General features: G+C 36.8%; 6 protein-coding genes across 7 annotated transcripts; 4 read left to right on the top strand and 2 right to left on the bottom strand.

Moving 5' to 3' along the window:
• The first annotated feature begins 13,592 nt into the window (after window positions 1-13,592).
• Window positions 13,593-17,974, top strand: LOC113288681 (inositol-pentakisphosphate 2-kinase-like). Its single transcript, XM_026537798.1, has 8 exons — window positions 13,593-13,847; window positions 14,044-14,170; window positions 15,112-15,315; window positions 15,757-15,904; window positions 16,205-16,245; window positions 16,329-16,439; window positions 16,749-17,348; window positions 17,559-17,974. The coding sequence occupies exons 2-8, from the start codon at window positions 14,060-14,062 to the stop codon at window positions 17,688-17,690; spliced, it is 1,347 nt and encodes a 448-aa protein (XP_026393583.1). The 5' UTR covers window positions 13,593-13,847; window positions 14,044-14,059; the 3' UTR covers window positions 17,691-17,974.
• A 1,189-nt stretch (window positions 17,975-19,163) lies between these two features.
• On the top strand, window positions 19,164-19,952 carry LOC113288682 (heavy metal-associated isoprenylated plant protein 2-like). The gene is made up of 2 exons (XM_026537800.1): window positions 19,164-19,195; window positions 19,447-19,952. Exons 1-2 carry the CDS (start codon window positions 19,187-19,189, stop codon window positions 19,783-19,785), a joined length of 348 nt encoding a protein of 115 aa, XP_026393585.1. The 5' UTR covers window positions 19,164-19,186; the 3' UTR covers window positions 19,786-19,952.
• Window positions 19,953-21,936: 1,984 nt separating this feature from the next.
• Window positions 21,937-22,660, top strand: LOC113285997 (heavy metal-associated isoprenylated plant protein 43-like). Its single transcript, XM_026534726.1, has 2 exons — window positions 21,937-22,039; window positions 22,128-22,660. Exons 1-2 carry the CDS (start codon window positions 21,955-21,957, stop codon window positions 22,550-22,552), a joined length of 510 nt encoding a protein of 169 aa, XP_026390511.1. The 5' UTR covers window positions 21,937-21,954; the 3' UTR covers window positions 22,553-22,660.
• Window positions 22,593-27,576, bottom strand: LOC113285996 (bifunctional dihydrofolate reductase-thymidylate synthase 1-like). The gene is made up of 10 exons (XM_026534725.1): window positions 27,437-27,576; window positions 26,761-27,195; window positions 26,284-26,671; window positions 26,099-26,143; window positions 25,949-26,014; window positions 23,649-23,710; window positions 23,328-23,568; window positions 23,114-23,237; window positions 22,906-23,012; window positions 22,593-22,809 (listed from the first exon to the last, which is right to left on the bottom strand). Exons 2-10 carry the CDS (start codon window positions 27,162-27,164, stop codon window positions 22,699-22,701), a joined length of 1,548 nt encoding a protein of 515 aa, XP_026390510.1. The 5' UTR covers window positions 27,165-27,195; window positions 27,437-27,576; the 3' UTR covers window positions 22,593-22,698.
• Window positions 27,577-36,368: 8,792 nt separating this feature from the next.
• LOC113288684 (phosphatidylinositol/phosphatidylcholine transfer protein SFH10-like) lies at window positions 36,369-40,056 on the top strand. 2 transcript variants are annotated; one of them, XM_026537803.1, is made up of 14 exons: window positions 36,369-36,523; window positions 36,639-36,774; window positions 36,866-37,118; window positions 37,224-37,323; window positions 37,412-37,678; window positions 37,778-37,855; window positions 37,952-38,053; window positions 38,141-38,190; window positions 38,285-38,387; window positions 38,501-38,593; window positions 38,675-38,785; window positions 39,190-39,384; window positions 39,476-39,550; window positions 39,648-40,056. In XM_026537803.1, exons 2-14 carry the CDS (start codon window positions 36,741-36,743, stop codon window positions 39,657-39,659), a joined length of 1,473 nt encoding a protein of 490 aa, XP_026393588.1. In that variant the 5' UTR covers window positions 36,369-36,523; window positions 36,639-36,740; the 3' UTR covers window positions 39,660-40,056. The 2 variants fall into 2 exon arrangements, with proteins under 2 accessions (XP_026393588.1, XP_026393587.1); XM_026537802.1 differs by having other exon boundaries at window positions 39,666-40,056.
• Window positions 40,057-40,128: 72 nt separating this feature from the next.
• On the bottom strand, window positions 40,129-45,418 carry LOC113288683 (phosphatidylinositol/phosphatidylcholine transfer protein SFH6-like). The gene is made up of 15 exons (XM_026537801.1): window positions 45,068-45,418; window positions 44,878-44,950; window positions 44,179-44,476; window positions 43,714-43,813; window positions 43,253-43,519; window positions 42,823-42,900; window positions 42,596-42,697; window positions 42,449-42,498; window positions 42,245-42,344; window positions 42,033-42,131; window positions 41,824-41,937; window positions 41,426-41,558; window positions 40,748-41,145; window positions 40,418-40,492; window positions 40,129-40,325 (listed from the first exon to the last, which is right to left on the bottom strand). The coding sequence occupies exons 2-15, from the start codon at window positions 44,909-44,911 to the stop codon at window positions 40,305-40,307; spliced, it is 1,869 nt and encodes a 622-aa protein (XP_026393586.1). The 5' UTR covers window positions 44,912-44,950; window positions 45,068-45,418; the 3' UTR covers window positions 40,129-40,304.
• Window positions 45,419-71,690: the final 26,272 nt, after the last annotated feature.

Here is a 71,690-nt window from a genome sequence, read left to right on the forward strand (position 1 = left end):
ATGAGTATCCTCAAATATAATTCACCTCAGATTATAGAGCTTAATCCAATTCCAAAATGAACTTCTCCAGATAGCTCCATTGAAAAAATAAATTTTGATGAATCCTATATTGATTCCGATGAATTCTATGAACGAGACTGATATGTAGAAATTATACAGGTAACGATAATAGAATGAGATGAAGAGAATTAAAACTTATTGGCCCGGAACAAGAGGAGGCAACATTACTACTAGAAGTTGTATTTTGGGGAACGAGAAAGGAATTAAGTAGAATTCACTTTGAGGGAGATTGCTTGAATATGATCAATGTTTTGAATGGAAAGAACATGACAACAAAATAAACAACTTTTAACTTAATTAGTGATGCTATGGATATTTTTAATTCTTTAAATTAGTGGACATTTTCATATGTTCATAGGAGTTCAAATCATTTAGCATATTATTTAGCTAGTTTACAAGGTCAAGTAGTGAGTTTTAGTTAGAATAATAGATGGCCTAGATAGACTCAAACTATGATCCATCAAGACCAAAACAATGTGTAACAAATATTTATCTATTGAGTTTATCCTTTCCTATAATTAGGATTGGTTCCATCTTGATTCCCTATATAGGTTAGGATCGGTCCATACTTAAGATATTCAATGAAAACCGAGACCATAATCTTTATGATTTCCTTTCGACTACATAGCAAGTTCGTATATATACTTCCTTAAACTTATGTAATTAAACATAGCTTTCTAGGTATGAAATCAAACTTATGTTCACTACACAATCTAGTAACAACTTACAATTATGTCGATGTTGCAATTGCGAAGTCCAAAAGATAAGCATTATACTTTGAAATTCAATATACCAATATAAAGCACTTATCACTATTGATATATCGTTCCTTGACACTTTGATCATAATATGATGTCAAGTCTATTATACTATAGTTTCACATATATAACTTCGCATGTTATGTTTTCAATCAGAAACGACTTGAAAGTTAACAATATAGAAATGGAAACAAGTCAAGTCATGTATTACTAATTTCAAGTGGAACTATGATGTTATCGTCGTTGTCGATGCATCTTCGGAATCTTCAGGTCTTCAGAGTAATACTTGTATTTCTCAATATTTCTAGAGTTCCTAGTCTAACCTAACGAAGTTGACTCTAGTAATCTAACCAAGCGACTTATGAGTTTTGATACTAAAATATGACAACCGACTTTGACATACTAACGCTTGGTGGGTTCAACCGAGAAGTGCTCTAACACTTCGAGAGTCGTAAGTTCCGGATTTGTGAGGTGTGCTAGCTTTGTCTATTGCAAACAGATTTTCTCTCCTTGATCTTTGATCTAAACGGATATCAAATAGGCTTATCTCTTAGAGGCAGATTGATGTGTTTCGTAACCATAACAAATTAGTGAATATTTTTCCATTTAATTAACAAGTAATATGGTGGTAGTTAAGTCATTCCCACGAGGAGCAAGAGGTTTTGGTTGTCTAAGAATTTCACAAAAATGGGGGCTTTCTTGTTTTAAGTTTGCAAAAGAAAGTAAATAAAGTAGTCAAAAGTGTAAGTTGAAATCAACATGAGAAATAAGATCAAGGATTCTTTCTTCGTTGCGAAACAATGATTCACGTTATGTTTTTCATCCATTGTTATTAATCATAGATTATCACCAACCGTAGGTGAAAATGCGGGGGTACAAAAAGCTCACCAATATTTCGACTAGCAATCTGTATGGACTACCTACAATATACTTTCCAGAGAATCAACTAGACAATCATACTGAATCTAGAGAAAAGTATATCGAGGAGTTAATATCTCAATCTCTTGATTTGATCTTTACTCAAGCAAATAGAAATCTACGAGTCTTTATCAAATACAAGGATAAAAACTTGGATGGTACCAAAGACCAATATCCAAGGATCAATCAATTTCCAATCAACAACCAAAGTTTGGATTTCACAATTGATCGATACAATGCACAACCTGTGATATTTCAATTATATAACAAAATATAATGCGGAATAGAAATAACACAGACACCAGAAGTTTTGTTAACGAGGAAACCGTAAATGCAGAAAAACCCCGGGACCTAGTCCAGATTGAACACCACACTATATTAAGCCACTACAGACACTATCCTACTACAAACTAACTTCAGTCTGGACTGTAGTTGAACCCTAATTAATCTCACACTGATTCAAGGTACAGTTGCACTCCTTACGTATCTGATCCCAACATGATATTACACACTTGATTCCCTTAGCTGATCTCACCCACAACTAAGAGTTACTACGACCAAAACTCGAAAACTTGATAAACAAATCTGTCTCACACAGAAAAGTCTACAGAATTGAATAAATCTGTCTCCCACAGAAATACCCAAGAGTTTTTGTTCCATCTTTTGATAAATCAAGGTGTACATGAACTAATTGATAAACCGGACTTATATTCCTGAAGAACAGCCTAGTATTATCAATCACCTCACAATAATCTAAATCGTATGGTAGCGAAACTAAATATTGTGGAATCACAAACGATGAGATGAATATGTTTGTGCTTTCTTTTTATATTGCCCTATCAGAGATATAATCTCAAGCCAATTATTCAATTGAACTCGTACGATAGAAAATAACAAGATCAGATCGCTCAACTACAAGAAAAGTACTTTCTTCTGGCTTCACAATCCCAATGAAGTCTTTCAGTCGTTAACCTACAGGGTCTCGAGAAGAAACCTAAGGTTAAAGGAGAATCGACTCTAGCACACCAACTAGTATCACACAGGAGGTGTGGGGATTAGTTTTTCCAGATGCTATATGTCTCCTTTATATAGTTTTCAAATCAGGTTTTGCAATCTAAGTTAATTGGTAACAAAGCATTCAATATTCACCGTTAGATGAAAAACCAGATTCCACCAAGCAAATATCTTTCAACCGTTAGATCGCAACTTAGCTTGTAACACACACAAATGAAATGTATTCATTTATGTTTGAGTAATCGTACCTAAATGTGTACACTTAGTTGGTTCACAAATAGTTAACCAATGGTTAGCCATATGAGCGCTTTCATATTAACCGTATTCATCTTTCTCATAACTAGTTCAAATGACTCATAAGAACTAGTTGAAGAGTTGTTCAATTGATTAGGTTTGTATTCATAGACACAATTGAAACAAAATCGGTTTGATCCACTTGAATCAATTCATGAACAATATAGCCATGGTTTGCAAAGATTGCATTCCTTATAATTATTGTTTTAAGTTCATGAAATACCGATTTGAGATATCACCAGCTTGAGTACGCGTACGCGTATGCGTACCTTAGCTACCGGATTTGATTTTACAAACTCAGCAGAAATTTTCGGTTCAAAAACTTCTGTGAGTACACATACGGGTACGCGTACCTAAGGTGACTGGTTTACTAGTTTGCAAACTTACAAACTCCAGTAGAAATTTTCGGTATGAAAACTTTTGTGGGTACGTGTACTCAACTTGTCTCCTTCACCAATACCCCATGCACACATATGCACGCACTTGGATTCCGGCACATGGATTTATACACTAATGTGCGAACACACTATATATGCTTATATCCATAGATGGTAATCTCAACTCTACATTTCAATCATTGAAACATTCTTCTATAATGTTATAATAATCGTGATTCACGATTATCGTCATCAAAGCTATTTTCAAGATTGAAACATCATCATGACTTTCGTCACGGGTAAAGATGAAAATGGTTAAAGTGAAAGCTTACCAACACATATTTCGAGAAAAAGATAAGCGAGTAAACTCGGCTCAAAATAGCAAATGTGTATGTATGAAAACTATCATACTTATACGACTTTGTCTCAAGAGTAGGAGATAGAATAGACTTTTGAGTGATAGATAAGTTCAAGTCTCCACATACCTTTTAGTCGGATGAAGTTCCACTGGTTCCTCGAGTAGTTCTTCGTCTTCGTAAGATGATCGTCGTGGAGTCTTGGAGACTTCTCTTCTGAGATAAGTTCAAGTCTCCACATAAACAAGATCAAGTCAGATCCCAACTGATCAAGATTTTGCATGAAGCAAATCACAAAGATACGAAACAAATAAGAAAAATATTTTTGTCTTCAGATCTTCAATAGTCTTCTGTACCTGCACAATAACAAACTTGATTCCGACTTATGATCGATCATGTATATAATGAAGTCTGTTAAAAATTGGATGATCACAAGTCAACGTCATATCTAAAATCAGATCTAAACTACCGCTAATCTCTTGATCTAGTTTGAGTGACCTTATCTCAAAAGAGAAGGCTCTCAAGAATAATAAACTAGGTGCAATCAAAAGTTAACAAACCGTTAGTCAATCAAATCGATAATTGAAAACTAAAATAACAGCGCAATTCTAGTTTCCCACCAACAACACTGGTAGTTCTTAATCCCAAAGAAGTCTTTAAACTAGCGGACGTAAGAGATTTCGCCTAATTAGGTTACTCTCCTCTCCAAGATAGTATTACAAGTAATACTGTTAATAGTACACATCAGTGACTGTGAAACGAAGTCCATGCCTCAGGATAAGTTTGTAAGAAGAACAAACTTTACTATTTATAGGCCAAGGTAGTTTGGACACCAAGGAATTTTCATAACCGAAAATATTCTTAAGATATGCAATAAAACACCTAAATTTGGCTTTGTCTAATTCCAACCAATATCGAACTGTATAACAAAAATATTCATGGAAAACTCAATATTAGCTCGTAAATAATATATCTTTCTAGAGATATGTTTTCTTGCTGGTAAAACAAAACATATTAATTCGTAAATATCAAAAAGATTCTCTACTATTTCGGTTTGAGATCTCAGCTTTAGTATCAAGGAATATCTTTGAACAATTAAAAAGTAAGATTTCAACACATGTTTAAATTACTCATTATGTCGACATCTTGAACTTTCCTATTTTGAAAACCTAATTTCTAAATCACACAAACCCTAAAGTGTGCGTGACTTGGAGAAATATGTTTTTACTATCGGGTCCGATTCTACCATGATTCCTAAAACAAGTTAAGATCAGTTTACCTTGACTCCCAATATAGGTATGGATAGTTCTACCTTGACTCCTAAAATAAGTTAAGATCGTTTTCACCTTGATTCACTATATAGGTTAGGATCGGTCCAACCTTAAGATCTTCAATGAAAACGAGACCTTTAATCCTCTTAATTTCCTTTCAATTACGAAACACGTTCGTACGTCCACTTCCTTAAACTCATCTAATTACAAAAATTAAACCTATGTTCAAAAGAAATCAAACATGTGTTCATTAATCAATCTAGTAACGAGTTACAAAAATTATGTTGATGTCGCAATTACGAAGTTCAAAAGATAAGCATTATACTTCGTAATTCAATATACCAATATAAAGCACTCATCACTATTGATATATTGTTTCTTAACACTTTGGTCACAATATGATGATCAAGTCTCTTATACTAGAGTTTCATGCATATAAATTCGCATGTTATTTTTCAATCAGATACGACTTGAAAGCTTGCGATATAAAAATAGAAACAAGTCATGTATTACTAACCTCGAGTGGAAGATGATGTCAACGTTTGTGTCGATACATCTTCAGAATCTTCAGGTATTCAGAGTAATACTTGTATGTATCAACATTTCTAGACTTCCAAGCTAAATTGACTCTAGTAATCTAATCAAGCGACTTATGAGTTTTGATACTAAAATATGACATCCAACCTTGACATACCAACGCTTGGTGGGTTCAACCGAGCAATGCTCTAACAAGTTCTGATAATTTCAACTTTGATTATTTTCATATATTTTTGCGATACAAATCATAGTATCCCAATTATAAAGTAGAGGCCAATCTTCGGATTGAACGGACTAGTAGCCTCACACCTTCCTAGACCGTATGTTGATTCCCGAAACTATTCTATGAAAATTAGACCAATACTTATATCGGGTCCCAACTGCGCAAGTTGGGTGGCGGCTTTGTATTAATAATTTCCATTTTAGACACTTAGAAATCTTACCGGGTTCCATTTGGTGGATTTTCGACGATCTACACTTATGCAACAACAATCATAGGTAAAATTCTTTTCACTTATTTCTTATATGTCCCTTTACTAATGCTTTTTGGTTTGCTCTAGGCCTGGATCATTTGATTGCATATTAGTATACTATTTTTATTCAGAACATGATTGATCAGCTTATTAGTACTTATGGTGCTAATTTGACTGAACAAGCAGCTTTTATTGCTTGGTTAATATGAAAACTTAGATTTAATGTCATATTTCAAAATCAAATGTGTTAGAGCATTTCTCGATTGAACCCACAAAGCATTGTTATGTCAAGTTTGGTTGTCATATTTTAGTTCCAAAACTCGAAGCTTCTTGATTAGATTACTAGAGTCAACTTCATTAGGTTAGACTAGGAATTTAAAAATGTTGAGACTTGCTCGTGTTACTCTGAAGAAATTAAAGATGTATCGGCATCAACGAACACATCATCCTTATGTTCGAGACTAGTAATACATGCTTGACTTGTTCCTATTTTTATCTATGTTTCTTTTAAGTAGTTTATATTGAAACATAACACACAAAGTATATTTATGTATCTCTAGTATTGGTGAATTGATCATTATATTATGACCAAATTGTCAAGAAAGTATATACTAGTTATTTTGTACAACTTTGGTATATCGGATTAAGAAGTATCACATTTATCTTTTGAACTTTGGGTTAATTCTGTGCCTAAAAAATTATGTTTAACTACATGATTTTAAGGAAGTAAACTTGCGAAACTCGTTTCCTAGTTGAAGGGAATCAAATGATTCATTTCTAGGACCAATCCCTTATCAGGTATCTATAGCAGAACTGATGCCTTACCTGGGAATATATAGCAAGATCGATCTCTAATGTTAACCAATTAAACGTTTTTTCCGATTTCGGCTATAAACTTGGGGTTCAGATAGCCATTGAAAAGAAGGTTTGATTAATATGGAAAGTTCATAATGTCGACATAATATTTTGAACATGTGTTAAACTCTTATTACTTAATGTTCAAGTATTTTCCTTGATACTCAAGTTGAGATCCCAAACCAAAAAATTTCATAATATCTTCTTTGATATTCAGAATTTGTATGTCTTTAATTTCCCAGTAATTAAAGCATATCTCTTGTAACTATACTAATAAAGTATACATATATGCTAGCTAATATTTGGTTGTCATCCAAGAGAGATTTCAGTATATTAATTGGATTACAGTTAGAATTATACAAAACCGAAAATAAGAATTTATTGCATATCTTTAGTATTTTCGAATTTGGAAATTCATTAGTGTCCAAACTACCTTGGGCATTATAAATATCGAAGTTTTTCTTTCTTGCAAATTTAACCCGTGACACACGTACTTCACTTGTAGTCGGTGTGATGAAGCTCACTAAAAGTATTCTCGTAATACTCGATGGAGCGGTAAGTATCCTAATTAGGTGAAATCTCTTGCTTATGCTTTGTTTAAAGACTTCCTTGGGATCAAGAAGCTTCTAGTAGTACCGTTGACAGGAAACTAGAGTTGTATTGTTGTTTTAGTTTCCTATTACTGATTTGATTGATCAAAGGTATAGTCAAACCATGATATTACCTATATATATTTTTTTTATATTGTGCTCATTCTTTTCTGATATAGGGTCACACGAACTAAATCAAGGATCAACGATTCAAGATCTACTTTATTGATTCAAGATCTAAAGATATGACTCGTGGTCATCCATTGTTAACAGACTCCATTCTGTTCATGTACTTTGGAGACCGATGATTTGAAGAGTAGAAGATTTACTTTTGATATTTTGATCTTTGTGATACTTAGTGCACACTTGATTGACTAGGACCCGACAATCTCGTTTGTCTTGATAGATCTTTATAACCTGTTGTATAGATCGACAATCTACCACTTGGTTTTCCTCTTTAGGAACCGAATTTTATAGACTCTAAACTAAGATCTGATGATCTCGATAATCCTAATGTTGGTTGATCTAAACAGATACGAAAGAAGTTTATTTTATTTAAATTTAAATTTAAGACCTTTGTAACTTAACTTATTTCTTATTAACTTGTTCACTTGGGAGATTCATATAGCGGTTACCGAAACATATTAGTCTTTCACTGTTTCGTGATCCGATCCAAAAGAGTCGAGTGCTAGAAGTTTCCACAACGAGTAAAGCGACTTAAGATAGTTGACTCTATCTTAGGATTCGCGTGCGCATACCATATTGGTAGTAGGCACATGGATACTGAAGGAACTGATCAACTTGGAGTTAGTTTACTTGGTACCAACCAATGTGGTTAATATCGGATATCGGTTCATCTCGGCCGGGACCGATACACTGGTACGATTTTATATCGGGGATATTATCGTTGAAATATCAGTCATAGATTTAGAGACTATAATTTTATATTAAACATTTCTCCGCACATTTTCGGATAAGATATAATAGATAACATCAATTTTATCAAAAAAACAAAAGAGTAACTTTAGTAGACTTGGTTCGAGAGCTACATGCACCTCTACTACCACCCGGAAGACTTTCTTCGCCAAAATTACCCTTAAACTTTATAGAAAACGACCAATACCGTCTCATATCAGGAAATGTAGAAAAATTTCGTATCGACCGATACGGCCGATATTTGACAGAAACGGCCGATATTCGACCGATACGGGCGATATTATCGGTCGAATATCGTATCCCCGATATCCTTCTTATCATATCGTTTTGGGCCGATATCCGAAATATCCCCGATATATCGGCCGATACGGCCGATATTGACTACATTGGTACCAACTATATGAAGTTGGTTGTAATCTTTGTATATATAGCAGCTTAAATCTTAGAGTGTCCAAAACTGGACTAGGTCCCGAGGTTTTTCTGCATTTGCAGTTTCCTCGTTAGCGAAATCTTGTGTGTACTTTTACTTTACTTTCCGCATTATAATTATTGTTTTATTAATTATAATAAAGTAAATGCAATAGTACTTTAATCCAACACTTGGGCTTGATCCTAATGGGTTTGGTCCTCGATACTTATTATTATTATTATTATTATTATTATAAAAGGGAGCCACTAAGGCATTTATTAATCAAAAACAATATTACAAGATATGGTGGGTAGCCTAGCAACAAGTTGGGCACCAACACCTTTTTGAATAACGATTCCTATCCTATGAAAAAGAGAATTGCCTATCTTAAAGTTGGCATCATGTCCTGCCATGTAATTCCTTAATCTCTTCAGGAAAGTTAATAAATCCGTACTAAGCTCGCCAAAAGTGGAGAAAGACAAAACACCGAACCCATACCCGAGAGAAGTGCAAACATCTAAGTATTTAGTGTTCTTGCGAGTAATTGCTGCAGAAATGGCATGACCTGGTATGAAGTGGCGTTTCTTAGCACTGGTAAACGGAGAGACCCCAGTGACGTCGAGACAAACATCCTTCCCATCTACCCAATTATAAACCATGATGTCCGCCGGCCGAAAATCCTTATTATTGATGACGCCCAAAGAAACCTCTTTTCTAGCCGCAACCCCAGCTCTGTAACACATGTCTGCCAGAATATCTTTTACTAAATCATGTCTGAATTTAAGCCCGACCTCGCTAGAACAATGGATAGCGTGGTCTCCCAAGATATCCATGAGTTTGCCACAACAGGTACATTTATTACCTTCCTCAAAAAGGGGTATAGCTAAACGATATTGTAAGACCGAGCTAAATTGCCTGGAACCAACTGCCTGGTTGAGCCCAGGAATAGGTATTTCCTTAAGGAAATCCATAGCATGATCAGATCTATTACATTGCCAAACAGTAGCTTCACGTGTAGAAAAAAAAAGCGAGTAAGTATCTTTTCCCTGATAGCTCCAAAGTAGATAGCTGCCAATGACTTCATGAAATGGGGGGCGGCATCATTAATGTTGAAATCAGGGAGGGGGATCTCACAAGCTTGTGTGAAACTCTGTAAAGTAGTATGGAAACCAAGGCATAAGTCGGTTGTTGCAGGCAGCCTCAAAATAGAATTCTGCAAATGCTGGGTCTGTGCCTGAGATGCAAGGTAACAGTACTGCATAGTATCTGTCATAGTAAGAATACCCAGACCACCATCTTTGATGGGGAGAGTGGCTAGTCGCTGTTGGACTAAGCCAAAACCAGCCCCATCTCCGACTATAAGACGACGAAGATACTGCATAAGATAATCATCAAAGCGCGTGGAAAAATTCTGAATCGCCTGGGGGCAAGTAGTGCGTAGGGCAAAATATAACCTCGAAACTCCAGTAAAGTTGTGCAAAAGTTCACACTGAGGATCCTGCAGCTCTTGAATCTTGTCAATGAGCTGAGAGGTTTTGTCAACCCTGTTCAACACCACATTACTACAGAAGTTCATATCTAGGCTGACTGGTCCACCAAGCAATTTAACACCATCTTTTGGCTTACCAATATTCGCAGGAAAGGCAGTATCGGAATCCCTTCTCGGGTCATAAGAGGGCCAAAATAATTCAGTCTTCGAAATGTTCAGATGTAACCCGTAGACTGGTCCGTCCTCTTGGATAATCTTCAATGCCTTAGACACTTCCATAGTGTCACCTGCGATGGTGCCATCGTCTAAATACCAGGCATGGAAATCCAACATACAAGTGGATGCAATCTTCTCGATAAGAGGGTGCAAACTATTAATAACATAGATTTGGTGTTATCAGATCCATGCATTTCAAGCAATCTATTCGCCGCGTGTATAAAACTCTCTCCTCCGCAAGGGATGCCAACTCCATATTGGTGATTGCCAAGATAGTTGTTCAAGTTTTTGCAAACTGAAGTAGCTGCTAACTTAGAACACAGCCTATGCCAAATGGTGCCTACCGAAATTGGTCTCAAACCACCACCAGGTTTAAGTAGTGGGGTTAAGGGAGCACTGGCCACAAATATACCAAGGGAAGGAGGACATTTACCTGCAAGCCACAGGTTCACGACGCCAGTAATCGACAGCAGCAACTCATCAGAAATCGCAGCACCAGCTCCACTCATGGCGTCCAACAAGTGCTGAGCACGGAGACCGTCTCTGCCACAAGATGTCCCCTTGGGGAAGCTCTTTAGGGCTGCAAGTACATCCTTGGAATCAACAGTCAGGGACGGTGTTGAAACAGTTTCAGTGGATATAGTAGGGGGTGGAGCATATGGATGTTTCTGCTGGAGTTCGAACAAGGTGTCTGCGGTAGGTTGAGCAGCGCCACTGGAAGAAAGAATGCGAATTGATGCTGTGTAGTGGCCATAACTCAGCTTTTTTCGATAGGCTTCTAGATGTCGCTTCGTCTTCTTTTTGCTAGGAGCACGCTGTGTAAAAGCTCTTTTGGTCAGGCCAAGCAATTGTTGTACCAAACTGATGCAGCCGACAGGTTCCCTCCAAACCAACAAAGCTTTGTTTATAGCAGCAGTCTGCAACTTCTTTCTCGTACTGGAGCGTTCCTCACTGGAACTCTGAGGTTCATACAGGTTTAGTGTACAAATTGGCAGCAGTAACAATCGTATCCAGGCCGCAATGTTCATGGGATTATCTAGAACAAAATCTAAAGCAGACTTGAGAGCACGCGAAAAATGTAACCTGCAGTGTGAAGGAATACTAACAGTCGTAGGTATTTGTCGTTGCAGCATCAGATTTAGTATCTCCGCATTAAGGCCTGCAAACTCTTCATCACCTGCAAGCTCTTCACTCACTGAAACACCTGCACCAGCGTTATCCACTGCACCAGGCGAAGCATTTCGTGGTTTCGTAACACCATGAATCAGGAAATCTGCACCAATTCCATTGAACGGCCCTGGAACGACATCTGCAGAATGCAACTTGTTTTTGCAGGCCATTTTCCATGTATGAGTAGTCATGCATTTGGTGCATAACCAGGATTCCAACTCCAACAGATTGCTTTCCCATGCTGTGAAGCAGCTCTCGTTAGTCCGAATCCTTTATTATTATTATTATTATTATAAAAGGGGCCACGAAGGCTTTTATTATGAATCAAAATCAGTATTACAGGGGAAGGCGGGTAACCTAGCAACAAGATGGGCACCAACACCTTTTTGAATAACTATTCCTAGTCTGTGAAAAAGAGAATTGCCTATCTTAAAATTAGCATCATGTCTAGCCATACAATTTCTCAATCTCTTTAAAAAGGATGTTAAATCAGGACTAAGCTCCCCGAAAGTGGTAAAATGCCTATCTTAAAATTATTATTATTATTATTATTATTATTATTATATATACTTATTATATATATATATCCAATGTTACCTTGTTGAAAAGAAATCTCCTTGACAGTGCTTATCTGAATTAGATTACACACGATGTGTCTTAAATGGGTGGATGTCGAAAGATTATGGTGTACTTGGTACCCTCGTCATTTTAAAAAACCAGACCCTATAAATCTGGTTAGAGAAATTTCATTCTGACATGCGTATATTGGTAGGGGAACTAGAATGACAAATCAAAGAATAACTAATGTCGTACATGATGATCTTCCATAGTATGGTTGGAAAAAATAAAAATAAAAATCATTTTAATAAATTCTTTTTTTAATTATTTTTCAAGGAGATTAGGAGCAACTGCAATCCTCCTAGACATCAATGGAAACCAACTACAAGTAAAATCCTCATATGGCTTAACCACTAGCAGAAGAAGATGAATGTCTTGCCTTTAGAGATGCAATTAAATAGGCACTAGAGATTTAGGAAACATCAGACATTTTCCTTATAAGTGTCTAAAATATTACGAGAGAGTGTCAAACCATATCTCATTATTTCTCGAATTACTTTTCTTTTTCTTTTGAGTAAAAACTGTGTTAAAATAATTGTTTTACTAGCTAAAGAGGTTAGGAAATCTATTAAAATTTAAACCATATTTAAATCTTTCGAAGCATTTGTAAACAGCAATGCTTGGTTTAAATTTAATCGATAGATGTGCTTTTCACCAAAAAAAGAAAGAAAACTCTAGAGACCCGTATTTCATTGGAGATGCTCAATAATTCATGCACATGTGTATGTGGCATACACCAAATTTTCCTGATTCGAGAAAAATAGCTGGATGTGCTGCGGGTTGGGGGTTGCGGAATCCATGAGTATCATTGTGCAAGGGAGCTACATAACCAAAAGAAGAAAAGAAAAAAAAAGGAACAGAGCCTTTTTTCCATTTTTTCTCAAGCGGTCCAAAGGCTTGATTTCTTTGTTGCGACTAAGATCTTGTTTACCAAAAGATTTTTTTGACTTTTCGAATATCTTCCTCTGTATAGTCATCGTGTACATCATATGTACCACTGAAAATCAGCTTTTGTCATACACACATTATTAATGGGGAGTAGTGAGTGCTCAAGTTATAATGCTGTGACATGATAGGGCAGGGGACCTTATTTGAGGTGGAAACTGGAGGAGAGGGTGGTGGACTTTTTACGCACAATCCAAATGACAGAAAAGGTAGGGGGTGGAATTAGTGGGAGGGTGGGCGGTATTTTTATTAGACAAAGGTCATTTGTTTTCTTTATGCCAGTCCTACAAAAAAAAAACAACCCCTGATCCCATCGCAGAACTTTCCATATCCAGATGTCGCCTCGCCTAAAAGACACACAAAGGCAACTGAAAGCCTAGAGAAAAGGCAGAGAAAGATACAAAATTACAAATTAGATTCTTGAAGAAAAGTTAAGTCTTTAAGAGTTATTGAATGGTTACGGTTACACTGAGCAGCATCCTTTCATCTTCTGAATCTCTTCTTTTCTGCACTTCAAAACAAAAAGTAGTTCCATTCCCAGAGAATACGAAGCAAAATCAGGTTTTTTCTCCCCCTGTAATGAAATTGCAATTTGGGTTTTTATTTGTTTCTGCAATTTGAAGTTTTATTCACTCTCAATCTGAGTTTTACTTAGGGTTTCTGTCTTCAAAATTAAAGCAAATTTTCCTCTTTGATTTGGGAATTCTTTTTGATTGATAATGGGTTTAATGGGTTGATTTGTGAATTTTATTTTCAGGGTTTGAGGATAAAAAATGGGAATGGAAGGAATTTTGTTAGAAGAGGAAGATGCAAAAGATTGGGTTTATAGAGGAGAAGGTGCTGTTAATATTGTTCTTGGTTACATTGGATCATCTCCTACTTTTGTAAGTCAAATCTTGTTTTCTCATATTTTTTTTTTCTTTCAATTTGGGTGTGTTCTTACTCACTTTTTCTTTTCATATTCTACTTTATTGTACTAAATTCTCTTTACTTTTAAATCAGTAACTAAGTATGCAATTCTAAAAAGAGCAATTTCAAAGTTGGTTTTTATATATTAGTTGATGCAGTAAATAATAACATTGGAGAACATGAGGGTTGTCTTTCTTTAATTATTTTTTTTATAATTCAACTGGGGGTTGTCTCCTTAGAGTACCAAGGTGGTCGGTGTCATAGTTGTTACTAGTCGGCATTATTTGGCTGTTGAATGATATTGTTGTATTTGGAATTTGTGCATTATTTGGCTGTTGAATGATATTGTTGTATTTGGAATTTGTGTATTATTAAAGTGATCCGTGGTGCTCGTTGGAGTATAATAGTACTTAGAGACAGAACCCATGTGTATGGCGAATTACGGAGATGAATATTGTATAGGTGCGAAAGGGACCGAGTCATTTTTTTGGTCAACACATGGTAGGACTTGTATTACGCCATTTTTCGTGAGAACTCAATTAGGCAAGCACTTTTTTGATCATTTGAGTAAGCAACTAAAACACGTAACGTGTCTCACAAAAAATGAAGTCTTTTAATGATGAAGCAGTTGACATAAAGTTGCTTAGAATTTGCTTCAAACCATTGTTTGCAGGTGGTTAAGTTAGTGCATGATTTTGGACTTGGAGTCGCATTTCCTAGTTGGGACCTACCAAATGGCATTGACACTATTTGTTGCTTTTGGTGAACCAGCTCAAATTGTTCATCAATACTGTTTTGGATTTTAAAATCATGCTTCACATCACTGACTTTATCTGTTTTATTTTATTTTTGTTAAAAAAACTAGTTGGTTTGGCAACAGAGTAACACAGATGGTAACTGGTTTGGTTTGCTTCAGGTTGGGAAAGTGTTACGAATACAAAAGGTTCCAAAGTTCAAAGAGAAGTATACAGTTGGTACCTCAGACTTCTCTGTGCATGAGAAGATTCTATGGAAAGATTCATTTGACCTTGACACATGCAGATCGAGGGATGATGCAGAGCGCTTATATGTGCAGAATGTGATGATCCCCTTGTTAGGATCCGAGCATGTGGATGCTGGGGTATGTATTTTCTGGTGGTACTTGTCCCAGCTTTGATATATAACTGAAGTGTTGCACTGATAAAACTACAGATTTACGGTTATATAGTTTTCTATTCTATATGGTGTTAATTTGGAACTAGTTTTCAACTTCATTATACATGGAACTTTATGTTATAGTCGGGTTTATATTGATTCATGTTTGTAGGTAAACTTTCATCTACTCAAAAGGTCCATAGTTGTGTTATTCATGAGCCATAATGGCATGTTAACCTATTACCAAACTTCTGTATCCTGCTTGATATTGTATTCTAAAATGTATAAACTCAGTTTTGGTATGATGTCTCCTTGTGCATCTTTTTTAGGGTGATGCATCTCTCACGAAGATATAAAATTGAGATTTCATGTTATTCCTTAGAATTACCAGAAGCATGTTTGAATTTATTCTTGCCACATCACACAGGTACGTGTCTCTGTGTCTCGTGGATTCTTGGAAGCCATAGAAAAGGACCATCTCTGTGAACGTCCTTGTTGGAGAGTTGACGCTGCCAAGGTTAATATCCTTTGTGATTCTGCACTTCTTATCTCGGATCATATCGTTTTTCCAGATGGTATATACTAGCCTTACTTTGCGATTAATAGATATTTAATGTGTATTTTTATGATCGTTACTTGTTGACTGCTTTGGAGATGTTAAAAATATTTTGAGACCCAGTAGTGACATGTTTCCCTTGACAAATCTATTTAGATACTTAGTTGCCAGCTTCTATATTTGTTGAACGTAGGCTGCAATGTTATCTACCCTTTAACTTATCCAAGGATCAGCATATCTACCTGAATAAAGTTAACTGAAATGGTGTGCAGTTGTCTTAGTCATTCTTACAAGATACGGGATTCTTTGTTTTTATCAGGTATACGTAAAGAGGTCCCTTCCATATCGGTAGAAATAAAGGTTCTTCACTTACCTTCTTAGGTTCTTCTGCAAATGCATTCCACTCTTTGTTTTTGATTCCATATTTGTATTTTAGGGAGCAGCCAAAATGGGGTTGTCTTCCATGTTCAAGATTCTTAGCTGAAGGAAATGCTCTCAAAAGGACCATATCTCGTTTTCAAATGCACCAAGCTTTGAAGCTTCATAGAGGAGAGGTAACAAGTTCAAACCCTACTCTTTCTTTTGAGTTCAAATTACCGGAAGGCCTCCGATGAAAACAGAACGACAGAAACAAAAACAATAACAAAAAGAAATCTGTAGGACTGGTTCCACTCTCTCAAACATTCAACAATACAGTAACTAACATTGAATAAATCCTTGTCATTGTCAAATCATAAATTATGATAATTAATTAAACGGGAGTATCACAAAAATGATTATGCCAAGTTGTTAAGAATATTATTGATTGTTATTTTTGAAATTTGATTATGTACTAAAATACATGTTCCAAACTGGTTTGTCAGACGTCAGGAGTAAGTGAATATGATCCTCTTGATCTGTTTTCTGGGTCTATTGAAAGAATAAGCACGGCGTTGAAGTCACTCTTTACCACCCCGCAAAACAATTTTCGTGTATTCTTAAATGGCAATCTCATTTTCGGGGGCTTGGGTGGTGGGACAGATGATACTACTGTTAAAAGCAATGAGGCATTTGAAGATAAGATTGGAGATGTAATCCAAGCAGAGCGTGGCCAGAGGAAAACAGAATTTTTAGATCTCGTGTCTGAGGCAATTTTCCAGTCAGGGGTGCTAAATCATCTTTTGGAAGCTCAGAAACGTGATTTCCTCGACATAGAAGGAGCAATCCATGCATATTACAATGTTATTTCACAGCCTTGCAGGGTGTGTCAAGATCTAGGTGATAATGAACTCTCACAACGTTATTCGTCGTTGCATTCTCTTTCATCAGAAGAAAGCATAGAGATTGTGAAGGGCTTTCTGATAGCTGCAACTGCAAAAGATTTAAGTATGATGATCAGCTTCAGACCGAGGGAAGAAGTAGACCAAGTGTCCTCATATAACACCATACTCTTACATTCAACAAACCAATTATTCGAATATAAGGTAATATTACTTCCTGAAGTCTCTATTAAGACTTTAAATTGGCAGTTGATGGTTTACTGCAATATTGATGTAAACTTTCTTTCCTGCTTAGCAAAGCGATTGTGCCTCATTATTTTCTTTAGCAAGTCTTGTCTATTTTACGTTTTAAAATAGTTAATATTTTTATTTTATTTTTTTGAAGCAAAAACTAGCTTGTTTCTTTTGTTGCAGGCTTATTTCATTGACCTAGACATGAAACCTTTGAAGAAGATGGAATATTACTATGAGTTGGATCAGAAGATAGTGAGATGCTACAGCAGATTGGAGACGGCGGTACATGGGTTTCCTGATTCCCAGGAATGAAGTATTTTGGAGCTACCCAGTTACATTAAATCTAATGAAGATGCGTGAAGCTTTTATTTCATAGCTTTTGGTAGGTTGCTAGCACTGTAACAATAGTGTACTTGACAGCTATTTTGAAGGATTATGCAAATGGTTATGTTAGCTGGTTCGGTTCATAAAAACCTCTTTACTAGGACGTTTTTCTTTTTGAGTGAAATCCCATGAGGATTTAAAACTGAATAAAGCAAGTGCTAAGGTAGCTAGATCATTGCCTTTACTTATAAAATCTAGATATCATTCTTACATCTGAAGCTTCTCAATTTAAGAGCGATAAGACTAGAAGTAATAGATCAGTATTGTCAATTGGGGACTTAGGGACTGACGGTCGAGGACCATGACGTCAAGGTTTTTCATTTGCTGTCCCAAGCTTTTAATTTCTAGTACGTATGTACCATGTGCACTGCGGCATCACCAAAATATGAATTTGTTACACTGTCATTTTCATGTGGCCATTGAATTTACCATCAGGGAGGAATTACGGAGTAGAATGCACAGTTTCCTGAGAGGAAAGGAGGAAGATAAGAATTCCTTCACTGCTGAAAATGATATTTGAACCACCTAACTTCTCTTCTCTCTCTTTTTCAAGATCTAGACTAGAGAGATGGATTGCAACTTCAATGATTTTGAATTGTCATGCTCTCTCATTTATAATGTTAGCTGGATGCTTTAATAATCAACTCTAACATACAAAGTTGAAAAAAATGGAGATGAAAACAAGTAATAAAAATTTGGTGAATTCTAGATGACCAAAATTTTCTACTGATCTCTTTTTTGTGATGTTCAATCTTGGTTTTCTCTTGATTCTTACATGCCATTACTTCTCTTGTTTCTTCATATTGTGTGGTGGTGTTGGATCCATATTTTAGATGGGAGATGGAGAGAGTAAATGTTATAAGAGCTCATTGGTGGCCCAATTTAAGAACACCTTCTGACATACCAGCATTTACTTGTATAGTCCAAGCATCAATGCACCTTCATTACAAGTCTCCAACCAAATTTTCATTTTCTCACCAATTCTACATATGCAAGTGGAACTTTTTTTCCCTTCATGTAAGTAACAATATTATTGTGCCTCTTAGGCATTGACAAAACTTTTTTTTTGCTCACGCATTGTTGGAGGCATTTTTGATCTATTAGCATCAGACTATCAGAGTCATCCATTTTACATGTGGTTGGTTGTGATGATACTTCCAGAAAAACACTTGATAAGTAAAAACTTATCCAATTGAACTGAATTGATTAAATGCCGTTCATATTATCTAATGATTGATTGTGATGCTGGTAGATAAAAAACGCTCGAGCATGGCAATTTGTTTTTGGAAATAATTGACATGTCTAACACAGAAGGCCAAACTCAAAACCTTGGTCCCCACATTGAGTCTTTTTATATAGCAACAAGCATTGCTGATCCAACATTTTCCTTTTTATAGTTTTTCCCTTGTAGAACTAAGACAACCATGTCAAAGGTTCTCTTCTTTATACTCTTTTATTTTATTCCATCTTCCTTTAGCTCTTGATTTTCATCTTCTTTATGTTTGTCTGTCCATTCCCTGCAAAACTGACACCTTCACCAGAACCTGTACCACTAGATTTCATTGCAGATCTCATCTTTCATGTATTCCTCTATTGGTTCATTATTTTTCAGCTAGGATGCATAGTACTAGTAGTAATAAATGGAACCTGACTGACTGACTAACTATTCACTTTGTCATTGCAGGTGCAGAAAAGTGTAGTGTCAGTAGATCTTTTATGCTCAAAGTGCAAGAAGAAAGTAATGAAGTTAGTTGCAGGAGTAGAAGGGATAAATTCTATAGCCCTGGACTCTACAAAAAGTACGGTGACAGTTGTCGGACCAGCTGATCCTGTTGATATCATTAAAAAGGTCAGAAAATTCAAAAAAACTGCTGAGTTTGTTAGTATAGGACCTTTTAAACCAGAAGAGAAGAAAGATGATTTGAAGAAGGATGTTTATCCGTATCTTCCAAAGACATGTCAGAGGTGCGATGTTTGGTATGTTGTTGGTGAAGAGTGGCACCATCCTTGCTCCATTTTGTAAACCATGTCAGATCGTTTCAATGCTTTCTTCAAAAGTCCCAGACCACATTTTCAATGGAGCTGATATCTCAAGCTCTTTGGGTAACTAGTTTCATTTTATGCATATCATATCTAGTACTTCATTTCATCTCAAGCTTTTCCGAATGTACGCAGTATGATTTCCCTAGATTTTTCAGTGTAATGAGTATCTTTATTCCCAAATTTTAATAAGTTCATTGGTTTCATTCTTCTTCAATCTAGATCTTATCGAGTATAATTGAAAACCCCATGGTGGTGGTTGGCTTTTTGGTTCATTTTCTGTGGGTAAAAATGAGAATGCAATAACTGAAATTTCCATTGGTGCAGTGTGGCAATAACTACAAGCAGAACTAACCCATGCCCACTGTAGGGCCTTCAACTAATGAGCCTGAAAGTGAAAACATTATGAGTTACTGAATCTGAAGTACAAGTGCTGTAATGATTCCCAAAAAATTCTACCTCTCATTAGTACTATCTGATCTGAACACATATCTGGTATGTCAGAGTATAACTGAAGGCTTGAAAATACTATCTGTCAGTATGTGTAACACCTGACATCAGAAGTACTCTTATCTATTTTTTATGTCAGAGTGAAATCCTGGGAGTTAAAACTTAAAAGTACAAAACCTAGTACCTGATTCTCATACAATGGAGCTTCTCTAATGCTGACATCCAAGCTAATGAAACAGTGATTACCAGCTAATCTTAGCAGTTGGTTTATTTACCAGCTAATCTTAGTGGTAAGAAATTTTAGAGACCTGCATTATATTTTAGAGACATGCATTATACTGCATCAAGTGTGCATATACATGAATTTTCTGTGGCAATGTGTCTCATTTTTCGCGGCATTAGCTAGTTTTGGGTCACTGATAGTGTGGTTTGACAATTACTAAGCATTTGGGGTTGCTTTATGGTGGTTTCCTTGAACTAATTACACTGAACAGCTTGTCAAATTTATTAGTTCTTCCTGTGGTTCCCATTGTAAAGTTAACAACAAACGACTACTCGATCGATACTGGACTAGGTTACCCTTCACATCTGGACAGCGATCGATTCATGACAACGCTCACACGAGGATTTATACGAATAAAATAAGATGGATTAATCATGAACACCAAGGAAGATAAAGACTTTGGACCAGTGGGGTATGATAATTTGCAATTGTCTCCACAGAAAGCATATGATATGAACATAAAGATCACAATGATCGCGCTAGGTAGACGTTATATGCAACGCGACAACTTGAGCCTTTATTCGACAGCTTAAATCAAAATAAAGAATTCGTTCGCAGGTGTCAATATCGTCTAGAGTTCAAGGTTGCATCAAATTTAATTCGCTAAAAGTGAGTTTTGTAGGGATTGTTTCAAGTTCATCCTTGGTTCCAACATGTTGGTTATTCATACACAACTGACCTACAAGGCAAACACTTCACTTTCTTGTCAACCTTTGTTCAACAGTTTGGTTTTCATTTGCAACTGACCTACATAAAGCATACCATTCGCTTTATTGCCAACAATGGTTCAACATGTTTGTTCATTTACAAGAACAACCACTTTGCAGAGACCTTTTAACATTGATTATGACAGCCAACCCAAATTCCAACTTCACCAAAAAAAAAGGAAAAAATTATTTGGTCTTAAAGCTTCAAGATTTGCATATTGGTCTTTTCAGCCGTTTTGGATGGCAAACAAGTAGTGCAGCATTATGCAGTTTGGGTTTGGGATATTTTTCTTCTTATTTTTTATCTAGTTCTGCAGTTGGGATTATTGGTTAACTACTTGGAATAACTGGTGCACCATACTTCGCATGAGTGTGACTCCAGCCTTCAGGGTTGTTGAGTTGCTAATTGGAACATTGTTTGTATATTTTGGGCCTACATTCTGTTTTCTAGTGACCGGTCCATAACAAAAATAGAAATCAAAACACAAAATTTGTTGCACCCAAAATAAAAATAAATGAGACAACTGAAAAGACAGAAAACGGTCTAGATTTCAGTAACTGAAAGTAATAATTCCCTAATCACAATTATTGACTGTTGAGGAAGGCGAACAACCAAATGATGAAACCTTTAATATATAAAGTCATTATAATTCCCAATCTGAATAGTTTCATCTGGAATTGAGCAACAGGAAGACCAACAACTTCAATCTCAATGGTGCAAAGGACTGTTTTGAAGATAGATTTCTCATGTCCAAAATGCAGGAAAAAGGTACTCAAGGCTGTCACTGGATTACAAGGTAAATTATATGATGTGATTTCAGTTTACCCGCGTATTGATTTAAACACGCATCCTTACAGTATTCTTAATTGTGTTTATGTTCTTAGGTGTTGATAAGATTGAAATAGATGCAGCAAAGAGTACATTAACAGTCACAGGCGATGCAGATCCTTACAAAATAGTAGTTCGTGCAAGGAAAAGTGTAAGAGCTGCAGAAATCGTGAGCATTGGAGCTCCACCACCCCCACCAAAACCAAATGATGGAAAAAAGCCTGCGGATGACAAAAAAACTGGTGCTGGTGGTGACAAAAAATCTGGTGGCGATGGTGTCAAAAAAGCTGATGCAGATAAGAAGGCTGACAACAAGAAGCCTAATAATGATGGGAAGAAGCTCCAACAAAAGAATACATCCATGATGGTATATGAAGGTTATTACCCTCCGCCGCCTATACCTCAGCCTCAGCCATACAATATGTATGTTCAAGTAGTTGATCCCGCTTATGAACCCGTCTCGCCATGCTCCATTATGTGACATATAATGTTCTTCTTAGATATTTTAAACAACACAACTATGAGGCTAAAGAGATTCAGCTTATTATTTCATCTTAATAAAGTATTGAGTCATAATTTCTTTCAATTTAGATTTGCCATATTGAATCATTCAAAGAATACAGAATACTAAATTGCCATTTTCATTTCTGTTCTCTCATGTGGATCATAACCCGAAAGCTTGAGATCAGACAACACAATGGAATCTATATCCTTCTTCTGTGGATTGATCTTTAATACCTGCATTGAAATTTTGAAGATTAACTTAACATTGACAATGACAAAAAGAAAAAAAATGACTGATAATAAAACTCCTTGTCTATTCAGTTTACTCACTGGGAAGGGTTTAGGAAGTTTCTGAAGCTGAAGTTGTAGAGGTTTGATGTGATTATTGTAAATATGAGCATCCCCAATCACATGAATGAAATCACCAGGAACAAGATCTGTGCACAAAAGCAAAATAACAAGTTTTGCGTTAAAAAAGAAAGATAGGCACAAGCTTTTAAATTCAATCTGGTTTAGAGGATCTGTATAAAAGGCTTACCGCAAACATGAGCAATTATGCATGTCAAGAGAGCATAAGAAGCAATATTGAATGGCACACCAAGACCCATGTCGGCAGAACGTTGATACATTTGGCAGGATAGCTCTCCATTAGCTACATAGAACTACCCAGAAAGCCGAAGACAATTTGAATTATCCTTGAAGGGTAATAGATATTAAAAATTAGAAAAATGAATAACTGGTAATGCGCTAACCTGTGCAAACATGTGGCATGGTGGAAGTGCCATTAATTTGAGATCCGATGGATTCCAAGCCGACAAAATAATCCTCCTATCATCAGGCTTAGTCTTTATCTTCTTAATCACATCTAACAACTGATCAAAACCTTGCCCAGTGTAGTCAGCATGCATGTTAGTGTACTTTGCACCAAAGTGTCTCCATTGGAACCCATATACGGGTCCTAAATCACCCTCTTCCCTCTCTTGTAATCCAAAACTGAGAATACAAAAACAAAGCAATTAGATTTGAATGACCAATTAAGCTAGTTCATATTGTCAGATAGTTCAAGTAGTTGCCTGTCGAGGTAATCTCTGGTTGCATTCCCATCCCAAATGCGAATCCCCTTTTCCTGTAATTTCTGTCAACACAGATGCATGAAACATTAGTTGAATCCTGTTCCACTCAAAACATCTGCATAAAACAAAATTTAACTCTTTACTGAAACAAATAAACTTGTCCAGGACAAGTCCCGAATCAACCACGCCCGTAAAGCTTGTTGCTGAGAGAAGAAGAGGTGAAATTCCTGAACAACCGGAGGTAGGAGAAAGAGAAAATCAAAGAAATGTAATTCCAATTGGAACTCAGCGTGCACAAGAGCAGAACAATGATATTGATTACGATAGAGTGAGTATTCATACTGCACGTACAAATTCTACCGAAGAAGAGGTACAAAGAACTGGAGATGCAGGAAGGATTGAAGGAAATGAAGAGAATATGACAATTGCATAACTTAGACAAAGATTGATTGCAGAACGGCGGAGAGAGGAGGAAGAGCGTGCGAACTTGATACGTCAGAATGATGATTTAAGAGAAGAGAATCTCAGATTGCAAGAATATAGATCAAGAAGTGCTACGCGATCAAGGTCAAGGACAAGCAGAAGTTCATCAAGACAAAGTCAATCTATTCGAAGAGATGCTAGGCGAGAGCAACCTTTGGGTAATATCGAGGAGAACTTACAAGTAGATGATAATCTACAAGATCAACGCGATGAAAGACGCATAGATTATGACCGATACGAGCAACCGCACGAACATCGCCGACAAGAAGGTCAAAGGAACAAAAGAACGTCAAAATACAGGCGAACATCATCGCACACACTATGAATCAGATAATGATGAAGAAAATGATCCAGAACAAGGGAGAATTCTATTGCATGGTTGAGAAAATACGGAACAATTCATTTCGCACCTCATAGGAATAAGAAGTCCCTAATCCTGCTGCGCGACGAGCATATTCCAAAGCTATTCTAATAGAATCACCGCTCAGTTGAAATATTCCCCGTGCGAATCGATCATCGGCCAGAATTTCGTAGAATAAGGGGATTTCTGGATAATACAATGGGATAGGAAGATTATTCAGAAGTTGTCCTAATGAAATGATGATTTTCTGATCAGTCCATTGTTCGAAATTAATTAATTCAAGGTTGAGTTTGGATGAATAATTAGATTCCGGAGGAAGAGAATGTGAATAGCCTATTGCGCTGAGTTCTCCTTTTAATCTGATGAATTCTGTTTCCATCTTTTTACCAGCTGGAGCCATTATAAGAATGGGAATGACAGGTATATAAGTAAAAAAAAATTGATCAAGATCAAATCAGTGAAATTAAGATTAAGCTACAAAGAAAAGAGGGTGAAACGCGGAGAATGATAAAGGAGATAGGGAAGAGGTAATAGGCTATAAGAAAGATAGTGATACGAAAAGAGAAAATTGGAGTAACATATGAAAAGAAAGAAGAAGTAAAAAGAAGAAAGAAGAAGACGAAGGAAGATATATAGGAAAAATTTACTCTCGTTTTCCGAGATTTATCTCATTTAACCCGAAGAATGAACGGATAGAAAGAAGCGGTTATAAGAACGTGTCAGATAACAAGTGGTCAAGAAGACACGCGTAAATTAGGAAAGCTTAAATTCCGGATGTGTGTCGGCAAGACAAAATATGAGAAGATGAGCATGTGCGATATTATAGGATGGAGATTTCTCATATCGCTCACTTTATAAAGAGAACGACATGAGAAGAGGCAAAATGTAGGAGTGAAATATCGCGCATTCATTATTTATGCGAAGTAAAGGTCATCTAATATAAGCGATGACCATTGTTCATGACTAAATCGAGATGACGTACTTAATGATGTCAGCCCAGTCACGGGAAAAATGTGAAGATCTGTATGAAGTGTTAAAGTATGCGAAGTTGAGCAAATGTACATGAATGATTGTGACGCACAGTGATTCCGAAAATAGGGGATCTGGTAGCTGTCATCCACTATGTAAACATCTATATAAAGAAGAGAGTAACCATGTAAAGGAGAGATCTTTAGAGTGTGTTAGACAAGAAATTAGAAGAGAGAAAGTTTATTTGGATAGCAAGTTAGGTCTTTGTATTATCTAGTATCCAACTTGAGATCTTAATGAATAAATGAAGGATTTTCACCATAATTTCTTAGAGTATTGTTTAGATTCTTGTATGGATGTGGTTGTAGGATTTCCTGCAACTACAAATATGGTCACCGCAGTGCATATTACAACATTTCACATGCTTCATGATCCATACAGTCATTTACAAACAACTGAATAATTTCACAGGGATATATGGTAATACCTTTGCATTTGTTGAACCGCTGATGAACCACAAAAGTTCTTCAACAACGCCTCGCCAAAATATTCTCTGTCCAAACAAAAGGTGTCATATATTCCCAGAAATTCCGACTAGCACCAATTGAAGTCAGGTGCACAAAGGGGAAAGTAATACCTTAGTCGTCAGAAGTGGGAAAGTTTTCCGCAGATTAAATCGCATCTAGTGTAAAAGGACAGGAGAACAACAAAAGCTAAATTAGAATGCATACATATTGTATCTGCACATAATATCATATGAAATGTTGAAATGTTATACAGCTTTATCTCTGTTGTACTAGACGACTGATTCTGGTAATATACCTGGCAACCAAACTTCGACAGTGTTCCAGTCCCAGTCCTGTCTTCTTTTGGGGTACCATGATGTGAAATGATATCTTTAACCAAACGGAGGTACAAGAGCTCCTCGTGTCTTTCAAAAATCATTTTGGGTAGAAATGACAAGTTTTCAGAATCAAGTTTACTTTCAACATCCACCTTATTGTTTACAGCATTAGACTCCACTGCAGATGTCTTGACACGGACGTATGTCACAAAAGTATACCTCATGTTATTTTCTACAATTGGAGAAGATGAATACCAAGGTTGAAATTGTGACAAATCAACCGGAGGAATGAAGACGTCGCAGTCAATGTCAGCATCAATTTCAGTTATGTGGACAGCATCACAACTGGGTGCATTCAGTTCATCCCTGCACTCGAAAACATCACCATTATTGGTATACAGAATCAAAAGAGAATCTTGCATTGAGACGATAAGCAAAACAGAAGAAGTACTCACTTTAAAATCTCGCCACCTCCTATAACAAACACCTTTTCAATTGACAAGCAATAAGGAGATGTCGCTAACAATTCCAAAGCCGAAACCAAGCTACCGCAGATTATAACATTCTCAGTACTACTGATTCCAGTGTCAAAACTCTCAGAACGAGTTAACACAACATTCAAACGACCAAATTGTGGTCGATCTTTAACAGGAACTGTTTCCCATGACTTCCTACCCATTATAACTGCATTCATTTTTGAAGAATCCGCAGTTGCGGTGGTCACATCATCGTAGAATTTTGCATCAGTAGGTAAATTCCATGGTAAATTCCCATCTTTACTAATGCCCAATGTTCGAGTTGCAGCAACAACAACTTCATATGTCCTTTTTGGACTAGCGTTCCCATTGGAAAGGTCCATGAAATTGAATCCAAATATCGCTTCACAAAACCTGAAGAAGGTCAAAAAATTAACTATGAATTTAAGAGTACCTGATAAATATGCTTAAGAAATTATGCTGCATTTGTAAGAGAATTTAACAACTAGAGATGATTTCAGAAACTAAGAAATGTCTGTTTGAAGTATTCATTTGCAAATTCCAGGAATAGAGTAAAATTCATCAGAGAATGAGATTTATGAGCTTAATGAGACTGACTACATGATCAACAAAAAGAGGATGATGATCTACGGACCTATTGAGCGGACGAAATGCTGCGCCAAATCGAAGTAAGTGTCCACAAGTTTTTTGCTTGATTCAGCTTCACTCTTGGCCTGTTTGAAGTTTCTAGTGCGTTCATCAAAAGCTTCACCATCTATAATGCTTAATAGTGATTGGGTATCCACTCTGTTCACTTAACTGATTCAGCACACACTACAGAAAAAAATATGACCAACTTGGGAATAACAACAAAAAAAACCGCGAATATTTAATCTGAGTTGTCTTGGATCAGCCTAGCACTCCAGCAAGCATTTAACCTGCCCCATAAAAGTCTCGACTCTTGAGTCTTGCCACTTGCACCATACAATTACTAAACAATTGACTGAGCCTTTTTATATTATTGAAGCTTTGGAAGTAGATAAATCAAATACCATGCAAATACCAACTAGAATGGCATTCGATATCTCTACTCATTTGATGCAAGGGTTGCTAACCCCCTAGGTTAGCTCTTTCGAATGAATCTTTTACTTGCAAAAAAAAAAAAACTGAGCCATTCAAGTATTATGTCAAGGTTGCTTCAAAATTAGTTAATAAAATAGTGACTCTGTTATTTTATTTTATTTTTGGTAACATTCGATTATTAAATGATGCAAATATCACTGCAAATACCAAATTATGCCAATAAGGATTGTGAAATTGGGTAAGGAAAGGACGATTAGGATAGGTCACGATGCTTGGGTTATTAACCAGATTTTCTTGTAAAAGGAGAAGATAGAGAACAAGAGACAAAGTAGAGGGGAAGAGAGAAAGAAATTCTTGTTCATATGTATGTTTACAATGGTTTGGGACTCTATTTATAGAGTTTACATACTTGGTGCCTAAGTAATGGGTCCAATTAAAGTGAGAATCTACCTAATAAACTTCCGTTTATAACAGATTTGAGTTATTAGAAAATTGGTTGTGTGTTGTAACTTGGGTCATGAGAAATATGATTTTGCGTTCCAGTGGAAAATGTTAATTTATAACCGCAGATTTTGGATCATGGAGAAAATTTTATGCCATTTAGCAAAGCTAAGATCACGTGGTAAAAAAGAAATTTTGCAAAATTTTGTCATGTGGATTGTGGGACAGAGTTTTGGGTAATTGTGCAGATTTTGGAGAACAATCAAAAGTTTTCAACAATGGGGCTGATTTTTGCGGACCAGACAATTATGAGATGAGGTGCGGTTTTTTGGCCTCGTATAGAATACAAAATTCAGAATGTGAATTTTGGGTTGCACGACAAATATTTTGTTAACGAACTAGAAATTAGGGTTACTGACAAAAATTAAGACACATTACACATACGATAAGTACATAATATGAAGTAATTTACTAACATTTTAGATGCTTCATTTGGTAGTTCTCATGTAAAATTCTCTAGCACTGTTTTTCAGCTTTATAAGTGCTTTTGATACGAATGGATAAAGGAAGAGAAGAGGTTACTCTAGGTTCAAGAAAAACTTGTAACAGAATAAACTACCCAAGTTGAAGACTCAAGACTCAAAATGAGGTTTGACCACATCAATACCCCTCTGAACCCTCTTCTGAACTCCAAATTTTGCATACCACACAGATTCCTACTATTTTGAAACTACTCATGTACAAAGATAATTTTCGATGGTAAATTGGTTTGGTAGATAGCTAGTTACCAGTTCAAATATGTTTTTGTGGAGTTGCAGAATATCTAAACTCGAACCAATATTCCATCCCGCTAATTTTTCAAACTTGTTTTTTGGTTTTCGATATATGTCAGGCTCAGACAAGTTCTATGTTCGTTACTTGTCCAAATCACGATATTTTTCCCATGTTCCACCTGCTGAACGATCGCATGCTCGCATAGTGTTCGTATACTAATAATTTGTAGTATCATCGAGTAAACAATTGAAACAACGAGATATATATTATTAAATGGAAGAAATTTTTCGAATTATGAATTATAAATTGGCGAAGCATGGTCATATAAGGATTTGAAAATCTATTCTCGTCAAGGTTGTATAAAGTGGTGTTTGTTACTTAAAATATGACCCATATAAAGCATGACACTGAGGATCTAGGGTTTTACATAGGTACTTGAGAACTTTCTTTATTGTAAATGTTGGGTTTACCTTATTCTTCTTTCATATCTTATTTAGGATTATTAAGAAATTCATGTTTAGCTAATTTTTCTATTGAGTGTGGACGTAGTCTGAAGTTATCACCCTCTTATGACTGTTGCTAGTTGTCTCACATTTCAATCATGTATTTTTTTTTGGATGATTTCTGGCAAGGATACATAATGATTAATGACCATTGATTATATTAATGTTTTAAGTTACAAATTGGATAGGATTGATAACTTATCTATTGTTTGGCTAGGATTCTTAGTCGATTATGTCAGAAACCTTAGCAACAAGTTTCACCTTGTGATAGTATTGGTGTGTTGCCAACGAAATCATAACTATATTAATTAAAGCATGGCCTTGGTTTAATATAGTGAGCTTATGAGTTTTATTTCCTTGAATCGTTCATTTCAAAAAATCTTACGACTTTCGTTAAACTGTGTATTAGTGGTAATTGCACTATGTTGAAAGTAATTTGTGTACTAGAAGTTGTGATGCGTGATGATTCAAGAAAACGTGACTAAGTATGCTTGGAGATTGGAGTGTTTTAGAACTATGAGAGATTATTTAATATTGATTTTTTAATGAACAACATGTGTACCGGCGGAAGATGAAGCAATTGACCAATTTTCTCACTTGATGTCCTTACTCTTTTCACCTTTATTTAATCTTCACTCCATAAAAACTTCATAACATTTACTTTGAAAAGAACTACACCATTATTTTTATCATAAAATGGGCTATATAGCCAAAATTGTGTGTTTTCTGGACTAAATGGACAGTTAGGATTCAGCCTGGGTCAAATGGACAGAGAAATCTTTTTAATTGAAACTGACCCAATTACCCCTCTCCAGATCTCCACCATTTCCATTCTTTCTTCTTATGCTCTCGATCTTCTGTTTCTCCACCACCACCGTTTCATTCATGGTTGCTGTTATTTCTGTGAGATCGAGAATTGAGAGATTTGATGGGCAGAGAAGATGGTGGTCGACGTGATGGGTATGATGGCTAAGATCGAGAATCAGTAATGGGTTGACTCGAATTTGGATTATGAAATTGAGAGTTGCAGTGAATGAATGAAGTTAGGGTTTGCTTCTTCGGGTAAATCAGATGAAGAAATTGTGAATTGATAAGGGTTTCCGAAGATAGAGAGGATGAAATTAAGATGGGTTCGATTTGTGAATCCTTGATCTGAGAGCTTCCACAATTAAATTGATTCGAGACTGTGTAGTTGATGGGTTTAATGGCCGATTGAGTTCAAGAAGATGAAGTTGCAGAAATTGATATGGGACTGAACTTAGTTACAGCAATGGAAGATTGAGAAGCAGATGGGATAAAAGGAGGAGCAGCAGATGTTGCTGTTGAATCTGAAACGAAATTGTAATGGTTTTGAGGTTGGATCTGTGATGGCTTGCAGTGAGGTTATGAACTTGAAATTCAGGTTTGACTCAACAGAGGAAACGGGGGTTTGAAGCTGCTTCCGATTGAATGCAATGGTGGTGCTGAGCATTAAAAATTTTCTTCCATCAATTTCACTGGTAAGTTTCTTGATCCTATTGGTTTAACTTTTGTAAAATCCATTTTAAAATTCATTGAATTTTGTTTGTATGTAATTAGTTTCATCTGGGTTAAGCTTGTGTAAAATCTGGATTGACGTGAAATTGCTTTTATCCATTTTATACTAGGATGAAACCAGTATCATCCTGTTTTGGATTGACCTGAAATTATTTTCATCCATTTTATACTAGGATGAAACCAGTATCATCCTGTTTTGGATTGACCTGAAATTATTTTCATCCATGTTATACTGGGATGAAACCAGTATCATCCTGTTTTGGATTGACCTAAAAAAAATTTCATCCATGTTATACTAGGATGAAACTGGTTTCATCTAGTTATAGTCTGTGATATAATTATGTTTTCGTCAAAATACTCAAGATGAAAACTAGTTTCATATAATTTATTCATTGATATACCATTTTCGTCAGAATACTCAACTAGAAACCAATTTCATCTAGTTGTAAACTTTCATATAGCTGTATTTTCGCCAAATGTGCAGGATGAAACCATTTCCATATAATTTACATATTGATATACCTTAATTTCGTAAGAATACTCAGGATGAAACCAATTTCATCTAGTTGTAAACTATAATATAATTGTTTTTTTGTCAAAATATGCAGGATGAAAACTAATTTCATCTAGTTATAGACTATGATATAATTGTATTTTCATCGGAATATGCTGGATGAAATCAGTTTCATCTCGTTTTGAAGGTGCGGCTGCAGGATTGGACCGAGCTTGGTTGCAGTTGAAACTGAGACTAAGAAGATGTTGTTCTTGCTGATAAACAGATGAATTCGAGGTTGAGTTGTTGTTGCTGGAAGATTATGATGATGAATTAAGAACAGGTTTGGTTCAGATTCAATGAAGATGGGTTTCTGAAATTTGTTGTCTTGATGTTGCTATTGAACTACAGGTCTGGATTGTTAAGAATCTGTATTGATGTGGCTGGCTCTTGAACACAGTGAAGATGGTGATGGAGTTGATGCAGGTTGGCTTGGGCTGTAAACTGGTGGTATTGAGGTTCAGGTGGGATTTGAACTGAGTTTGTTGGTAATGATGTCAAGAACAAGGAGTAGTAGTGGCTGCAGTTTTGTGAAGTTTCAGTGGTGGTTAAAATGGGTTTTGAATCTGCAATGGAAATGTGATATAGCAGGTGAACAAGAAATGTTCCGCAGCTAATGGTCTGAACGGAGTTGTAATGGCTGATTATGAAGTTGACGCTGTAAATGAATGTGCTATCGAATGCAGTGTCTAGAGTTGTGTGAGATTTGGACAGAAATGGAGTAAATGGGATTCTATGTGTTGATGGATGAAGATTGCGTATGAATTGCAGGCCAAGCATTGGAGCTGGAGCATGAAAGATGAATGTTAGGAGATATTGCAGAGATTTGAGCAGAGATTGACAAGAAGATGCAGGTACAGGCAATGGCAGGTTGTTATGATAATACATGGACTGAGATTGCAGTTGTTGGCCAGAGAAGATGATGGTGTTTACTGTGAAGCTGAACTGAGGAAATTGAAGGAAATGTGTAAATGAAATGCAGCTGGTAGCTATAATAAAGAAGCTGGTGATACTGAGATAGCAGGCAAGAAGCTACAAATGGGTCTCTGGAATTGGCAGTTGTGATGATGTTGTCGCAGAATGAGAAGGTTTCAGTACATCTGCAAATGGATAATGGTTCGAGCCTGAGAACCGGTGATATAAGGTGGTGCAGAACAAGGATTTTCTTCTTATTCTTGGTGTCTAGTGGAGTTATGGCAGCTGGAGTTACAGGGGATTGAAGATTAAATGGTTATGATGTTGTTGATTACAAGGAATGCAGTCGTGTGTGAAGATGTTGTTTACAAGAGACCAAGTTCAGTTTGAAAGACAAGCTAGAAGACTAGATTTTGGTCAAGTTTTTATGTAATCAGTCAGGCAAAGGAACTGGCGCTTTTCCATGGTTCAATGGTCGCGTTTGGCAGTTAAGGGGTATTTTAAGTGATTGATATTTTTTTGTTTTTATTTTCCTGGGTCAAATATCCTTTTTGGCCAAATGAACAGTATTTTTCTGTTTAATGTCCATATAAACAGTATCTAAACCTAGCAGTCTGTTTCACCCAAAAAATGTTTGTTTTGGTCTTTTCGACCAATTTTGTGTATTTTTATCTATATTGAACATAATATATTATACTCTTCGAAATTAATGTTATCGAGCATTAGTATTCATTTATAGGAATGCACCCTATTTAAGTAAAAAATTCAGGTCACATATCAAAGTTGGGACACAATGGTAGATATTGAGTTTTGATACAAGTTTGTATGACGTGAGTGGTTTTTCGGATCACCATACAAACTTTTCCCTAATGAGTAAATTTGGGTCAGTGCATGACATATTTCAGGTTTCATCGGTATATACTTGGGGTCGATGTAGAAACTTTGTGTAATAATAGGTTTTGCTTTACAATGAAATTTTTTTGGTTGGGTGCATATTTCATGGAGCTAGACAGATTTTGGGTCATTGCCTAGAAATGGCGAATTGAGTCCCTTAGCAATTTATGAGTCATTAGAGTATATTTAGCGTCACGATGTATATTTTTAGGCACATTATACAATTTAGGTCATGATTCACAATGCTAATTTTACTTCTAATAGTAAATTTTTAGGCTACGAGACAAATTTTTTATCACCAGTAGACATGGGGAAGCAGGTTTATTTTTCGGTCACGAAACAATGGGCGAGTCATTGAGAAAATTTAGGATCAACATGTATATTTTCAATGAGAATGACTGATTTATAAATTTATAGTGCAGATTCTATATCACAAGGGTAATCGAGAAAATTTTGGGTAAGTGAAAAATTCAAATAACGGAGTAAATTTTGGGTGAATGAGAAAATTTGGTGTCATGAGGCACATTTTGTTTGGAATTAGACGGGATCATGTAGCTATTGAATCCATGAGTAAAGTTTGTGTTTTGGCGGCAGACGGTCATGTTGAAAACCAATTTTTAGGTAGCTGAGTCGGATTTTACGATATAATGATAATTTTTTTAGTTTGGATACATATCTTAAATTACGAAGTAGATTCTGTATACCATGTCGATCATCATATGATTTTGATCCGAGGTAGTTGGGGAGAAATTACGGGTCTTACCTATTAACTTCTGTACATACCTCAATGGAACCTCTGTACTTACGTATACGAAAAAAAAAAAAAAAAAAGTTATGCTATCACGTTCTATTAAACTACTGTGCCTGGATTTTGGAATTTGCTTAATATTTGTAATTTATTTTCTGGAATAATTGAAAACTTCATCCTTTGTCTATTTGCAAATGCATAGGCATCAATTGTATTGGAGCTGGAGCGAAACAATTTGGAGTGAGTCGTGTCCAAAGGATATACTCGGAACGTGGTGTAAAGGGAAATATTTCTGGAATCCGCACCAAGTAAAGTCATCTGTATATCTAGAATTGTTTTTATCAAGTAGGTGCAAAGGTCTTTCACCGATTTCTCTGCTCTATTTATTGACCCCTTGGACTAATCAATCTTGGGTACTTTACATAAACGCAATATGCAATGTGCTTGGCATTTTGTTAACTTAGTTCTATAACAGTTCTACTCTTAATTTTACGGAAGAAGAAACAAAAATAAATATGGTGCAAGAAAAAAGTCCTAAATCAAAAATGCATCCGGACAGGACGAGGCGAAGCCGACCACACCAAATCAAACCGGGACGAGGCGAGGCGGGACGAAGCTTTACCAAATCAAGAACATGGTAAAGAAAAAGATGCCCGATGCGTAACACACTTGGTATCATCAGATATAGTGTACAAGACATTTTTCTTTATGGCAGATAAATGAAGTATTCTTCATTCTATCTATTTTGGCGATGAAATATAGCATAAAACAAATAACATGTTTTATAAATGCAGATGAATTGTTAGTCGTCTTTAATACCAAACACTTGGATTTCTCACTTTTTTACATTTCTTATTCTGCTTAATTGTATATGTACAAAGCCACACCAGATTCAACGTTTAGCGCATCGCGGGGACTCACCAAATTCAAGGTTTACTGCATGAAAATCATGCGACACCAAAATTAAAAATTCATCAGGACGAGGCAAGGTGAAGCCACACGACACCAAATCAAATCGAGACGAGGCGAAGCGGAGCTTTACCGAATAAAAATATGGTTAAAAAAAAGATGCGTGATGCATATCAGACATGGACCAAATAACGGTGGATGGTATCTAGTTCCGTATGATTATATTCGTTAAATACCCCTATATTTTCTATTCGTTTTAAAACAAACCCTTTGAACGGAGAGAGAGGTCAGACACACGAGTAATGGAGACATCAACAGCAACAAGACAACAGATCTTCGAAATTTATTCCTCTTCCAACGCTCGAATTTATTCATTAGGATTTCCCTAATTTTCTATGTTCTAATCTTATTGAATGATCTAAGAATTGTTTTGTTCTTGAAACTTTGTTGTTTATATTTCCCATGACTGATTAATACCCTTTCCTCAAAGAAAAATATAGCAGTCGCTAATGCATGATTCTTTTGATTTCCCTTTAGCGAGAAATATTTCACTCTCCATGGACTGAGATTCCCAATTGGGCAAAATAAATGATGCTTTTATCAGTGGAGTTAGAAAGAGGTGAGGAAGTAATGAACCTAACTGTAAATATTAGAGGGAAACAAGTGGTGTAAGAATTGGCAGCTTAAGCCAATTAATACCCACGGTGCACAATTTACTTGACTACCTCATCTTTTCTGTTTAGATCTCTGATAAGAGATCAGAATTTCTCTCTTAATAGCATATATGATCACCAAATGAGATTAAGTTTGCATGACGACCAAATGAGAATTTATTGTATCGATGACTCTTAATAGCATATAGGGTCACAGGGAAAATTTGTATCGATGATTCTTCTTACACCCGTTTTGGAGTAGCATTTACAGATCCATGGAGAGGACTAATTAACAATTAAGTCGTAATTCGCATAAGATATTGAAAATAATAAAATACCGTAAAATCTGGATCCCTCATCTGTGGATCTCTATTACCCGCGAGTTTATGACAGCACGACTCTATCCAAAGAGATGCCAAAAGAACAAGTCCCATAAAATAAAATAAAAAAGTCGTTGAAGATGAGATCTTGAAACAGAAGGGGAAAAAAACAACCCATGGCTGAGAATAATCAGGCAAAAATTAATCAAAAAAATCCTCTTTTATTCTCTCTAATATTATCTGTAATCGTCAACTGATTTTCTTTATGTTGCAAACCTCACGTTGGCAGTCGTGTCTTCCTCACTGTCCATGACATATCCGTCTTATAAGGTCTTAATAAAAGCATTATTATTGGACCATTTCAACATTTTTCTTATCAATCCCACATTCTCTCTTTTTTGGTTCTCCGGAAGGTAAATCATTCAACAACAACAACCCCCTACACACAATCTAACCAAAAATAATTATTGTCTTGTTGTTGAATTTTAGTGTTTTTGTTGCATAACAATTTTGGGATGAAATATGCAGATTTTTTTTCAGAGACGGCTTTTGATCTGATATCTTGATGCGAGCCTCTTGATCTCCTGCTGCATTTGTCTTTCAACAGGAGAAAGCTCGCCAACAAGAATCATGACAGACCTCGAGCAATCTGCAAGACCTAGTGGTTAAGTTTCTGACTTTCGCACTTTTTTTTTTATGGATTCAATGAATTCAGAAAGACATATCTAAAATTGCTTTTGGTGTGCATGACACAGGTCTTGAACATGAGAATTCTGAGGATGAGAGAAAGACTAAAGTCGGAGCTCTGAAACAAAAGGCAATAAACGCATCGACAAAATTCAGAAATTCGTTGACAAAAAAGGGTAAGAGAAATAGCAGGGTTATGTCAGTATGCATTGAGGATGAACGTGACGCCGAGGAGCTACAAGCAGTCGATGCATTGCGTCAAGCACTTATCTTGGAAGAGTTGTTACCAGCAAAACATGATGATTACCATATGATGCTCAGGTAAAATCTTATATCATTGACTATGTGAATGGCGTAATTCAGATTGTACCTTCTGGAGCAGCACATGATTCTCGTGTTCTCTGATCATTTGATTTTGTTTTACAGATTTTTGAAAGCTAGGAAATTTGACATTGACAAAACAAAGCAAATGTGGTCTGACATGATTCAATGGAGAAAGGAATTTGGAGCCGACACAATACAGGAGGTGATATAACGTTTCTTTCTTAATTAGGAGCTACTTTGTTTGTTTTTTTCATTGGTTTTATATTTGCTGACACATTTTCTTGTTTTAGGACTTTGATTTTAAAGAACTGAATGAAGTCCTGAAACACTATCCCCAAGGGCACCATGGAGTTGATAAGGATGGACGGCCGGTTTACATTGAGAGACTGGGTCAAATTGATGCTAACAAGATGTTGCAAGTTACAACGTTAGATCGTTATATGAAATACCATGTACAGGAGTTCGAAAAGACCTTTAATCTCAAGTTTCCAGCTTGTTCAATTGCAGCAAAGAAGCACATTGACCAGAGCACAACCATTCTCGATGTGCACGGTGTGGTACGTGCACATTAATCACTCTCTTGGGTAGAAATTAGCTTAAACTGCCTACTTTTATTCCTCATGTCTAACAAGCATAACATGAACTGTGTGAGTCAGGGACTGACCAGTTTTAATAAAGCGGCAAGAGAGCTGCTTCAATGCCTTCAGAAGGTTGATGGTGATAATTACCCCGAGGTTCCTTTCTGTAACTCCTTACTAAACACTGGAAGCTGCCGTAATATTGGATTTCTGAAGGACTCCATGTTCTGACAAATTACTCTCATATTGTAGACATTGTGCCGCATGTACATCATCAACGCAGGATCCGGTTTTAGAATGTTATGGAACACCGTGAAAGGTTTCCTTGACCCTAAAACTACAGCTAAGATTAATGTAAGAAATTTTTGATTTTCCTCATACTGGACTACTGGATTTTAGCAAAGATATCCACTTTAACCAGTAAACTGTCTTACTTATCAGGTTCTTGGCAACAAGTACCAGAGCAAGTTGCTTGAAATTATCGATGCTAGGTAAGTTCAGTAAGCAATTTATAACCGGATAGATCATTTCCTGATAGCCATTATCATGAGTTCTTAAGAGTGTCTGCGTCCGTTTTTGCAACAGTGAGTTGCCAGAGTTCTTGGGAGGTACTTGTACTTGCGCTGATGTTGAGGGCGGTTGTATGCGTTCAGACAAGGGTCCATGGAATGACCCAGAAACATTGAAGGTTATCAGTTTGTTTCTTTCTTTCTCCGTCTTCTTTCTTCTTCTTTTCTCATCTTTTCCCGCTTTATGTACATCTAGTTTGGTATTAACTTAAAACTTATGCAATCAATCTAGCGCGTTCACAAAGGTTATGCCAACTGCACAAGGAACGTTGACACTGAGGCAGATGAGAAGGAAACTTACGATGTTGATGATGAGGTTATGAAGGTTAGCCTGATTCTCAAAGTTCAAATAAATATATTCGTGTGTATTCAGTATACTTACTCAATGATTATCTACAACTTGTAGGAATGCGATCCTCCAGAGGAGTTTGTTTCAGATACAGAACCTGAGCCAGAACCAGAGCCAGAAGTAGAGCCAGAACAGCCTCAGAAACTGCTCTCTCCTGTTCGTGAAGAAGTAAGAAGTCAAGCTACACTGAACACACAATGCACAATATAGTACTTAGGTTTGAGTTTATTGATCTGTAAAACTTAGGGGAATATGGGATATCTCAAAATGACGATAAAGAATGTCATGCTCACCTTTTCTTTTGACGAGAAAGAGCAAAGAAAATACAGTCATGTTTTGAGCAGGGCTACAATGACACCAGACTGCGCAAAAACTAACTGCCTACAAAGAGGACAGCTGCACTCCTGCAGCCTGTCGAGAAGAAAAACTAAAACACAAGCACAAACCACAAATAAACAGGAGTGTTGTTACCAACATACAGCATTCCAGTTATTTTACCGCGGAATTTTTTTGTCATTGATGTCTACCTGGATTCCATTCTTTATGTTTGATTTTGACACGATTTTCATCAGATACCACAAGGCTTGGAGGGAGCTGGTGTTTCCAGCACTGATTACTCTTCTGCAATGAAGCGCATGGCTGAATTGGAGGAGAAGGTTACTATTCTCACCACGAAACCTGAAGCCGCTCCTGTCAAGGAGGAAAAACTTGACAGTGCTGTGGTCCGCGTTGACGCTTTGGAGCAAGAGCTTTCGGCAACCAAAAAGGTAACTAACATAACATTCATTTTAGAAAAGTGAAGAAAGATATAACTGCACAGTCGGTGAATATGATTTAATTGTTCATGCTTGTGTGCAGGCTCTAGACGATGCCAAGGTCCGACAGGAGGAACTTATAGCCTATATCGATGAGAAAAAGAAGAGAAAAAAATGGGTACGTTATCAAGTCTCTTGCAATAGGAACAAGGACTTTAAAATCCGTCTTTTCTTCAGTATCATCTGAGGTACTTCTTTGTTCTTTGTTTTTCAAGTTTTTCCTGTAATTGCAGAGTATATTATGCTGCTGGTGAGGACAACCAAGACTGGAAAGAAGAAGTGGGAATCAAGTGTTTCTCCTCAGAATGCCATCCTCGCACAATCTGAGTTACCTTTAGATTTTGGTCATAAAGTAGTAGTTTGGCATTGTCATCAGAAGCAAGCATGTAAAGAAAAAACGGGTTTGACCATCGAAGTAGTTGAAGCTCTAATAATTGGTAAAGAGCAACAAGTGAACACTGGATATGTAAGCTCCAAGTGTTCAAGACCATCCTTTCGCGTTTGTTATGTATATGTGAAGCTCTAAGTTTTTAATATGTTTATACTTCTAATTCTTCTTGTCAGAGAGACGATCCCATTTTGTACATTACATATGGAAATATCATCCATTTTCTTGTAGGTTCATGTAATATCTTACACATTTCACCCTATTTGGATTTAGCCAATCAAACCAAAAACAAGTTACACAGGGAGCAAGAGATTAATAATAACTTAAGATTAGTTCTTATAATTTCTGTATTGAGTTTTTTGAATTCCCCGAAGGAATAGAAACTTACATGATAAAAGATCAGAACAAGACTGATTTGCTCTCTCATACATTACATAAAACTGAGAGAAAACAAAGTTAGCTAATCTGCAGTCGCATCTCCCTTTCACCAAAAAAACTTCTTTTTCTGCACCAACACAACAGTAAAAAACGGATTAGATAGTCAGCCATAACCAACCGTTTTCTTCAAAAAAATTCAGTTTTTTTATCTTAACTTACCCGCAATTTTGCTTGTTTTTGCTCGTCCATATAAGCAAGCAGTTCCTCTTGCTTCATCAGTGCTTCATGTAGAGCCTGCTCCATTAAGAAGCAAAAATCACACATGATAAAAATATGCACATGGTACGTACGGATTTTTTCTAACGCAGTACAGAGGAAACCGTAACATGCAAACCAAGTGGTTAAGGAAACACCCGAGGACACCTCATCTATGTTGGGTTAGAATTTCTGTAGAAGTTGAAAACCCAACAAGTGACACTAAACAAACTAACTTCTTGGCAATATCAGACCATTAATCTTTCAAATGAAAACTAAGAAGTAGAATCCTACCTTCTTAGTAGCGATAAGTTCTGCTTCTAAGGCGTCTACACGGCATACAGCAGCATTCAACAATTCTTCCTTCTCACTTGGCATCTCAGCCGGCTTTGCTTGAAGTGTGAACACCTTCTCTTCCAAATCACCCAACTTCTTTAGCACAGAAGAGAGGAGATCTGCGTTAATGAACCCTGGAGCTGCTGCTGAGTGCTCCTCATTGGATGGTGACTGAGGTCTGGTTTCAGGAGATACGTTGCCAAGATCAACTATTGTGCTCGGAGGTTTCTTTGTTATGCAACAATATATGGAGGTGAAGATAGCAAACAGGGTCATTAACACGGATATAGGCATGCCAGATATTGTGGAACAAAGCCCTTCTGGAGTATTTTTTGTATCAGGACAAGGAAGTTTCCCTGTGAAAGCATAAACAAAGAAAAAAGATTAAGATCAACATAACTCTAAGGGCCATCAACAAGTAAAACCTTTTCAAAGCAACAAGGCAACAACTAATGACTTCTCAAGAAAATCAAAAGCCCAACTATTCATTCACAGAAATCTTTCCCCTTTTTATTTTTGTGGCCTTCAATAAGAAACATTTATCAAATAGCAATTGACTTCCTCTTTGAATTCTTCTTTTCTATATCGATAAAAGACAAATGTTTCCTCAATCAAAGGTAAGTTAACATTGCTAACCTTTAGAAGTGAGAGACATTTGATGGGCCAGCTCTTTCTTCCACACAGAATCTATGGGCTTGTCAACCATGGGGATGTAATCATCGTAGTCCAAGCGGCTGACTGAGTAGTTAAATTTCCCAGCAATTTTGGCCTGTATTTATCAGAAGTGGCATTATTGAATTAGAAGAAAACAAAAACTACAATGCCCTCACATAAACCCGTTTATTTTTACTCCAAAACACTCAAATGTCATGGCCGAATTAACTTTACAAAATGAAATGTTTTTGAATAAACTCCAAGTTAAATGGAGGCCTTTAGATTTAGGAAAGAAACTCCAAACATTTTCTTCAGCAATCAACATTAACTAGTTTCCTGTAATACAAAGAATAACTAAGATCTAAGGAAGGATCACCTACTTCTTCACGAACAGGAGTTAACCGAAGATGTGCATAATTTCTAGATGATTTTGGAGAGATGATATCTTCCGCTTCAGATCCAGATTCAGCGGTAGATATATCGCCACCTTTCATCTGCTTCAACAAAGTAAAAGAAATAATCATCAAGAGAGATTGTAATGATAGTGTAAGAATCAGAACAAACTTGACGAGATGAACTAAAACCATACCCCAGGGTAATCTGGCTTGGCGCACGCTACTATCTTCCCGTCACTATTTGAAACTGTTACTATTTGTCTAGAATATCGAGCTTCGCCATTAAGAACCATCTGCATTCAAGTGCAATGCAGATAATTAAAATTTGGAAACACCTGTGACACAGACTAATGCAATACAATTTCAGTAGCATAAAATAAAAACGTTATTGAAGCCAGTAGAGAACCTTCAATATGTTTGGATCTTTCCAAGGACCCTTGTCAGACCTAAGACAACCCCCCTGATCTGCGCAAGTACAGCTGCCACCCAGAAATTCTGGCAACTCACTGGAGAACACCAAATGCATACAAGAAGTTCATTAAGTCTCAGATAGGAAATGAAAAACACCGTAAGTTAAACTCACTCCAATAACAGAACAAGAAAAAATTACCTCGCGTCAATTATCTCAAGCAGCTTGCTTTGGTACTTGTATCCAAGGACCTAAGGAACATAACAGAAAACCAATTTATACATATGTACTTGTCCATTGTCTTAAACAAACTTGAATGGTAAAATTGAGCAAACAATTATTGCATACATGAATCTTAGAAGTTGTTTTGGGATCAAGGAAAGACTTCACAGTGCTCCACAGCATCCTAAATCCAGGACCAGCATTGATGATAAACATCTGATAGAGTGTCTGTAACAGTGCAACTGTATGGCATTAGAAGAATATTACGCAGAACATATTACAGGTGCGACTTCAAAATTCTAATAGTGTAGGAACTTAACCTATGTGTAAATCTATATCAAAGTTAAACATACCTCAGGGTAATTGTCACCATCAATCTTCTGCAACCTCAACATGAGCTCCCGTGCTGCCTTACCAAAGTTCTTTAAACTCTGTAAGGAAAAAATAGGATTTGAATAAGGTTGCATTCAAATTTTCAAAGGTACCTCTCTCTACACAAGATAAAATGTTCCTCGGTGTAACATTCAACCTTCGCTCCAATTGCTTAAACGCAGTTGCTGGGGATCAGTACCAAACCAATAAACTTTTATGTCATCTAAAGATCATGATTCACAGTAGCCAAAAAGCTTGACCTTTCCAAGTAACCACATTTGTGGTAAGAAAACACACTTTTATTCTTCGAGTGTCTAGGGGTGGGCACAATGTACTAGGGTGTCCGTAACCACATCATGGGTTTTAAAAGAAAAGACGAAAGCGAGAAATGTAGAGAGAAAGAGAGCATACCACGCCTTGAACATCTAAAATTGTGGTACTTGAATCAATGTGTCGCTTTGCAGCAATAGTACAAGCTGGGAACTTCACGGCGAAAGTCTTTTCAAACCCTTGCACATGGTACCTAACATACCTATCCATGGTTGTCACTTGCATAAGTTTGTTGGGATCAACTTTTCCTAGTCTTTCGATGTAAATAGGTCTTCCCTCCTTATCCACACCATGATAGCCATGGGGATAGTTATTTAAGACGTCATCCAACTCTTTGAACTCAAAATCCTGTTGAGCATGCCAAAGACAGCAGTCGAACCAATCAGTCTTAGTTCACTACATCACCAAAAGCTAATAAATGAAAGAAGTGACCAAAGCCTAGCAAGAACCGCGTATAAGTGAATAAACGAGATGCATGGATCCAAAATCCAACGGAAACCTTGTACTACAAAAAGTCCAGTGATGCTGCCAAAAATAATTACCTCCATTATGGAGTCAGCCCCGAATTCCTTCCTCCATTGAATCATTTCAGCCCACATGTGCTTAGTTTTTTCAATGTCAAACTTCCTTGCTTTCAAAAATCTGCAATTTGATGCTTTAGCTTGTTAATTCAAAGCCATGGGTGACCCAAGCATGAGTTCCACAATTAATAATCAACAGCAAAACTTAATTAACAAATACAAATATTCAAGAAAACTTCCATATGAAACACAGGCATGTCGATATGTATGGAAGAGCAGATACACTAAAGCCTATATGACACCAATAACTCCACTAGGTGTCCCAGAGAATGAACTCCAGAAGATGTTCTCAATCCCACAGCTCGAAAATACTATTAATACTCCAGCATTAAGACCTCACAAAGCAAAAGGCTAATAAACTGACACAGCAATACAATATCAACACCATACAAACTTTCTGAAAACAAAGAAGAAGCCATAGACTACCTTAACATCATGTGATAGTCATCATGTCTAGCTGGTAATAGCTCATCTGATATTATGGCTTGTCGAAAAGCATCAACAGCCTGTAACTCCTCAACATCCCGAACATCCTCGATTGAAATAACTCGACTATCACTCTTCCTCCTAGTTCCTTTCTTCTTAAGAGAATGCTTGAACTTAGTTGATGCATTTAAGGCTTTCTTCTTCAAAGAGCCAATTCTGGTCCTCCTTTCATCTTCTGAGTTTTCAAAATCAGATCTCCTCTCTCTTCTTTCTTCATTACCAGAGGAGCCTTCAAAACCTGTACCAGCAGTCCACAGTGTAATTAAAATTAAAAATCAACTAGAATAAAATCAAACAAAAAGCACTAAACCAAATTCTGCAGTGACAATAACTAAAATTAAACCTAAAATTCAATCAAACAGGACATGTTCATTAAAGGAAAATAAAAAAAACAGGCACTTTTCCCAAAATTTAAATTCCTCATCAAAATCCAATTAGAAACCCACAATATTACTGATCAAAGGGGTTATCACATCGTTCCCAGAATCAACAAAAGGAGAAATTGTGAAAACCAAGAATCAAAATCAATCAAAAACAATCCACATTGAACAGATCAATCAAAAGAGAAGAAAAGCAGGACCACTAACAAAAAGTTAACAAGGAGAAGAAGAAGAAGAAGAAGAAGAAAGGGATACTTACAAGGTCGAGAAAATCGATCAAGATGTCCGGACATTACGTAGATTCAACAATAGATTGAGAGAGATGATGAAATCTGAAACCCAGAAACAACATTCACATTCAAGAACAGGAAAAAAAATAAAACAATTTAAAACCCCTAAAAAAAAAGGAATCTCTGAATCCCTCATTAAATGACAATAATAATAATTACCTCTCTCTATTTCTTGCAGAAAAAATGTGATGACAAAGAAAGGAATCAATAAATGTGTCTTTTTTTTTCTGATGATGATGAAGAATGAAGATTAACAGGGAGGGAGTAGTACTAAGAGATCTGGCAAAGAATTTCTCTGTGTTAGCATTAATATCAAAGAAACAAATTCCTCATTAACTCCTCTTGACTTATGAAGGAATGATAATACAAATATGGGAATTAATATGTAAACATAGAAATGAATCTCATTTATTATCAACCCATTTCTTTCCTTTACATACAAACAACAAAACTCTCAAACACAGAAGAAGTAAAAAGAAAAAAGAAAAAAAAGAGTTTGTTTTCGATGAGGAGGAGTGCAGTAGAGGAGTAGAGTACTAGGAGAGGAGGAGAGAAGTGTGAGTGTGGGGGCCCGCAGTCCTATTTTTTCGAGATGTCAAACTCTCGCCCGCGAAACCGACGGCTAGGTAGGGTGTTGGTTATGATGAAATGCGAATCACGAATCATTCATCATGCGATAAAATGACTACGGGGAAGAGAGTGTGTCAAGTCAAGTCAAAAAAAGAAAAAAAAGGAAAATATACCGGGTTACCGGGTAAACCGGGGTCATTATAAAACGGTAGTATTCATTGAGTACTCAATTGCAGAGAATGATACGTGTCAGTCAAACAAGCAGTTGTTTAATTAATTTCTTTTTTGGAATTTCGGTTATTTTCAACATTTTGTTGTCCGTTGTCTTGTCAAGTAGAGGGAGAGAGAGTGTGAGTGTAATTAAGAGGAGCTCGTGACTTGGTGCAGAGATGATCAGGGAATCCAAGCAGACTGTACTGTTATTATTACAAAGTTGAACTTAGAATTGGTTTTTAGTTAACACGCCAAGCAAATTAAAAAAGAGATGAATGAAAAAGTGGGAAAATCAGGGAATCATCTTTTTGCCATTGTTTCGTTATCTTTTTTGAGTATTTTCTTCGTCAAAGCTTTTATTGATTCATTTTCATCATCAAATGGTCTGTCTCATTGATGGATCTTATCAAGGTCCTACTTGGAATAGTCTCTTCTCTTCAAGTGAATTGTAAATATCCTGAACCTAGCTAAACTAAATCATGGAGGTTCACTGCTTCTGTCTGTTTCAACACAGTCTTATTCGGAGCACCACACATTTGATTTTATGTTTGTTGATGATAATTTATACTAATTAGCATGTCCAGGCGCAGACTAAAACTAGTTTAATTTGTGCCTGATGCAAAGGCATGGTTATAATCTGCGACTTACAATATGATGCATGTTTGGCTTTCATGGCGCACAATGTGTAAAAGATAATCTTGATGTTTTTTTAGCAATTAATTAAAAAAAAAAAGATAGTTCTTATGGTTCTTGATGAGATGGTCATCATATAGCAAGTACATTATCATGATTTATGGCTTCTTTTTTACCACATTTCTGGGGCTCAGCAGCATGATGATCATATCAATATCATATATGGTACTAGATGCATGATTTACGGGTTCGAAGTAGTAGTGGACTTTGTAAAGAAAGCATCATCGCACACTTTTCTTAAGTTTTAAATTAAGTTTTTCTAATTTTAAACCCATTATATACATATCCAAAACACAAATGAGATGTCCATTATTCTTTTCCTCCGTTTTTATAGTAAAACTCCATCCATCCTTCCATAATTGAGAAATTTAAAACAAAAAATCTTATCAACTTATCCAAAATATCCTCCACCTTTGTCTTTGATCATCACCCGTGAACTGAATCAAAACACGATTAGTCTTTTCTTGATCAAGGTTATTTGACTAACTACTTAACTTAGATTGGCATTATGTGATAAACTATGATTTACTTAACTTCTCTCTGTTGGTTTATTATGTTTGCTTTCTTTTTATCGAAATGAACAATAGTTGTCATTGAAGAAGATCAAATCTTTGGCAGAAAAAGTTGATTTACAGCAACGGGTCATGGAGAGTAGCAACAAACAAAGGAAACAAAAAGGATGAGATTTAACAACAATGAAAACTCAGAGAAAAATCCAAAAAGAGACAAAAGATAGGTAAAAAAATTGTGAAGGAGACACAAGCTGAGATACCCAATGGCCGATGCTATATCTACCGTTCCTAACATGTCATGTCTCTATTTTGCACAGAACTAACCCGACAAAAAGGTGCTATTTTTTATGCATAAAAGGTCTTGTGTACCTAAATCAAAACTATAATACTAAACCCCTAGATCCGAGAGTTCTAGTTCGTTTAAGTAATCCTGTTTAAGTTAGGTATAGCAAGCTTGATAATTCTGCTCTCTCACATTAGACTGAAATGTGCTCAACTTCAGAATCCGAGTTTGGTCTGGCCCCTAATGGCCGTACCAGTTTATCGGAAAAGAACCGAATTTCATATAAGACAAACTATTTAATATGGATGTAATAACTACAAAATATTCACGGTATACGTTGAATGATTGCAGAATCGGTATATGTATGATACTTAAAATACGAAGAAAACATATGATCATTCATATTCGATTTTCACAGATCACGAGGCGAATTTGAATGATCGACCAGGATGCTTCCACGAGTCCATGATGTGACGAGCCAGCTGTAAAGAATCGTTACACACGTGCAGGAGTGGTCTACTCAACATTAAATGCACTCAACCACCCCACTTAACCTTATCGACAACGTAGCGAGCTGTTGAGAAAGCAGACGGTCTCAGGAAATCGAGGAAAGAAGGGAAAAATGAAGCGGAGTTCAATGGTCCCCGGTCCTGGAGATCGAAGCGGAGTTCAACGATCCCCGGTCCTGGAGATCGAAGCAGAGGTCAGCCGGTCGCCAATAAATAGAAGCCTTGTTCTCTTGAAGAGTGGTTGAATCTTTAGTAGAGGGGAGTGGGAGTTAGGAATAGAGTGAAACACTTAGTAACACTCTGTATTTTCCTTTATCTTCATTGGTTCATCAAGCCATGTAACACTCAAACATTCATAGTAAGATCTCAAGCCGATTAACTCTGTGGATGTAGGATAAGACTGAACCACGTTAAATTTCTCGTGACATTTACTTATCTTGCACTTACGTTTACTGCGATTTTATATTAGTCTCGATTACATAGTTAAACGTATATGCAAATTGATAGATTTACATTTGTTCGATCTCACACTATGTTTTTACTGGCTAAATCCACTAGTTGGGTTTTTAGCAGTTACAGTTTGGCGCTAAAAACCGGGAAGGTTATCGGTAAAAGATTTATCTTTTACCTTGAAGCCTTTCCAAAACAACATCGTAATTTATTTATTTTTTAAAATCATTTCAAAATTTTGATGCTTTTGGGTGTTTTAATGGTAAAAGCACCGGATTTATTAAGGTCGAGAGCATTCGAGCGTTACGACATAGTAACCATCGTTATTCTTGAACTAATGATTCTCTATGCACTTCAGGTGGCATCAGAAGATGAAAAATACTTTATAAGATTATATTTCGCACTCGTTTCACGGGAATAACCTTTTCTTTTCCTGGGAGCGAGTAACAAAGCTTTGTTTTCATGATAGTATTATCATATCTGAAACAACCCAGAGAATATGAGTGTTGTTTTATAACAGGACACTGATATTCTCATCAGAACAACCAATTATGCCTCATATGGCATGTATAGGAAAAGTTGGAAAAAGATCATATTATTCATCTGTATTGAACTGATGACTATTTAGTTTTACTTGAAACCCAAACTACAGGATTTATGGGAGTATAAAACGAAAATGCATACCATTAGTATCGCCCTCTTCAATGTATTGTCGGTTGTACATCAAAGACACAGACAGGGGACAGACCATCGAATCACATTGCGACACCAGAATGATTATCTCTTCCATGGAACTAGGACGTGGATTTTTCAGATCAGGTATCGCAGAGCACGATATAAAGGTGCTAAAAGCATATCATAATGAATTTCTTGTATTCACGAGATTCGTCTAAGTGTCATAAGAGGGACCAGATATCGATGAGGATAAACTTAGAGTTTATTGACCAGTTGGAAAATCAATTTCGTCGCGTTTTTTATTAACTTTTTTCTACAAAAAAAAATCTAATATCTGACGTGTCGCCGAAATAGTGCGTAGTTTTTGCTTTGGCTATCTTCTTCAACTTGAAGGGTACCAATGGGAAAGTCGAAGGAGATCGTCCCGCAAACCTTAAAACGCCACACTCGAGCATCCTCAAGGGAACTGGCGAACAATAAGGGAAAATTCTCGGATGATCAGAGTGAGCCTACATGACGGGTTGCAAAAGAAAAGGCGGAGGCAGAAAAAGCAGCCAGAAAGAAGGCAGCCAAAGAAAATGCCACACAGGAGAGAAGCAAGATACACAGCAGCAGCTAGAGCCCTAGTGACAAAGGTAATACCATACAAAGCAGCAAAAATTTTGGAAACAACATAGACGGTCCTCGCGTTCACCAATGCAGAACAAATTGGTGAGACGATCCCACCAACGAGGTTTCACCACGGATAGAGACGGTAGTTGATGGAAGTACACCTGGGAATCCCATCCAAGAATCCGTTGCAGCCGCAGAAGCCGTAGCCCGTGAAGCAGCAAAGGAGGCCGCAGATGCAGAAACAGAGGTCGTACCTCTAGCAAGAGCGGAAGTCACGAACCATAACACTTTTGAAAGACTTATCCGCAACCAATCGGACGAGACGATCCAGATGGCATCCATGCACAAGGAAGCGTTGCAAAACCAGAAAGAATACATTGATGTTATGCAGTTGCTGACTCAAGAGAACCAAGCTCTGAAGGAGTTAACGAAGAATGGTGCAGAAGGCTCACAACTAATGGCAACTGCAAGATGAAACTTAGCTTATATAAAGACAACTCTCTTTATTGATGTTTAAAAAATCTCTCAAAACTAAACACAAGCTCTAATCTTGCTCATATGATCAAACCACAACTTTGGTGATCATATATATATAGAACTATGAATTCCTTTTCTTATTCCTATTACCTTATTACATGTCTTACCTTTTCTTAGAACTAGATGACTTCTAATTCCCTTAGGATTACATCAATTTCCTAATCTTGTCCTAACCAACTTGTTAGTGACTTCTATGTTAAAGTTAATCCAACATTCTCCCCCGTTAAGCTTCAACCTTACCCGTGACATATCTTGTACTCCAATCAATTGTCTCATTTCTTCAAACTTGATCCGAGCTAATGCCTTTGTCAATATATCTTCTTTCTGCTCAGTTCCTGGTATGTGTTCAACGTTGATGATCTCTTTCTCGATACATTCTCGTATGAAATGATACCTTTTGTGAATGTGTTTCGTCTTCCCATGAAACACTGGATTTTTAGTGAGTGCAATTGCAGACTTACTATCAATCTTGATGAGAACTTTTTCAGGTTCTCTTCCTTTGATTTCACCCAACAGTTCTTGAAGCCATATTGATTGTTTAGCTGCTTCTGTTGCAGCCATAAACTCAGCTTCACAGGATGAGAGGGCTACAGTGTCTTGCTTCTGTGAACACCATGTAATAGGTGCTTCTCCTAGATAAAATATATGACCAGTTGTAATTTTTCCATCATCTTGGTCAATATTATGACTGTTGTCACTATACCCAACAATTCCTTTTGATCCTCCTCGACCATACTTCAATCCACAGCTGATTGTTCCTCTTAGATATCTCAATATCTGCTTTATTACATCACCATGAGACTTGCGTGGACTCTGCATATAACGTCTTGCTACTCCCACAAAGAAAGCCAAATCTGGTCTTCTGTGTAACAAGTACCTAAGACACCCAACATTTCTTCTATAACACGTTGAATCAATCTCTTCTTATTCTTGTGCCTTTGAAACTTTAAGTCCAAACTCCATTGGTATCTTAGTTGGATTACAAGTTTCAAGTCCTGCTTCTTTCAGAATTCTCCTTGCATAAGCTTCTTGTTTAATCTGAATCCCATCTACTCCTTGATGGACTTCTATGCCAAGGTAATAAGTGAGTTTTCCGAGGTCTGACATCTCAAACTTTGATGACATTTCTCTCTTGAACTCATTGATCACCTTAAGGGAGTTGCCAGTCAAAAATAGATCATCTACATAGACTGCAATCACAAGAAGCGTTCCCTTTTCTTCTCTTTTGTATACTGATGTTTCTTTAGAGCACTTAACAAATCTGATTTCTCTTAAGATTTGATCTAACTTTGTATTCCAGGATCGAGGAGCTTGTCTTAGACCATATAGAGCTTTTGATAACTTATAAACCTTATGCTCTTGTCCTTTTACTTCAAAACCTTCTGGTTGTTCAACATACACATCTTCTCGCAATTCACCATGTAAGAATGATGTCTTAACGTCTAAGTGGTGAATTTACCATGAGTTTGATGTTGCTTCTGCTATTAAGAGACGAATTGTCTCTAGTCTAGCAACTGGTGCGAAAACTTCATCAAAGTCTATGCCTGATTCTTGAACGTATCCCTTAGCTACAAGTATTGCCTTATATTTGTTGACAGTACCATCAGCATTCCGTTTTATTTTGAAGATCCACTCAAGACCAATCACTTTTACCCCACCTGGCTTATCAACTAGAAACCAAGTCTTGTTTCTGTTGATTGAAATAATTTCTTCTCTACATGCTTGTGTCCATTTAGTCGAGACCTTTGCTTCCTGAAAATTCCTTGGTTCATCATTAACAGAAAGTAGCATAATCTCACATTCTTCTACAGCTTGAAGAACATAATCCTCCAGGTACTGTGGCTTTTGTATCTGTCTTGTTGATTTTCGCAGTGGAATGGGTTGAGTTGTTTCATCGATCTCTTCTTCTTCTTCTTCTTCTACTTCTTCGTTATTCTCAGTGTTTTCATTATTCTCTTCTTCTTCTTGATTAACATCATTGTTTCCATTGGTATTGATGATTATGGGTCCTTTTCCTTCATCAATTACTTGACCCCATCTCATGTGAAACATTCTTGGATCCCTACTTGGTCCATCATTAGTTTCTTTCCAGTTCCAGTTTGATTTTTCATCGAATACCACATCTCGACTCACTATTACTCTTTTCGTTGTTGGATTGAATAATCTGTAAGCTTTGGATCCAGGATCAATTCCTAGATGCACAAGAGTCTGAGATCGATCATCCAGTTTCTTAAGAGTTGCAGAATCAACTTTTGCGTATGCTTTGCAACCAAACACTCTTAAATGATCTATGTTTGGTTTTCTCTTTCGCAAACTTTCATATGGAATCATGTCTTTCAGAGCTTTCGTAGGTATCCTATTTATTAGGTATGTGGAGTGTCGTACAGCTTCTCCCCATAGATAATTAGGTACTTGCATAGCCTTTAAAGAACTTCTTGTCATCTCCATTAGAGTCATGTTTCTCCTCTCCACCACTCCGTTTAGTTGTGGTGTATATGGTGTAATAGGACCACATAAATCAGCATGAAGAAGCTTTAATGGCTTTGAGGCTCTGAATGTTGTTGCTTTTGGGAAACCTTGACGAGTTTGTTTCCCAACTAAACATGATTCACAGATTTTTTCTTCATCATTTATCTGTGGTAATCCTCGAACCATCTTGTTCTGAGACATTGCCTTTAAGGTTCTAAAGCTTATGTGTCCTAACCTTGCGTGCCACTTCCATGTCTGATCTTCCAGTCTCATATTCAGACACAATGGCCTTCCAATAATGAGACTTATCTTGTAGAGTCTATTCTGTGAGCGTGATACTCTAACTAAAAGTCTTCCACTTGGGTCATGAACTGTTAGATAATCTTGTCGCATTCTAACATCACATCCAACTTCTGTAGCTTGTCCTAAACTTAGAATGTTGCTTTGTAAGTTTGGGATGAAGTAGATGTTTGTGACAAGCTTCTGTTCTCCAGTCTTGCTCTGAAATAGAATTTGATCATTTCCCTTCAATTTCTACAGAAGATCCATCCCCAAACTTCACTTGTCCTTTGATTTTCTCATTGAGTTCAGAAAAGTAGTGTCTCTTACCAGTCATGTGATTGCTGGCTCCATTATCTAAATAACAGATTCCTTATTCTCCATCCTTTGATTCATAGTTCTTTGGTATTAGTTTCCCTTCGTTTAAGAATACAACTTCGTGCATGAAAAGAGTTGTATCTGCTTCCCTTGTTTCATTCTTGTTTGCTTCTTCCATCTTTTGTATTCTTTCAGGGCATACAGAAGAGAAGTGTCATGGTTTATCACATCTGTAACAAATAATGTTTGATCTATCCTTCTTTTCTTTCCCTTGGTTTTGATCATTCTGACTTGTTGTTCTATCTTATGAGTTAAACCTTCCTCCCCTTCCTCGGCCTCTGTTTCCTCTATACCACCTCTTCCACGACCTCTTCCTCTTGTCGCAGAGTTTTGTTGGTAAGAGTTTGTGTACAAGAGTTTTCCTTGAGTTTCTCCATTGTTTTCTTCATCAAGGATTCTCTCTTCATATGCTTTCAATCTTCCAATTATATCTTCATATCTAGTCTTCTTTAAATCTAAGACTTGTTCGAGAGAATCTATGATATGAATATACTTGGATCTTGGTAAACTATTGAGAAACTTCTTTACCAGTTTATCTTCATCAATGTATTGTCCAAGTGACGCAGCTTTTGAGGCTATCTCTGATAGATTTCCTGCAAAGCTATCAATAGTATCAGTGTCTTTCATCTTCACTCTTTCAAATTCAGACATTAAGGTTTGCAGACGGGCTTCTTTAACTCGATCAGCTTCGAAATTACGTGCCTTTATTGCATCCCAAATTTTCTTTGAAGTTTCCTGTTCACCAACTTGTAGAACAAGACATTCTGGTATTGCTTGAAAGAGTAATCCAATGGCAACATTGTTTTTGTCTGGGTCCAATGTACCAGGATCAATTGTTTCCCAAACTTTGTACATTTTCATCAGTACCTTCATTCTCATGGCACATACTGTGTAGTTTGTGGCGTTGAGGATTGGAACTTGTATTGATGGTGGTGTGAACTGTTTTGCACCCACAATGGTGGTTTCATTTTCCATGGCTCAGAAACAAGCTCTGATACCAATTAATGGCAACTGCAAGATGAAACTTAGCTTATATAAAGACAACTCTCTTTATTGATGTTTAGAAAATCTCTCAAAACTAAACACAAGCTCTAATCTTGCTCATATGATCAAACCACAACTTTGGTGATCATATATATATAGAACTATGAATTCCTTTTCCTAGTCCTATTACCTTATTACATGTCTTACCTTTTCTTAGAACTAGATGACTTCTAATTCCCTTAGGATTACATCAATTTCCTAATCTTGTCCTAACCAACTTGTTAGTGACTTCTATGTTGAAGTTAATCCAACAACAACAAAGGAAGTCGGACCAGGAAGGTGCTTCAAAGGTTAACGGACGCAGAAATCGAACTAATGAAAGACTTATCCGCAACCAATCGGACGAGACAATCCATATGGAAGCCATGCACAAGGAAGCATTGCAAAACCAGAAAGAATACATTGATGTTATGCAGTTGCTGACTCAAGAGAACCAAGCTCTGAAGGAGTTAACAAAGAATGGTGCAGAAGGCTCACAACAAGGTAAGTCGGACCAGGAAGGTGCTTCAAAGGTTAACGAACGCATAAATCAAGAAGACCGAAGTCGAGATTTGGTAGATGTTCTCACACCATTAAGGATCCGAAGACTCTACGATGATGAGATCGATAGTCGTGAAGATTCAAAGTATAAGCCTCCGGGATCCGGCCTCACTACCGATACAAGAATGGAAGAAATGTTTGATCAAATGGAGATGATGAGAGAGGAATTAAACAAATTAAAATATCGACAAGGAGGCGGAGCTCGACTAGTGGAGGTCATCCATGAAGCACGGACTACACCATTCACTTGTTACATTATGGCATCGCAAATCCCCTCCAAGCGCCCGTTACCAACATTCACATACTATGATGGGAGTGGAGATCCATCTGCCCATCTGAGATATTATGCTCGTGCCATGTGACATTGGAAAACCAATGACGTTGTTATGTGCAGGTATTTTCTAGAAAGTTTGAAGCTATCTGCGATGACTTGGTTCGACAATCTGCCACCCAACTCGATTGACACATTTAGGCATCTCACCAAGGTCTTCCTTGAAACGTACATGTACAACATGAATATGAAGACTGGGATGAACAAGATGTTTTCTTTGGATATTGGTCCTAGAGAAACGATAAGGGAGTACAACGACAGATGGGTAAATATATTACAATTGATAGGCAAGGTGGATCCAGTTGTCGTTATCAGCTGCTACAAATACGGTCTTGATAGGCAGTCCAGGATTTTCGAGGATTTATGCACCATCAACCCACCTGTCGAAAAAGAAGGAGATCTTAGAATCCTACAAGCAAAGTACATCCAGTTGGAATACATGTAACGGGACAATCCGAGTAGTGTAAGTAAAGGGCAAGGGTCAACCGCGTATCACACTCAGTCTGCAGAATTGTGCACTGATAAAGGGAAACGACCCGCGGAACCAGTACAATAAAGGGAGGACAAGCTATCTCGCAGAGACCGAGGATAGTTTGCAAAAAAAGAAGGATTCAAAGATCGAGTTTTCACGAAGATGAACAAGGGCATCAGGCAGATTCTGGAGGAGATCCATAGTTGACCCAACTTCAAATGGACATACTCAAAGGGGACTCAACCGGAGAATGTCAAGGTGAAAAGACGAGGGTATCCAAATACAGCACAATCTTTTTGTTTCAACCTATAAGTCCTCTATCGAATGTGATCGTCTATGGACAGAATCGAGCCAATACGACAGTTCGGTTCACATTTCGTGTGATTGTCTATGGATACGAGATCTAGACAATACAACAACAAGATAACTAGTGTGATTGACTATAGATACAAAATCGAGATAATACTACAACAAAGTGTGTTACTTGATAATAGGTTCGGTAATAACCAAACTCTATAGGATCACTATCAATTAATGAGGAGTTAACATATATGTGTATTTTACTTTATTATAATAAACAATTATAATGCGGAAATCAAAGTAAAAGAAACAACAAGATTTTGTTAATGAGGAAACCGCAAATGCAAAAAAAAACCTCGAGACCTAGTCCATTTTGAATACTCTCGGAATTAAGCGGCTACACAAAATATAATACCAACTTCGTATAGTTGAGACCAAGCAGCCTACCCCTAGCTACTTAGTTCCCTCAGTATCCCCGCGCCTTCGACTTCTACAGTCACACACGTGAATAGCAAGTCCTTTGGATTGTATTCCAAATAACAAAGGAAAAATCTGTTTGGTAACCACTCTAATCAATCTTGCTGCAAGATTTCGATGAGTTGTTTACAAAGGCTCTTCCGTTTAATCTAATAAACTCATTTGTTTGGTTAGATCAATCTTACTTTAAGTACCGAAATAGTCAAGTATAGATTCGAACATATATCTGAAAGAGAAATATAGAGAATGTCGATCTCATGCAACTAATCAATCGAATAAATCCGATTCTAGTTGGATCCTAGCCGATCAAGGTTTGTGCACACAATTCACAAGATATGAAAACTAATAAGAAATCTTCTTCGTTTTCAAATCTTCTTTAATCTTCAATAACGTGCACAACACCACTTGAATATCTTGTGATCAATCATGCACAGAATAGAGTTTGTTAACAATGGATCATCACAAGATGTATATAGATCTAACAACAGTTCTAAAGATCCCTTTGATACTTCGATCTAGTTTAAGTGAATCTTATATCAGAAGAGAAGATTCTCAAGCATAAACAAACTAGGTGCAATCAAAGTTTCAACGACCATTAGTCAATCAAATCAATCGAAAACTAATAACATTTCAATTATCTAGTTTCCCACCAACGGTGCTTGTAGAGCTTCTTGATCCCACAAAAGTCTTTAAACGAGCGGCCGTAAGAGATTTCACCTAACTAGGATACTTTCCTCTCCGAATAGACGGCTCCACCAGAAACAACAAGAAATGAAGTTTGCCTGACTCTTAGGATAGTTTGCTAGAAATGCAAACTTAGGTATTTATAGACCAAGGATGTTTGGACACCAAGGAATTTCCAAAACCGAAATTATTCTCAAGATATGCCATGAATGGCAAAATTCGGTTTTCCTAATTCCAATAAATGCTTGTCCAATATTTCTGAAATCTCTCAATAGAAAATATCCAATTAGTAAATGCACATTACTAATTTTTATTCTCTAAAGATATACATTAATTGCTGGTAACTAAGCCATATAAAACCAAAAACCTTAATTAAAAGATTCTTAATTTATTTCGGCACAAGATCACCTTGAATACTAAGGAACATATTTGAACAATAAATGATAAGAGTTACTTCTCGTGTTCAAAGTATGTTGACATCTTTTCACTGCAAATCCTTAATTTCATATTTACATGGATTTGCATTCTTGGAATCGGTTATACCACACTTCCAAAAAAGTTTAGATTTGGTTCGCCTATTTTCCAAGACTACTATGTGATTGATCAAATACCAAGTCACATACATGGGTTCAATTGGTTCTACCAATCACTAGGATCATTTATACCTAAATAGGGAAACACTGGTGACCGGTCACACTAGTCACTAGGATCGGTTACACCAGTTATAAGGATCGGTTCCATCTACACATGGTATTACTTGTGATCGGTCACACCAGTTACCAGGAATGGTTACACCAATTACAAGGATCGGTCACACAACACTCATGATCGGTCACATCAATTACTAGGATCAGTCACACCAATTACAAGGATCGATCATACCATCACATGGTGATTACTTAGGATCGGTTATCAAAAATCGGTCATACCAAATCATAAGTCAGGTACTGTGATTAGTTATACCAAGATACATAACCTAAGTTAAGATCGGTTCTACCATCTCACACATATTTTTCATCCAAAGATTTGCAATGAATAGCCAGGCCAATAATCCTAATGATTTCCCTTTCGACTCACGAAACAAGATCATGAATGTACTTCCTTTAAACTGATGTAAAACATTGTTTCCTATGATGAAATATTCACCATAACCCATTCACATATAACAATATATATAAGATTATGTCGATGTCATATCTACGAAGTTCAAAAGATAAGCATTATACTTCGTAGTCTAATTCTCTAATGATCATGTTATTATGATCATGTCACGACACTAGAGTATTGTACGATATATACAGTATATTCAGCTAAGCAGTTATGTTTTCAATATAGCATGACTTGAAAGATACGTTAGGAACGAAACAGTTCAAGTCAATATTACTAACCTCAAGTGGAAGGATAATATCGTCATTTTTGTTCGTTACTTCTTCACATTCGGGTCTTCAGAGTAATACTTGTATGTCTCAACATTCCTAGAATTTCTGTCTAGTAACCTAAACGAAATTGACTCTAGTATTTAATTAAGTGAGTCTATATGAGTTTTGATACTAAAATATGACAACCAAACTTGACATACCAACACTTGGTGAGTTCAACCGAGCTATACTCTAACACAAGGACAGTAAGGATTATTGCGAGTACCATGCATTTTATGGACACACCACCGAATGATGCAAGAATCTAAGGCACGTAATTCAAGGCATGATAAACGAATGAAGTTTGCAGGAATACATCGAATCTGTTGTGTCCACCACAACCAATGTAATGGACAAGCAAGTCCAACTCCCCGAAGGTCATAAATATGTTCATACCATTTCGCACGTCATGGAGACCGAATCATCGATGGTGGCAGATTTGAATCGCAAAAGAGTCATGGATCACGAAATTTTCAAAATCAGCGGCATAGTAGGAAGATTGAATGGCCACTCCGTTTGTTTTTTCTACTGAGGATGTAGATCAAGACGTTGAAACCCACAACAACCCTTTGGTCCTAACTGTCCTAGTTTACAAATTCAACATCGCCGAAATTCTCGTAGATGGAAAGAGTTCACTTACTGCTCTATTTTATGATGCATTTCAGAAGATGCAATTTACCAATGATAGACTGGCCAGTTCAAACTATGTCATCTACGGCTTCAACGGTTCCGTTTCCAAACCAAAAGGGGAAACCGTGCTCGAGGTTACAGTAGGAACATTGCGTGTAGTCACCAGGTTTAGTGTGGTAGATGCAGCGTCTCCCTAAAATTTATCATGGGAAGATAATGAGTCCACCACCTTAAAGGTGTCGCTTCAACATACCATCAGAATTTCGATTCCCGACTCCCGAAGGAGAAAGATAGATCAAAGGTGACCAGGACGCAACACGAGAATGCAGTGAAACCGAGTACAAGTTGAACACCCAGCGAAGTGAGTCAAAGCGAAGATGTAGGAAGGAGCGAGCAGCGAATAAAAGGCGAAGCAGCATGAATGCTTCTTCACCAAAGCTTTGGATCAAAGTGTAGCATCACAAGCCAGCTTAGATCCAGGTGTCATTTCTAGAACTTCGGGATCAAAGACGGACGAGGGATACCTCAAATTGTAACACCTCGAGTTCCTGACCAGGGTCAAACCCATATGGAGATCCGAACTCGAAGCGTTACCGGTCAGAAAGAGACTTATGCATATATCAATTTTTATTGTTTAAGTTATTTCACAAAGCATAAAAGAATTTAAAGACAATAGTTTACTATTAAAACATGTTTAATTATATTTCCAACAAACAATGATATCAAATTACACGTCAAGAAATTACAAAGACGCAACAAAATCACTAAGTTATACATTTCTAAGTTCCACTTCCAACTTCCGTGAAATCTGCAAAGATGTCAATTAGGGTGAGATGACAACTCAGTAGAATGCATTCCCAATCTCAAAACATGCATAACAATATCAATGAGTCAAATAACATACAACATGAGCATACGACATAATTTCGAGAAAATCACTAATATAGATATTCAACCAACATGATTACCACACAAGTATTATTTTCAGCAAATCATTCAATTCATCTGTTAATTTTGGGCAATTGGCCTTTGTTAAATTTTGGCAACTGACCATCTGTTAGTTTTGGGCAGTTGGCCTCTGTCAAATTTTGGCAACTGGCCATCTGTTAATTTTGGGCAATTGGTGTTACGCCCCAATTCTTTAACCTGCTTAGCAAATAAGATTACAACCTAACTGAAGCATCAAACATAGTTTACCGATTTTAAGAATCATAATTACACAAAGTGCTAATAACAAACTCAAACTCTCTGATATTATACAAAGGACAAATCTCTCAGGTGATACGAATATATTAATGTGTTGTTTTACAGAAAAAGAAATAAAGAATATAAATACAAATACAAATATATAAAATATTCACAATATCTCTAATATCGCTAAAAGATTTAAGCTACGAAAACGGATATCTTCACGCGCACCATTTCTTCTGGTTACTGAAACTGTTGTGGAAACGAGTGAGCACATCATCCCAAAGGGGTGCCCAATGGAAATAAATAACTTTCAAGTAATCACTAATATGCTTCAAAGTTCTAAAGAATATAAATTGAAAGAAACAAGAAGAAGAAATTAATCATTCAGCTATTTATGCATCATTAAACAAGTGTCGCTCTAACATCGCCAAACTCATTGGAGAAGACGACGCGAGAGCAACCCTAATAAATAATAATAACATCGTCCATACAGATTTCTCAGACAAACCATGATTCAGAATATTACTATCAAGATCCGGAAGTTAGACAAACAAGTATCATATGCACATGAGTGATTTCCCCAAACTAAAATAGTATATATAATAACGAAACGGGGAAGAAGCAGCCCTACTAGGTAATATTATAACGGGGAAGATGCCTCCCAACTATATATTATGTATATACTATCGAAACGGGGAATAAGCCGCCCTACTAATATATTAAAACGGGGAAGAAGCCGCCCTACTAAGTAATATTAAAACGGGGAAGAAGTCGCCCTACTATATATTATGTATATACTATCGAAACGGGGGCCTCCCTACTAATATATTGAAACGTGGAAGAAGCCGCCTTACTAAGTAATATTAAAACGGGAAAGAAGTCGCCATACTTAACTTCGCAAAGAGCCGTGGGGAATCACAGACACTCCTTGCGTGGAAATCATACAACGCATATTACACGCACATCAAGACACATACAAGCATTTACATAGATAGTAAAACACACAACCATGCCAAGAGTAATAAAGACTCATCATGCTCGCAATATAAATAATGCTCAATGTTTACAAGAAGGTTACAAAGTTCCCACCTGAGTTGATGACAAGCCCCGCCTATCTCAAGATCCTCAATCCACTGGTTCATCCTTTCAATCGATCGTTGTTAATAAAGACTGACTTTTAATCATAGAATCACTCTCATAAATTAGCCAAAAGTCTCATACAAGGTTCATAACATAATTTCACACAAGTCTCTAATTATAAGTTAAGTGAATTATCTAATGGTTCTAGTTTAATTAATGGTTCCATAACCTAGTGTTAAGTGTTCTTGGCATAAAACAATATCTACTTATCCTAATGGGGTCAAACTGTGTGTCATCAGAAAGCTCTCGAAAAACCCTACAACTTTGCAGAAGGAACCGAAAGCTAATTCGGACCAGAAGTGGTCTAAAAACACAAAATAAGATACCTGGCCCTAAACACCAAGCCCATGTGCCTGATCCGGAACGGCCCACTATCCCGGCCCGCTACGCATTTGTCTGGTCCATCGGGTCAAGCCACGACCCGACCCCCTAACCCGCTCCAAGACCCGAACTGGTCTGACTCGCACCGACTCAGCTGAGTCAGACACTAACTCGGCTGACTCACTCATCTTCTTCCCCAAAATCACAGAAAATATTCCAAGTGTTAAACCTGCAACAACTCATGGTGTCAAGTTTGAAAGTCTTTAACTTACTCGAAAAAACTCCAAGTTAAGCAACTAATGGCTATTTGGATTCAGGAAGTCACCTTCTACAACTTTTGCATAGTGATTATGCTTGAATTCCTAATCTAACCTATTAAGAAACGCTTAAACAAATGGTTGCGACTGTTTACACCTTGTTTCAGCTGCGTCAACTAATTTTCCAGCATCGATAACTCTCTCAATAATTATCGGAATTGGACAAACTTTATATGTGCATAAACATCACCCGACGTACTATAATTTCAGATAATAGATTTAAGTCTAAATATGTCTCTAACGTACCTAGAAAAGTCCCTAGATTATAGCCGGTGAACAAAATACAAGAACATAAAATCATAACTTCTAATAATCTATCATGAATTGATTTAATATTATTACCCATGTAAAACATATACCCAAATCATCAAAGACATACTAGAATCATTAGTAAGGTTACCTTCATCATTTAAAGGTGTTTCCATCGACATCTTTTTCATCTTCCCATCATGATTCTCAACTGTTGGAACAATTGCCGATTTCACACCTGCAAAACAGAGATTAAGACACAAAACAAAGTGACGGCTGAGTCACGACCAGGTCGCTCTTTTTAGGACGTTTCGTGGCTCTGCATTGAATTTTGTGCAAGCAGTTCTTTTCCGTCACAACGTCCCCAGGATAAAACAGCCGAGAAAAACTCTCTTTCGATCTCTCACACACACAATGAGAAATCGATCACTTTTACTCTCTCTATTCTTGCTCAGTATTTTTGGTCTCTTGATTCTAAGAAACAACAATAGTGTAAAAACTTGTATCTTCTTTCTGTTCTCAAAACTGTTTTTATAACCAGGCATTCAATGTAGATTAATGGAGAATAAATTGGATTAATTGCTCCAATTAAAATTCCATTCGAAACAGTCAAAAAACGGGCAAATAAATCACGCCATAATTAGCGAAATTAAAACATAATTAAGTGCAGTAAAAAACGGTTTGAAAAAATCTTTTAAAAACAGCAAAAACACTTTCCAAATTCAAGATACTTCCCAAGGCCCCGCTCCTGGACTAATATTATATATATATACACAATCAGTAGGGGGAGGGATTCGATCCTGAGACCTAACCCTCCAGGCCCAAAATGCTTAACCACTGGGCCAAGCTCGAATTGTTGATATAAATGTATAAAATAATTATTTTAAAACATATATCCCAACAATCCCCCACTTATATTTTTAAAATCATTGAGCAAGATTCGTATAGTTATGTGCATAAGCAAAAGTATCTTTCTATTTTGAACCTTTACATAGTATTAAATTATCTGAACTCTGTCACAGAGTGAACACATGTCTTTGAACTCTATGGAAAGAACAGAGTACTTAACACATACATAAATATACTAAGAGTAAAGTCTTAAATTCCAGCACATTATGGCCCTGTGCTTATCCCAGTTTCAATGAATGTTCTAGAGAACTGGCCATGTTCTCATAGAAAGCGGACACACCTTCTCATTCACATAGGTGAGTCTATCAAAGGTACTCCTGTAGCTTGGTACCCCACTCTATACAGAGCTATAGGCTTCATTAAGAGTTAAAAAAACTCAACGTTAACCCGCTTCAGGATATCATGCCATGGGAAAGGTGCATGATTCTATCTCCATATCATTTGTGAATCGTTATTCCCTTTGAACCTATTTCTAGGTGGGTATCCATCACAAAATGACTCAATTTCTAGTGGGAAAAAGTCCCATGCCTTTAGAGGTATATAATACCTTTTCCTTAGCTAATCCTTTCGTCAAAGAATCAGCTAAGTTCTCTTCCGACCTAACATGATCCACACGTACAACACTAGTTGTGAGAAACTCTCTAACTGTGATGTGCTTTCGACGCATTTGTCGATTCTTACCATTATAAAAACAGTTCTATACTTTTGCAATAGCCGCGGTACTATCACAATGGATCATAATAGCTGGTATCGGTCTATCCCATACAGGAATTTGAGAAAGAAAGTTTCTCAACCATCCTGCTTCTTCACTAGCTGCTGCTAGTGCTATCAATTCAGACTCCATCGTATATTGAGCCAGAATTGTCTGTTTCTTTGACTTCCAAGACACAGCGCCACCAGCAATATTAAACAAATATCCACCAGTGGCCTTGGAGTCATCTGAAAGAGAGTTCCAATCAGCATCGCAGTATCCTTCAAGGACTGCATGAAATCTCTTATAGTGTAATCCTAGGTTAACGGTTTTTTTAAGATACCGCATAACCCTCTCAACTGTATTCCAGTGTTCCAAACCAGGACAACTGGTAAACCTGCATAAAACTCCCACTGCATATGCAATGTCTGGTCTGGTACAATCAGTTGCATAACGAAGACTACCAATTATACTAGCATATTCAGATTGTCTAATGCTATCACCAGTATTCTTAAACAGTTTAACACTAGCATCAAAAGGAGTACTCACAGGTTTACAATCAAAATAGTTGTACTTCTTTAAAATCTTTTCAATATAATGAGACTGATCCAAAGAAATACCATCATTAGTTCTAGTAATCTTAATTTCCAGAATTACACTAGCTTCACCCAAATATTTCATTTTAAAGTTAGACTTAAGCATATTCTTAGTTTCTTCAACCACAGATAAGTTTGAACCAAAAATCAGCAAATCATCCACATATAAACAAATCATGATGCATGTATTGTTTTCAAACTTATAGTATATGCATTTGTCACTTTGATTAATTCTGAAACCATGTGAAATCATCAAATTATAAAAAATTTCATGCCATTGCTCAGGATCTTGTTTCAAGCCATACAATGACTTATCTAACTTACACAGTTTATGTTCTTGACCAGGAACAACAAAACCTTCAGGTTGTTCCATGTAAATTTCTTCTTCTAATTCACCATTTAAAAAAGCTGTTTTAACATCCATTTGATGAACAACAAGATTATGCACAGCATCAACAGCAATCAAAACACGAATAGAAGTCAATCTTGTAACAAAAGAGTAAGTATCAAAGAAATCTACATCTTCTCTTTGTCTAAATCCTTTAGCTACCAACCTAGCTTTGTGTTTGTCTACTGAACCATAAGGATTCAAATTCCTTTTAAGTACCCATTTACAATCTATTGCTTTGCAACCAGGGGGAAAATATGCTAGGTGCCAAGTTCCATTAAGATTATGGGAGTCCATTTCATTATCTATGGCTTCTTGCCAAAAACCGGATTCAGGAGAATTAAGTGCCTCTTGAAGACTAGAAGGGTCTTCCTCTAGGATATAAACTTCAAAGTCAGAACCATAATTTTTCGCAATCCTAGCCCTTTTACTACGTCTGGGTTCAATTCAGCGTCTCTAGTCTCTGCAGTTCTAGGTTCTTCTATTCTAAGTTCAGAACTTGTACTAGGTAGAGAACCCCCACTATTTCTAGATTTAAAAGGAAATCTATCTTCAAAGAAATCAGCATCAATAGATTCAGTAATAGCTTTATTACTTAGATCAAAAAATCTATAAGCTTTACTGTTTTGAGCATACCCAACAAAAACACATTCATAAGCTTTACTAGCTAGCTTTGATCTTTTAGGATCAGGAATACGAACATAAGCCAAGCAACCCCATTCTTTAAAATAAGATACATCTGGTTTTCTATTTTTCCAAAGTTCATAGGGTGAAATTTTAGTTTTTGAATTTGTCACACGATTCAAAACATAGCAAACAGTCAGCAAAATTTCTCCTCACCAATGAGGGGCAGCACCAGAACTCAGCAAACATGCAGTCACAAGAGTAGTAAATGTACGACTCTTTCTTTCAGCTTTTCCATTCATTTCAGGGTTATACGGAGCAGTTTTTTTCATGTATAATTCCAGAAGATTCGTAAATTTTAGTGAATGATTTAGAATCATATTCAGTTCCTCTATCACTACGAAATCTCTTAATTTTCTTACCAAATTGATTTTCAACTTCAGCAATAAAAACCTTAAATTTTTCAATAGCTTCATTCTTATGACTTAGCAAGTAAACATAGGTATAATTAGAATAATCATCAATAAAAGTCTATACATATCTCTTTCCATTTCTAGTTAATATACCTTCATATTCACACAAATCAGAATGCACTAACTCCAATGGTTCAGATCCTCTAATAACAGATTTATGGGAACTCTTGGTTATCTTAGCTTGACTACAAGATTCACATTTTTCGAAATCATGCATGGATAGTTTTGGAATAAGACCTTGCTTGTTCATGGTATCTACTGATCTACTATTCACATGACAAAGTCTAGCATGACAAACATTAAAAGTACACACCATATAAGAAGAAGATGCAATTTTATTCATTTCAACATTAAGCTTAAACATTCCATCAGCATCATAACCTTTTCCTACAAACACTCTGTTTTTAGTAATTGTGTAAACATCAGATCCAATAGTTTGATAAAGCCCAGCCTTATTGAGAAGATAGCCGGAAACAAGATTCTTTCTCATTTCTGGAGTGTGGAGGACATCTTTCAGCATAATTGTCTTCCCAGAGGTAAACTTCGGTTCTACCGTACCAGAACCTTTCACAATAGTGGTATGGGAGTCTCCCAACAACACTTTCTTATCCTTGATTTCTGCACAGCTCTTAAATAGGGACCTATCAAAACAACAATGGCGCGAAGCACCACTGTCTATCCACCACCCATCGGTTCCACCAACCATGTGAATCTCTGTATCAGAAACCATGGAAATTATAACGCTTTCAGTAGCATTAGCTTGTGTGTTATTCTTTCCTTTGTTATTCCTGCAATCCCTAGCCATGTGGTTTGGTTTACCGCAGGTATAACAAAGGAACTCAGAATCAGAATTCTGAAATTTCCTTGATGGGTGTGGGTTCTTGTTTTGATTAGCTTTTATTTTCCTTTGGTTTTGGTCAGGTTTCATCGGTTTTTTCTTAGGTTTAAAACTCGGTTGAGTCTGATTCTTATTATTGGAAACGATAAGAATCTCTTCCTTTTTGTCTTGTTTCCGTGCTTCCTCTTCAAACCTGAGCTTAATAATCAAACTTTCAAGAGAAAATTCCTTAGTTTTATGTCGCAAAGCATTACGAAAACCTTTCCAAGATGGGGGAAATTTATCAATCAATACAGATACTTGAAATTGTTCACCTTCCGTCATAATTTCATGAGCTATTTTCTGAAGTTCATGAACCTGAGCAACGACTGACTTTTCATCCACCATTTGATATCTCAGGTAGCGGCTTACAACATATTTCTTCGATCCGGCTTCTTCAGTATCATATTTCTTCTGTAAGGCATCCCACACATCTTTAGCAGTATCAAATGTGGAGTAATATTCATATAGATCGTCAGAAAAAGCATTCATAATATAGTTTTTACAATCAAAGTCATTATCAATCCATTTTTCATAGGCCTTTTGTTTCTCTTCAGCAGCTTGGGCCACAACAGGTGCTTCAGTTGGTTGAGGAGTTGCACTTGTTGCGGCTGGAGATGCTTTTTCTGCAGCTTCTGCATCTTGTGGATCGGCTGGTTTGATGGAGGTCACCATCATGTGAAACTTCATCAGTTTGAGGCAGAAAAACAACTTTAGCTTCCATCTTCTGAAGTGAAGTTCTTCAAACTTGAACGACTTGTTGATATCAGCAACTGTTTTCTTTTCAGATTCCATGGCAGAAAGATTCGTCCTAAAATTGTAACAATTGCCGATTTCACACCTGCAAAACAGAGATTAAGACACAAATCAAAGTGATGGCTGAGTCACGACCAGGTCGTTCTCTTTAGGACGTTTCGTGGCTCTGCCTTGAATTTTGTGCAAGCAGTTCTTTTCCATCACAACGCCTCCAGGATAAAACAACCGAGAAAAACTCTCTTTCGATCTCTCACGCACACAATGAGAAATCGATCACTTTTACTCTCTCTATTCTTGCTCAGTATTTTTGGTCTCTTGATTCTCAGAAAAAACAATAGTGTAAAAACTTGTATCTTCTTTCTGTTCTCAAAACTGTTTTTATAACCAGGCAGTCAATGCAGATTAATGGAGAATAAATTGGATTAATTGCTGCAATTAAAATTCCATTCGAAACAGTAAAAAAACGGGCAAATAAATCATGCCATAATTAACGCAATTAAAACATAATTAAGTGCAATGAAAAACGGTTTGAAAAAATCTTTTAAAAACAACAAAAATACTTTCCAAATTCAAGAGACCTCCCAGGGCCCCGCTCCCGGACTAATGTTATATATATATATATATACACAATCAGTAGGGGAGGGATTCGATCCTGAAACCTACGCCTCCAGGTCCAAAATGCTTAACCATTTGGGCAAGCTCGAATTGTTGATATAAATGTATTATAAATGATAAAAAAATTATTTTAAAACATATATCCCAACATCAACTATATTTATCCTCAAAAAAACTCTCAACTCTCATACTCTCTAGCTTATTAGTCCATCTACCTCACTGATTTCTCATTCACCTTATTCATCATTGTTACACACTCCTCACTCTTTACAACAATCCTATATCTCTCTCTTGCTCTCTTTTAATCTCTTTTCATCAAAGCAATTCTTCCCTTCCTAGTCTCTATTATACTAACTATATATTCCTTACTTAACTAATGTAAGCTCCCAATTAACAGCAGAAACTTCCCAATTTTCCAAAGATAAGCTCTAAACAAAAATATCTACTTGTGATTAACTAATGTAATACGGTGATTAATCTAACTTAAACATATGTAGATGTTAATTAATTAACCTAACTTGACTAATAAGCTTCTACTATTACTAAACAATCAACATTACTAAGGGATAACTTTTACTAATGACAGGTACCCCATACAGAGGTTCGGTCAACAGAAATTAAAGGTTCCCATCAACGATTCCGGTAAGATAGTGAACGACCGAGTCAACCCCGGTTGACTTTTGTCAACCTTCGACATTTAAGTTTCCGAGTGCGATATCTTCTTCTTTTAATGTCCGAATTGCGCATTTTAGTAGTCTATTTCGCGTAACTTTTCGAGATCTATCTAGTGGTATTAATTTCTTTTCCAAATTATTATTTTATTAATTTTATATAATTAATGTTCAATTTAGTTAATCGAGTAATTAGAGGCTAAATCTTCCCCTGACTGGTCCAATAGTGTTGACGTACTTTACGGATCCTTATAATTGGCCTATGTTAAATTTTGGAAATTGGCCATCTGTTTATTTTGGCAATTGGCCATCTGTTATTCTTGGCAACTGGCCATCTCTGATTTCTATTTTGGAAATTGACCATCTTCCTTTATTTCCGACAATTGACCGTCTGTTATTATTGACAATTGGCCATCTGTCATTTTGGCAACTGGCAAACTCTTATTTTAGGAAATCGGCCGTCTCTTATTTTTGGAAATTGGAACCCTTATCGAATTTTATGAGTATTATGTTATGGGACATATGCTCATAGAATTCTGACCTTGAGACTAACGATATTTCCACCGTGTACAGGATTATGAATGATAAAAATTTTCTTGAGTGGCGCATCAGAGAGTCGGATCTTGCCAAGCGACCCGTAACCCGATCCGCTGGAAGCAAAAATTTCTCTGGTCCGTTACAGTTAGCAATTAAAGAAAACTCTGGTCCTCGGGGAGCCTAAACCGAACTTCACAACGGTAGAGGAAGCGAAGGACGTAAACATCGGCGTTGAGGAGTTTCCACCTAACCAGGAGAAAGAACTTGTCACATTGCTGAGATGTTTTTGCATGGCGGATGGAGGATATGCCAGGAATCGATCCATATATCGTCAGCTAAAAATCAAGTCGGGGCAACATCATTCCGCCAGAGGCTGCACATTTGGAGTCACCTCGGGAAGTTCCCGGGATATATGGTCATGCAGCATACAATCGAGGTTGATCCAACTCTAAAATAAGTGCTAAAGTTGAATAGGAGTCTAGAAACGTTAAGCAGGTTCATCGCCCGATCATCAGACTACTGCAAGACGTTCTTCGACACCTTGAGGAAATCGAACAGATTCATGTGGACAGATGATTTCGATAAAGCCTTCTAAAAAACAAAATAACATCTTGCTAGCATCCCGATCCTCCAAAAGCCGGAACCAAACGATATTCTTGTGATCTACCTTGCCGCTACACGAAATGAGGTTACCGCAGTCTTGGCTAAAACTAACGACAGCCACGAGCAGCCGATATACTACATCAACAAAACCCTCAATTCTATAAAACGAAATTACGCAAAGATCGAACAGCTCATTCTAGCATCAGTTTTTGCAATCGAGAAATTGCGGACATATTTCCTATTGCATTACGTCAGAGTCCTAACAAAGGCGCAGAACGGAGTACTGTTGAAAACTCCAATAAAGTAGGAAGAGCGGAAAAATGGAACGCACTGATCGAGCAGTTCAACATCATCTTTGAAAGAATATCGACAATTAAATCTCAGGTCTTGGTCGATTTCCTTACACACTATCCACTGAAAGATGAATAGGAGGTAGATGACATCCCAGTGATAGAAGAAGAAAAGGAAGACTCGATAACAAATATACTTGTACCCACAAATGAAAAAAGATGGAAGGTATTTGTCGACAGGTCGAGTAACATAGAAGTAACCAAAATCGGTACAGTTATAGTAACTCCAAAAGGGGACCGGATGGTTCATGCATTCAGGATGGAATTCGAAAAATGAACAAACAATATGGTAGAATACGAAGTCGTCATTCACGCCTTAAAAATCATTCTTAAAATGGGAATTACCAATGTCCGCTTGACAAGTGACTCGTAGTTGGTAATCAGGCAGATCTAGTTAAAGTACAGCTTCCATGATGTGACCCTCAACTCTTACATGCGCTTAGCTCAAGAACTGGCATCACAAATTTGAAGTATCACTTTAAGACATCTTTTCAGGAAGGACAACCGACATACTGATGCTTTATCCTTTATCTCCTCAATGTTGTTAGACGAAAAAATGACCAACATCCTCATAGGGAGACCGTATGAACCTTCGGTGAGGTATCTATGGAAATAGAGGACGAAGATCTAGATGAAGATGTCAGCGAATTCATTCAAGAAGAATACATGCCATACAATGATGCGACCAGGCAAAATCCATGTCAAGTAGATCACGAGCATGATGAGGACGAAGAAGAAGACGATTGGAGGTTTCCGATTTATAACCACCTCGCTGACGGGATCCCTCCTTTGGAAGCAAAGTTCTAAAAAAAGATCCAGTCACAGTCTGTGATGTACGAGCTTCAGAACGAAATTCTGTACCAAAGATCATTTTTCAGAACGCTCCTGAAGTGCTTATCGAGAACCGAGGGGCAGAGGACACTCACTGATATATATTATGGACACGCCGAAAACCACACCGGAGGAGATCGCTAGCTCAGAAAGCTCAAATGCAAGGACACTACTAGCCATCTGAAAATGCGGGAGTACCAAAATACAACACCAACTTTTTTATGAGGAAACTTATATGGACTAAACTCAAATACAATTCTGAGAGTTACAACTTAATGAATCTTGATCAGGTGAAGAGTTTATATCTCTTATTCTCACAATCAATATGTATTCGGAAACAAATCTGTGAACCTGATTATACCGTGAGATTTCTTGAACGATTCCAAAGATCAAGCAAGTTGTATCCAATAATTACGATGGACGTATCTACTTTGATTGATTTACATACAACCTGTGATATTTCAATTATAAAGATAAACAATATAATGCGGAAAAAGAAATAACATAGACACAAGAAATTTTATTAACGAGGAAACCGCAAATGCAGAAAAACCCCGGGACCTTGTC

Source organism: Papaver somniferum, chromosome 6 (genome assembly GCF_003573695.1).
Source record: "Papaver somniferum cultivar HN1 chromosome 6, ASM357369v1, whole genome shotgun sequence".
In the NCBI taxonomy this organism is placed as follows: domain Eukaryota; kingdom Viridiplantae; phylum Streptophyta; class Magnoliopsida; order Ranunculales; family Papaveraceae; genus Papaver; species Papaver somniferum.

Bases quoted from the DNA above. Each gene is read 5' to 3' on its own strand.
- LOC113288681 (XM_026537798.1), top strand. From the start codon at position 14,060: ATGGGAATGGAAGGAATTTTGTTAGAAGAGGAAGATGCAAAAGATTGG. The intron at 14,171-15,111 runs GTAAGTCAAATC...GGTTTGCTTCAG, and splicing joins TTGGATCATCTCCTACTTTT to GTTGGGAAAGTGTTACGAAT. The intron at 15,905-16,204 runs GTATATACTAGC...TGTTTTTATCAG, and splicing joins TCATATCGTTTTTCCAGATG to GTATACGTAAAGAGGTCCCT.
- LOC113285997 (XM_026534726.1), top strand. From the start codon at position 21,955: ATGGTGCAAAGGACTGTTTTGAAGATAGATTTCTCATGTCCAAAATGC. The intron at 22,040-22,127 runs GTAAATTATATG...TTATGTTCTTAG, and splicing joins GGCTGTCACTGGATTACAAG to GTGTTGATAAGATTGAAATA.
- LOC113285996 (XM_026534725.1), bottom strand. From the start codon at position 27,164: ATGGACCTTTCCAATGGGAACGCTAGTCCAAAAAGGACATATGAAGTT. The intron at 26,015-26,098 runs GTATTACTTTCC...TTGTTTGGACAG, and splicing joins TCCCACTTCTGACGACTAAG to AGAATATTTTGGCGAGGCGT. The intron at 23,711-25,948 runs GTATTACCATAT...CTGTGTTGACAG, and splicing joins GCGGTTCAACAAATGCAAAG to AAATTACAGGAAAAGGGGAT.
- LOC113288684 (XM_026537802.1), top strand. From the start codon at position 36,741: ATGACAGACCTCGAGCAATCTGCAAGACCTAGTG. The intron at 38,054-38,140 runs GTAAGAAATTTT...CTTACTTATCAG, and splicing joins AAACTACAGCTAAGATTAAT to GTTCTTGGCAACAAGTACCA. The intron at 38,786-39,189 runs GTAAGAAGTCAA...GATTTTCATCAG, and splicing joins TCTCTCCTGTTCGTGAAGAA to ATACCACAAGGCTTGGAGGG.
- LOC113288683 (XM_026537801.1), bottom strand. From the start codon at position 44,911: ATGTCCGGACATCTTGATCGATTTTCTCGACCTT. The intron at 44,477-44,877 runs GTAAGTATCCCT...CTGCTGGTACAG, and splicing joins TGATCGATTTTCTCGACCTT to GTTTTGAAGGCTCCTCTGGT. The intron at 41,938-42,032 runs GTATGGTTTTAG...TTGTTGAAGCAG, and splicing joins CCAAGCCAGATTACCCTGGG to ATGAAAGGTGGCGATATATC.